Here is a 72,089-nt window from a genome sequence, read left to right on the forward strand (position 1 = left end):
AATAGCTTTTAAAAATTTATATTCAAATATAATATTTTGGAGATAGATTTTAAAATTTTGTCTTCAAATATTTGTTTGACCAAAATCTTAGAAGTAGATTTTAAAATTTTATCTTCAAATATCTATTTGATCATAAATTTTGGGAGTAAATATTGAAAATTTATCTTTAAATATCTATTTGACAATAGATTTTGAGGGTAGATTTTATAATCTTGTCTTTAAAATTTTGGCTTTAAATACCTGTTTGACCAAAAATTTTGAAAAGCAAATCTTAATTTATTTTTTTTCAAATGTCTATTTAACCATAATTTTGAGAGTAAATTGTAATTAATTATCTCCAAATATCTGTTCGATCATGAAATGTATTAGATTTTTAAAATCTGATCTTCAGACATTTTCAAGCTTTCAAAAACTAACTTCAAATATTTTTAAGTTCAAATTTAAATAATCACAACCTCAAAACTCAATTTTTCAAATATCAACTTCATAATTTATGATCAAGCCCACATCAAATAAGAGTCCAAGCCCAATAAACTAAATATCAAGCTCTGGTCCAAAAGAAACTGTTGGGTATTGGCCCAACCAACTAAGATATTGGGCCTCAATAAAGAACCCAATGGATATTCATGCAATTGTACCCAAACTATCCCTTTTTTTTTTTTGGGGGGGGGGGGGGGGGGGGGGGGAGGGGGGGGTGGGGGGGGGGGGGGGGGTTCAATCAATGTAGCATAGACTGTGTTAAATAAACCCGAATGCGTTACTATCTTGAATACAACTACGTTCCACACAAATTGACTTATTATACTCATGAGTACCAAACCAAAGATACTGATATATTAACAAAATTATGAGTAACTCCTCATCGACTCCACCAAAATATAACTGATAATATACATAATATACACATAATGTATGTGTATAAAGTATTTTTTAAAAATAATATTAGTCAACCACAGTATGTTTATCGAAAGTAATTTTTAAATGAATTAACTAGATACAGTTTTTTCCTTTTTTCTTTAAAAGTACTTTTTAAAGCTAATTTAATAAAATGCTTCTCAAAATAAGCAACTTTTAACTACTTGACCAAATAGGTCGTAAGACTCGAGGCGCTGGATCTAAGCCATAGAATTGCATAGAAATTATTGAAATTTTTAAAATATATAAAAATGAGTGAAAATGTATATGATATGCATTATCTCATCTAAGGATGTTTACCAAAAAACAACTATAGCGAAAAATCGACCTGAGCAAGTAACGAAAGAGATTTTTGAAACTTATGATGTAAAATTAAATATATATAAAACGTACCAAAATGTCATTTAATATTATGATTTTAAGGATATTATGGTAACATTTATTTATTTGATCTAAGTTTTTTTGTTCGACTTTATAAAATAGTACGAACAATAAAATAGATAGGCATGTTTTCTCTCGCAGCGCACGTTAACTAACTTGCGCCGGCCATGGGTAAGAGAGCACGCTTGCCATCACAGAAGACACTAGAGGCTCAGATGACGGCGAAACAAGGGCAATATAAGCGAAGAAGGCAAAGTAAGAATGGAAAAACAGTCGATATTGAGAAGGATCCTGAATTGGATATGGAATTCAATGGAACAATAACTGGTCCTTCATCACCCGATCAAATTTCACAATCCGAGGCTTCGAATCAATGGGAGTAGCTAGTTCAAGCGACTACCAGCTCAACAATAAGAAATCAAACAAGTAGTGGGCATAAATTCTGGGCAGATCAAGTGGAAGAGGAGAGTGTGAATCCATCTGCGAAGAGTTCAATTTGGGATAGTTCGACATTACCAAAATCACCAATGCCGAATTCAAACTGGGGTTTGTAGAACCGAAAATGCATGGTGAGTCCCCCTTTAATTGACATAGAAATCAAAGATATTAGCTCCGAAATTGCTTATTGGAGATTTGCAGTAGTTTGTCATGTTTTGGGGCCCATCCTCTATTTGAAGTTCTGAAAGATTTCATCCAACGAATCTGGTCCAAATTAGGGATTAATAAAATTTCAGTGTTAAAGAATGGGATTATTATAATTCGTTTTGATACAGAAGCTGGGAAGCAGAAGGTGTTACAAGGCGGTATATACCATTTTGATAACAAACCTTTCATCGTGAAGGCATGGAGTCCAGAGATGGAATTCACAAGAGATGAGTTACACACTGTACCAATTTGAATTAAGCTTCCGGTCTCGATTTTAAATGTTAAGAGTCCTAAAGGATTGAGTAAGATGGGAAACTTAATTGGGAATCCTTTAATGGTAGACCACAATATACTGAGAGGAAAGTTGGTTTGAATTTTGCTAGATTATTAGTTGAAGTAGGCTTGGACACAGTGCTACCAGATGTGATACTATTCAAAGATGAGAAAGGCACATTAGTAGAACAAAAGGTGAACTATGAGTAAAAGCCAACACTATGTAAAGTGTGTGATAAGTATGGTCATTCAGTTGATAGGTGTAGGAGGAAGAAAAATGAAGTAGATGAAGGTAAGAGGAGGATAAAAGCAGTAGTCTAACTAGGTCAAGAAGGTGCTCAACCTATAATCACCAAATCTCCTCAGCCAAGTACAGTGAAGGTGACTCAGCAATATGCTCAACAGATTTAAGAAATATTGAAGGAACATAGAGGTACTTCTATCTGGAATGTGGTCACTAAGACAGCTTCAACCAACCAACAGGGTATTAAGTCATCAGATACAACTTCTTGGACTACTCCTCAAAGAATAAGGAGAGCTCAAGCAAAGCAGCAACAACAAATGAAACATTCTAATACTTTTCAGGCACTACATAAGTTGGAGAATCTTAATAAAAATAATAGTAGTGCTAGTACAAGTGTGGGTGGATTGCATATTCACATGTCTGATAATGGATAGTTGTCTTTATTGGAATGTTAGAGGGCTTAATGCCCTAAATAAGCAAAAGGAAGTAAAGTTCCTTTGCAATAATGAAAATGTGGAGTAAGTTAGATTAGTGTAGACTAAGATAAAAATTAATAACGTTGATCAGATAACTCAAAAGATGTTTGGAAGATCACATTTTGTCACAAATCTTGGCTCTCACTACCATGAGAGAATTGGATAACTTGGAGACCGGACAATTTCAATGTAAGTGTCCTAGAAACAAATATACAATTGATAACATGTACAGTGAAGAACATTCTTTTGCAGACAACATTCATTATGGCTATGGTTTTTACTTATAACCCTAAAGAGGCAAGACAAGAATTATGGATGATCTCGTGACTTTCAATTTGAATTGTCAGTCACCTTGAGTAATCTTAGGTGATTTTAACTCAGTTCTTAATGTGCAAGATAGAATTGGGAAAACCCAGTATCATGGTTTGAAATAGAGGATTTCCAACAATGTGTTAATACTTGAAGTTTTATGAAAATGCCTTTTCAAGGCCAAAAATACACATGGAATGATACAAGTGGGGTTAGAGGATTTTTCTAAAAAATGGACAGGGTCTTTATAAATTATAAGTGGTTGATAACTATGCCTACTGGTTTAGTTTAAGTTTTGCCTGAAAATATCAGTGATCACTGTTCCATTAAGCTGTCATTCATTATCTACTGGGGGTTCGAGAACTAGGAAGTCATTTTAGTATTGCAATATTTGGTCAACTCGTCCTCTATTTAAGGTGAAGGTTGAAGAAGTGTGCAAGACTCATATAGAGGGTTGTAAGATGAAATAAGTTACCAGGAAATTAAAGCTGTTGAATAAGGAGTTGAACTCTTAAGCTTTTAGGAGTACTGTTACAGAGGCTCAAGATGACAGGAAAGGTATGCTGCGGGCTCAAATATTACTGCAACAGAGCCTTCAAATATACTCTACCAAGCAAATGAATTAGAGAATTATAGGAAATTCAGGATATCATCATATAAGGCAGAGATGTTCCTCTAACAAAGATCAAGGTTGGATGGATAAAACTTGGAAATGATAAAAATAAATATTTTTTTCTATTATAAAACATAAAAGCCTACTATAAGCCGCAACATAACTGAGGGATGAAGTTGGTTAGTGGAAATATGATCCAGAGGTAATAGAAACCATCATTGTTGATTACTCTAAGGTGATATTGGGTAACAAGGGTATGTTTAATACTCCCTCCGTTTAAAAAAAAAATGATCTACTTTTCTTTTTAGTCCATTTAAAAAAGAATGACCCCTTTCCATTTTAGTAATACTTTAATTTCAACTTTCTACATGGCATGTTTAGAACCACATGATTAAAGGAAATTTTGATACATTTGACACAATTTTAATTTAAGGCCACAAGATTTAAAAGTTTTTTTTATTTTCTTAAACCAAACACTAAGGATGTGAAATCTGCTATGTTTCGAATTGATATTAATAAAAGCCTTGGCCCGGATAGTTATGAGAGTGGTTTCTTTAAGGCTGTCTGGGAGATAGTAGGAACTGATGTCACATATGCTATACTTGAATTCTTCAATAGTAGAAAGTTGTTAAGGCTGATTAATACCACTAATATTGCTTTGATTCCAAAGATTACAACTATTAAATTTGCCAGCCAATTCAGGCCCATATCCTGTTGTAATGTGCTCTACAAGTATATCTCAAAGATGTTATGTACTAGACTAAGGGATGTTATTAGTGGTATAGCGAAAAATAACTAATGCCTTTTTGAAAGGTAGATATATGATTCACAACATACTAATATGTAATGACTTGTTAAGATATTATCAGTGAAAGAACACATCAAGATGTTTGATGAAAATAGACCTTAAAGGGTATGGAGGAAGCACTAAGAGGTTATGGCTTTCTTGAAAGCTTTACTCAGATGTTCATGCTTTATGTCTCTTCTTCTTTCTTTACTATAAAAGTGAATAGAGTAGGTCATGGATTCTTTGCATGTAAGAAAGGACTTAGGTAGGGTGATACGATTCAAATGGCCGCCTTAGCTTTCAACGACATTATTCGAAGTCAGTACGTGGGGCATCAAGCTTTGGTCGCATTAAGGAAACGAGATCCTACATGGAGCCGATTTGAGTACACCAAAGAGCAATCTCACGTGTGAAAGATTGCTTAGAGCATTGAAGATTGGGGACTCATGGTTTTGGGTCTTCATTAAGGACATTTTGGTTACTTAGCCTTGTCCAAGTAACACTCCATGACCACCCCTTTTCATTAAGGGTATTGTGGTCATTTTGTTATGTAATAAGTTAGACTATAAATATGTTCTATTAGTTCATTTGCTAGTTAGTTTATGAAAAGATGAAAGATTGAAACACTTGAAATCCTCTCTCTTGAGAGTAGACCACCTTAGTATAGTCTTAGTTAGGACTTGAAAAAATCATCCTTAGTATAGGGCTTGGAAAAGCAAATATTGTTCTTTGCTTGAAAACGGTGGATTTTGAGGTGAGTCGATTACCTTGGCGGTCACCGTAAGAGTGTGGTTTTGATTATTACATTCATTAGGGGTTAATGTTGAAATATACTTGGTTCTTAATCTTGTAATAATCTTGGTCTCACTATCTATCCTTTCATTATTTTACAAATCAATGTGTTTTTGTGTTTGTCATCTTGTATTCCTTTGTGTTGCTTGTTCTTATCACGTTTTGTGGACTGTTTTGACATCTTGGTAGACTGATTTGTATTATTTGGTATCAAAGCAATCATTGATTTCGTTCCCACAAGATCAATCTTGGATTTTTTCACTCAAAAATAAAAGAAAAATGTTGAAAAGCTGAAAAAATTCAAAAATAGTAATCTGTCCACGTTTTTGTGTTTAGGCCGAAATTTGAACCCTAGTTTTCTTGTGATTTTTGTGTTTTTTGTGTGTTCTAGTGTTAGATCTTTATTTCCTAACATTAGAAGAGGTGTCCAAGGTCAAAAATCTCACAAAAAGAAGTTATTCTACGGGTTCGGTGTCTTGGCTGAAGTATTGTTATTGTTTGACCGAATTTGTGTCTAGATTTAGGTGTTGTTTTGGTTGTCTTTGTTGTTTCTTGTGTTGATTTTCTTTCTCTCTAACACTACTTGAGTCTAACCCAAGTTCTTGAGCAAAAAAAAAATTGCAAGTTGTTGTGGGAAGAATGGACGGCTTTGTTGTTCTTGTTGAAGTTCTTGTGTTGTGTTGAAGAAGTCTTGTAAAAGGTTGTTGTTTGATCCAAATTCAAAGGGAAGAGAGTACGGGTTCTTGTTAGTCTTGAAACAACTTTGAAGACATTACCAAAGGGGAAAAAATAAAAGACCTCTCAAAAGTCTTCATACCAAAAGAGAGTAAGTTCATTTTTCTAAACAAGCCAAAAGAGGAAAGGGGGACAAGACTTCTAAAAGGTTGTCTTGCCAAAAAGATGAAAGTTGGTCAAGGTTTGAATTTTTTAAAAAAAGGGCTTAAAGTCTTGTTTGTTAACTTACCAAAACTGAAATTCCCCCCATCTTTGTAAAATTTAAACAACCAAAATTGTGAAAAAAAAAAATTTCAATTTCAACAATATTTTTCTTTTGTCCATCGACCAATAGTCGAGTGCTACGTCATCAATAGCTCAAGAACGTTGGAATTCCTAGTTTCACTTTTTTTATTCTATTGGTTTCCATTTTGTTGGCTCTCATACTAATTAGCAAACTAGTAAATACCTACTAGATTGTAGATTAGTTTTTAAGTACGTTTTCTTTCGTGTTAAGCATTGTATTTTATGTTTTTCTCGTTTATAAGTCGTAGTATTTTCTTTGTTTCAAGTTCGTAAGTAAATTTTATTTTTGTGTCTTGAGTCGTTCAAACAAGAATCCATTCCAGCCGCCAAGTAGAATTGACATCCTATTGACTACTGGAGTATAAGCAACTTTCAATATTTACCGCTCCAATTGTGAGAATCACAAAGGTGGGTGTATACGAGTGTTGGTGAGGAGCTTTTACTACTAATCGTATTTGTTCATCGTGTAGGTACAAAGGTGATATAAGGGGAACATGTCTTCGATAGCCGGAAATTATTTGACTACAACATGGGAGACTATGATTGTAGTGAAGGGTTTTATGGCTACGAAGTTGAGGGAGATTGCGGAGGCTATGAAAATAGCCATGATCAAAACTTGGGCATATTTGAGAGTTACGATTTTGAGGGGGGAAATGAAGTGAATGGAGTGCCTAGTGCTTATGGTGAATTTGGAGATGATGTAGGACCTCGTGATGGATCTTATGATGATGTTGGGGCATGTGAGGAGTCTTACACTTCTCACTCCGAACCTAGATTTGGTGTTAGGTATAACCTTTTCGTTCACAAAGTTTATGAGAGCTATGATGAGAGTACACGTGAGGAGTGTGAAGATTCATACTCTCCACCTTGTAGTACTTCTTATCAAGGTCGATATAGTGTAAATGGTTATACTACCTCTAGTGGAGGTTGTCCAACAAGAAGAAGAGGGTATGCATCTCCAAAATCGAGGGGTACTCATGTGCTTTACAATGTTGATCCGAGAAGGAGTGTACACTCCGGAAAGGTGGCCATTTGCGGGATACCGGGCTTCCTCGTTGTGTTAAATGATAGGTACTATAGAAACTACATCGTTCCATCCATGGTTGACTACTTGGGATTTTTTTGCGAGCCTTTACTTGTTCCATACTTCTTGGACAGGTTTAAGGTTACTGAGAGGGTCAAAGTTGTCTTCTCCCAATATGAATACCATGAGGAGGTGTGGTGCGATATTCTTCCATTAACATGCGGTCATGTATGCTTCGGTGCCGATTGATTTGAACAACATAGAGTTCTAAATGTACAAAATTGGCAAAATATTGTAAGAGACCAGTGAGGAAATCACCTCGTGACATACATGCTACTCGAGCCGCAAAGAGAAGTGGATACTTACTCCAATAAGAATGCTTATGCAAGACAAAATATTGATAGGAGTAAAGATGTGCAAGGTGGTAATCTGAGAGTGGAAAAAGGAGAGGTTGTGCGGAGCAAAGTGAGGGGATTGCCACCAAACCGAGCTAACATTGTTTGTCCTTTTATTTCTAAGGACATTTGTGTAGGTACCGACATGGCAAGTGAAAGAGAGCTATGCCAAAGTGAAGTTGTTGCCCAAGCTTGTGGAGGTCTTTCACAATATGGCAAAGGAGAGTCGACTCAGGAACTTCAAGGTAAAATAGCTAACTCTTACACTTTTGTGCATGTGAATGATAATTGTGTGGCTACTAGCCCATTGAGTGTGAATAGTAGCTTACTTGTGAGTTTAATGATTATTTGCCTTTTGTTGATGATGTACATGTTGTGAGTATGGATACACTAGTTGATCCTATTGATAACCAAATTGACTCTTTTTGTAAGATCAATTCATGTCCACCTAGTGTTGAAGCCTATATGTTGAATGAAAGTACATCGTCTTGTGTAATTGGTGTTGATCAACCTATTTGTGAAAATTGTCCACCACTAAAGTATGTGTGTGATGTGATTAATCAAACTCAAGTGAGTGAATTATTTGAAAAAGTTGGTCAACAAAAGGGGAGTGAACCCGAGAGCAATTCTTGGGACAATCTTGTGCTTGAAGCCGCTTTGAAACTTGATATTGATCTCTTAGAGAGTGTTTGTTCCAAATCTGCCCGTGGGTTGGATCATGCACACTTTAGGTATAATGTCTTGTTTGAAAATGATATAAACACTCCTAATGAGCCTAGTGGTGAAAAAGATGGCATAGCTTACCTTGGAGGCTATAGCCTATATGTTAACCCACTATGGAGTGACAACATTCTTCCTAAAGATGAAAATCTCTTCTTGGAAGATGAGAGTACTCTTAAGGGTAAGGAATGTGTAGTCTTGGAAGTTATTCCTTCTTCTACTTTGTGTGACTTCATTGTTGAGAGTACTCATGGTTATGATTGGAAAACTAGTAGTGATTACACACATGAGGGCACCTTGGTAGAAGTCAACTTGAGTGATATATTTCTCTACTCTCTATTTTCTTTCGATGATATGTATGTTATTGTAGAGAGTATGTCATTTAGTTTGGGTGGAGACCACGGGAAAGGGGATTGTTGTCTAGACCCGTGTTTATGGCTACTCTTCCCGTTTGACCCCGATGCCAAATATAGAAATGGTGATGTTGGTGTACCCAACTTGTTGCTTGGTCTACATGACAAGAAAGTGTCACTCTTGGTGAATCCCATAACCAAATCCTTCGTACATTTTTCATTGAGTTTTTAATATTTCATTCAAAGGATCCTTGGTTATATTCTAAATATGTGCAACCTTGGCATGTTGAGGTGATTTGTCGTGTTTACCCTAACCCTCATGCTATGAGAAGTTTGTATTTGTGTGTTCTTTCTTTGGTTTTGCAAGGTTTAGATTTGAGGTCGAATCCTTTTCAAGAAGGGAGGATGATATGATTCAAATGGCCTCCTTAGCTTTCAATGACATCATTCGAAGTCAGTACGTGGGGCATCAAGCTTTGGTCGCATTAAGAAAACGAGATCCTACATGGAGGGGCCGATTTGAGTACACCAAAGAGCAATCCCACGTGTGAAAGATTGCTTGGAGCATTGAAGATTGAGGACTCACGGTTTTGGGCCTTCATTAAGGACATTTTGGTTACTTAGCCTTGTCCAAGTAACACTCCATGACCACCCCTTTTCATTAAGGGTATTGTGGTCATTTTGTTTGTAATAAGTTAGACTATAAATAGGTTCTATTAGTTCATTTGCTAGGTAGTTTATGAAAAGATGAAAGATTGAAACACTTGAAATCCTCTCTCTTGAGAGTAGACCACCTTAGTATAGTCTTAGTTAGGACTTGAAAAAGTCATCCTTAGTACCAATATTGTTCTTTGTTTGAAAACGGTGGATTTTGAAGTGAGTTGATTACCTTAGCGGTCACCGTAAGAGTGTGATTTTGATTATTACATTCATTAGGGGTTAATGTTGAAATATACTTGGTTCTTAATCTTGTAATAATCTTGGTCTCACTATCTATCCTTTCATTATTTTACAAATCAATGTGTTTTTGTGTTTGTCATCTTGTATTCCTTTGTGTTGCTTGTTCTTATCACGTTTTGTGGACTGTTTTGGCATCTTGGTAGACTGATTTGTATTATTTGGTATCAAAGCAATCATTGATTTCGTTCCCACGAGATCAATCTTGGATTTTTTCACTCAAAAATAAAAAAAATGTTAAAAAGCTGAAAAATTCAAAAATAGTAATCTGTCCACGTTTTTGTGTTTAGGCCAAAATTTGAAGCCTAGTTTTCTTGTGATTTTTGTGTGTTTTGTGTGTTCTAGTGTTAGATCTTTATTTCCTAACATTAGAAGAGGTGTCCAAGGTCAAAAATCTCACAAAAAGAAGTTATTCTACAGGTTCGGTGTCTTGGCCGAAGTGTTGTTGTTATTTGACCGAATTTGTGTCTAGATTTAGGTGTTGTTTTGGTTGTCTTTGTTGTTTCTTGTGTTGATTTTCTTCCTCTCTAACACTACTTGAGTCTAACCCAAGTTCTTGAGCAAAAAAAAATTTGCAAGTTGTTGTGGGAAGAATGGACGGCTTTGTTGTTCTTGTTGAAGTTCTTGTGTTGTGTTGAAGAAGTCTTGTAAAAGGTTGTTGTTTGATCCAAATTCAAAGGGAAGAGAGTGCGGGTTCTTGTTAGTCTTGAAAAAACTTTGAAGACATTACCAATGGGGAAAAAAATAAAATACCCCTCAAAAGTCTTCATACCAAAAGGGAGTAAGTTCATTTTTCTAAACAAGCCAAAAGAGGAAAGGGGGACAAAACCTCTAAAAGGTTGTCTTGCCAAAAAGGTGAAAGTTGGTCAAGGTTTGAATTTAAAAAAAAAAGGGCTTAAAGTCTTGTTTGTTAACCTACCAAAACTGAAATTTCCCCCATCTTTGTGAAATTTGAACAACCAAAATTGTGGAAAAAAATTTTTCAATTTCAATAATATTTTTTTTTGTCCATCGACCAGTAGTCGAGTGCTACATCATCAATAGCTCAAGAACGTTGGAATTCCTAGTTTCACTTTTTTTATTCTATTGGTTTCCATTTTGTTGGTTCTCATACTAATTAGCAAACTAGTAAATACCTACTAGATTGTAGATTAGTTTTTAAGTACGTTTTCTTTCGTGTTAAGCATTGTATTTTATGTTTTTCTCGTTTATAAGTCATAGTATTTTCTTTGTTTCAAGTTCGTAAGTAAATTTTGTTTTTGTGCCTTGAGTCATTCAAACAAGAATCCATTCCAGCCGCCAAGTAGAATTGACATCCTATTGACTACCGGAGTATAAGCAACTTTCAATATTTGCCGCTCCAATTGTGAGAATCACAAAGGTGGGTGTATACGAGTGTTGGTGAGGAGCTTTTACTACTAATCTTACTTGTTCATCGTGTAGGTACAAAGGTGATATAAGGGGAACATGTCTTCGATAGCTGGGAATTATTTTGACTGCAACATTGGAGACTATGATTGTAGTGAAGGGTTTTATGGCTACGAAGTTGAGGGAGATTGCGGAGGCTATGAAAATAGCCATGATCAAAACTTAGACAGATTTGAGAGTTACGGTTTTGAGGGGGAAATGAAGTGAATGGAGTGCCTAGTGCTTATGGTGAATTTGGAGATGATGTAGGACCTCATGATGGATCTTATGATGACGTTGGGGCGTGTGAGGAGTCTTACACTTCTCACTCCGAACCTAGATTTGGTGTGAGGTATAACCCTTTCGTTCACAAAGTTTATGAGAGCTATGATGAGAGTACACATGAGGAGTGTGAAGATTCATACTCTCCACCTTGTAGTACTTCTTATCAAGGTCGATATAGTGTGAATGGTTATACCAGCTCTAGTGGAGGTTGTCCAACGAGAAGAAGAGGGTATGCATCTCCAAAATCGAGGGGTACTCGTGTGCTTTACAATGTTGATCTGAGAAGGAGTGTACACTCTGAAAAGGTGACCATTTGCGGGATACCGGACTGCCTCATTGTGTTAAATGATAGGTACTATAGAAACTACATCGTTCCATCCATGGTTGACTACTTGGGGTTTTTTACGAGCCTTTACTTGTTCCATACTTCTTGGACGGGTTTAAGGTTACTGAGAGGGTCAAAGTTGTCTTCTCCCAATTTGAATACCATGAGGAGGTGTGGTGTGATATTCTTCCATTAACATACGGTCATGTATGCTTCGGTGCCAATTGATTTGCACAACATAGAGTTCCTAATGTACAAAATTGGCCAAATATTGTAAGAGACCGGTGGGGAAATCACCTTGTGACATACATGCTACTTGAGCCGCAAAGAGATGTAGATACTTACTCCAATAAGAATACTTATGTAAGACAAAATATTGAGAGGAGTAAAGATGTGCAAGGTGGTAATCTGAGAGTGGAAAAAGGAGAGGTTGTGCGGAGCGAAGTGAGGGTATTGTCACCAAACCGAGCTAACATTGTTTGTCCTTTTATTTCTAAGGACATTTGTGTAGGTACCGACATGGCAAGTGAAAGAGAGCTATGCCAAAGTGAAGTTGCTGCCCAAGCTTGTGGAGGTCCTTTACAATATGGCAAAGGAGAGTCGACTCAGGAACTTCAAGGTAAAATAGCTAACTCTTACACGTTTGTTCAAGTGAATGATAATTGTGTGGCTAGTAGCCCATTGAGTGTGAATAGTAGCTTACTTACTTGTGAGTTTAATGATTCTTTACCTTTTGTTGATAATGTACATGTTGTGAGTGTGGATACACTAGTTGATCCTATTGATGACCAAATTGACTCTTCTTGTAAGATCAATTTATGTCCACTTATTGTTGAAGCCTATATGTTGAATAGAAGTACATCGTCTTGTGTAATTGGTGTTGATCAACCTATTTGTGAAAATTATCCACCACTTAAGTATGTGTGTGATGTGATTAATCAAACTCAAGTGAGTGAAGTATTTGAAAAAGTTGGTCAACAAAAGGGGAGTGAACCCGAGAGCTATTCTTGGGACAATCTTGTGCTTAAAGCCGCTTTGAAACTTGATATTGATCTCTTAGAGAGTGAGGAACTTGTTTGTTCCAAATCTGCCCGTGGGTTGGATCATGCACTCTTTAGGTATAATGTCTTGTTTGAAAATTATATAAACACTCCTAATGAGCCTAGTGGTGAAAAAGATGGTATAGCTTACCTTGGAGGCTATAGCCTATATGTTAACCCACTATGGTGTGACAACATTCCTCCTAAAGATGAAAATCTCTTCTTGGAAGATGAGAGTACTCTTAAGGGTAAGGAATGTGTAGTCTTGGAAGTTATTCCTTCTTCTACTTTGTGTGACTTCATTGTTGAGAGTACTCATGGTGATGATCGAAAAACTAGTAGTGAGTACACACATGAGGGCACCTTAGTAGAAGTCGACTTGAGTGATTCTCTACTCTCTATTTTCTTTCGATGATATGTATGTTATTGTAGAAAGTATGTCATTTAGTTTGGGTAGAGACCACGGGAAAAAGGAGTGTTGTCTAGACTCGTGTCTATGGCTACTCTTCCCGTTTGACCCCGGTGCCAAATATGGAAATGGTGATGTTGGTGTACCCAACTTGTTGATTGGTCTACATGACAAACAAAGTGTCACTTTTGGTGAATCCCATAACCAAATCCTTCGTACATTTTTCATTGAGTTTTTAATATTTCATTCAAAGGATCCTTGGTTATATTCTAAATATGTGCAACCTTGGCATGTTAAGGTGATTTGTCGTGTTTACCCTAACCCTCATGCCATGAGGAGTTTGTATTTGTTTGGTTTTGCAAGGTTTAGATTCGAGGTCGAATCCTTTTCAAGAAGGGGAGGATGATACTATTCAAATGACCGCCTTAGCTTTCAATGATATAATTTGAAGTCAGTACGTGGGGCATCAAGCTTTGGTCGCATTAAGGAAATGAGATCCTACATGGAGGGGCTGATTTGAGTACACCAAAGAGCAATCCCACGTGTGAAAGATTGCTTGGACCATTGAAGATTGAGGACTCACGGTTTTGGGCCTTCATTAAGGACATTTTGGTTACTTAGCCTTGTCCAAGTAACACTCCATGACCACCCCTTTTCATTAAGGGTATTGTGGTCATTTTGTTATGTAGTAAGTTAGACTATAAATAGGTTCTATTAGTTCATTTGCTAGTTAGTTTATAAAAAGATGAAAGATTGAAACACTTGAAATCCTCTCTCTTGAGAGTAGACCACCTTAGTATAGTCTTAGTTAAGACTTGGAAAAGTCATCCTTAGTATAGGGCTTGGAAAAACCAATATTGTTCTTTGTTTGGAAACGGTAGATTTTGAAGTGAGTCGATTACCTTAGCGGTCACCGTAAAAGTGTGGTTTTGATTATTACATTCATTAGGGGTTAATGTTGAAATATACTTGGTTCTTAATCTTTTAATAATCTTGGTCTCACTATCTATCCTTTCATTATTTTGCATGTGTTTGTCATCTTGTATTCCTTTGTGTTGGTTGTTCTTATCACATTTTGTGGACTACTTTGACATTTTGGTGGACTGATTTGTATCATAGGGGTACGCCATGTCTCCTTTGATATTTGTTTTGGTTATGGAGTACCTTACTAGAATATTGAAGTGTATGAGTCAGCCGCTTGAATTTTTGTATCACCCCATGTGTCAATAATTTAAGCTAACTTAGTTGATCTTTGCGGATGATTGGATGGTCTTCTGCAAAGGTGATACCAGTTCTGTCACCAAAGTAATAAAGGCATTATCCTATTTCAGCTTAGTCATAGATTTTGAGGCAAATACTAAAAAATTCAACATCTTCATAGCTGGTACTAATGATAACACTAAAGAGTAACTTCTTTCCATGACAAGATTTTCTCCAATTAGGTACCTTGGACTTTCCTTATCATTCAAAAAGTGAAAGAAAGTGAAATATCAATGGTTGATACGTAACATTACACATAGAATTATCTTTGGTTATGCCAAAATGTTTTCTTATGCTAGTAGAATTCAAGTGGTGAATGCAGTCCTATTCTCAATATATGACTTTTGGGGATCTATCTTTTCTTCTCAAAGTATACTCAAAGAGGTTAATAGAATCTTCAGGGATTATTTGTGGGGGTGATGAGGAGAATAGGAAAATACCATTGATAGCATGGAAAAAGATTTGTTGGCCAAAGAAGGCAGGTGTTTAAATGTGAAGAATTGTAGAAGCTGGAGTATTGCCCCAGTAGGCAAATTATTGTGGCAATTATCAGAAAAGCAAGACTCATTATGGGTCAGGTGGGTACATGGATTGTAGATGAGAAATGATGATTCAATTTGATTACACAACCCTCCAATAAATTGTGGTTGGTATTGAAAGAAAATCAATGCACTTAAGGTAGACATGGCTCAATCATATACAAAAGGTAGATAAACATTGACACACTCTGGTTATTACTCAATAACTGCTAGTTACATTGCAATGTTGGGTATTCAGACCAGACTAAAAATTGCTGATCTTGTTTAGATTTTTGTGGCTCAACCAAGATATAGAATGATTACATGGTTAGTCGTGCATGGAAGATTACTAACGAAGGCAAAATTGTAGCATCTGCATATACATCTGGATTATATTGAGTGTTGTTTAAGTGATAGTTAAAGAATTGAAACATCTCTACACTTACTTGCACAATGTGAGTGGATAGGAAAATTGAGGACTGAGCTACAATCGTGGGCAGGCAACCAGTTCCACAAAGGGGAGGTGAGACAGGTACTGGAAGTAATTCTATAAAGAAGTGGTTGCAGCTTTATGGAGTGCTATCATCTATCATACACGGAGGTAAAGAAATTGAAAACTCCACACAGGTGTTACTATTGAAAGTGATATTGTTCTAGCATAGATTGAATCTAAATTTATAGAGAGAATAAGATTGTTTAGGAATGCTAAAAAGGCTCATAGTTGTTATAGTTTAATTCAACATTTTCTCTTTGTCACACCCCTTTTTCAACTCCAAAAAATGTGGTTATAAATTAATGTTCGAAAGGGTTTTAATTATTAAGTAACAAGAAATGAAAATTTGCTTCGGAAAAGAATTATTTACATTTTTTACTCAGAGTCGCCACTTGGCATAATCTGGTGTGCCAAGTCACCGTTAGATAATCCTTTGCAAGAAAACCATTTGACTCTTTAAACTGGTTTGCGAACAGAGATTCCGGCTAAGGAATTCTGTTGACCGAGGGGAAGGTGTTAGGCACCTCTTGATCCCGTGGTTCAACCACGGTCGCTTGATAGAGTGTATCGACGATTTTTGGCGCTAAGAAATGTATAAATCGCACAAAAAGCACACAAAATAATCAAACAAAACAAAACAATCTGAAATGTAAAGTCCAGTCCAATTATTACAATCCGAAATAAAAAGGGACTGAAAGTAAACCTACGCTAATCCTAAACTAATGCTCTACCCGACGCCTCGGGCCTTCACCATGAATGTCCTCCGGGTACATGATACCTCGGGGCATTCCCCGGTGAATAAATATGTCTACAGATACTTCAGGGCATTCCCGGCCAAATTATACAATTGAATTAAATACGATAAACTAGAAAGAAACATTTACACGCACATTCCAACATCCAACCAAAACATCAATCTTAAATTCTTGCCTACCTGAACCTATATTGCCTATCCATTTCAACCTAAACACGATCCAATCATGTTCACAAATTTAAAATTTTATTCCGGATGAAACAGAACAACCGACAAACTAACATTAATCTAAAATCATTCTTTTTATCAATTTCTCGATCCCGCCCCTCTAACTTCATTTTTTATCAATCACATTACGCATATAATCATCACATCAGAACTTCAACAAAAATCCACCAACCATGGTTGCACCAACATAATCAAGACAATTCAACAAATCAAGGTAAAGAAAAGGGAGTTAAGAAAGTGGACCTTTCGATAATCAATTTCAGTTGAATAATGATGTTAAAGAAGCCCGAATTTCAAATCCCGAATAGAAGACCTCAATCGAAAAAACTCCCAAGCTTGGTACCGCCAAAATTGAAGCTCTCAACCTGATAGACTGCTTTCGTCGATAATAGGGGAATTCCAAAATCCAAAATCCTTAGATAAAGCTTTCAAAATTTGATGTATTATTCTGCTTAAACAGAGTAGAGCCCGCATCCAAAATCCTTAAAGTCGACCTTGATTCAATCGACCTCAACTTGAATCAAACCTCCAGTAATGGTCAAATCCGAAATTGACCCCGATTAATCGATCAAGATGAATGGAACCCAAATCCCTAAACTAATACTTCTGCCGATGCTGTTACTATTCACCAGAACAGCGAGATCAAGCTAGATGGAGTTGGGTTACTGTCATTAGCTTCGCCAAAACTACTCGAATATCACCAGAATCAACTTAAATAGGCCGATTTCAGCTAGCTTAGTGGCTGGTTTCAAAGCTTAAGGTGGGGCAGGACTATTTTTATGGTTTTTAGGTGAGTTTATGCCAAATTTGTGACAACTTTGACACGTTTTTGGCGAGTCTGTCGCTGGAACAGTGACCCCACTCAAAAACTGTGTTCCCTCAGCTCTTACTCTCGATCTCTCTTTCTCAATGTTCTATGTGTGTGTGTGATCTAGGGTGTGTAGGTGTACGTGTGTTTATGGCTGAGAAGAACAACCATGGAGATTCCTTTTTTTTTTTCGTCCATCTCTCTCTCTGTATATCAGCTCTTCCTTAATTCACTCTCCTCCTATTCTTTCCTCTCTCACCTGGTGTGTACTATTGTCTCCATGGTTGTTTGTTGCTGCGTGTTGCTAGGAATTTGTGTATGCATGTAGAATGAGGAAGATGGATCCTTCATCCCTTTTCTGCTTCTCTTTTGTGTGTGTATATATGAGGTGAGGGTGGGGTAAGGGGGTAGTGGTGAGGTGGGGTAGAGTTTGTTAGGATAGGGTAGGTAGGTGTTGTTTTTTAATTGGAGGGATAAGGGTTAGGTGTCTATTTTTGTTTGGGTAGGTTGCTAGTATAAGACAAAATTTGTTAGGGGATTGTTATGTTTTGTCATTTTGTGGAGGGATTATCACATGGGTGAGGGTACACGGTAGGATAAGGTAAAAATGGGTAAAACGACATTGGGGAGGGACGAAATTAGGTGTCTACATTATGCCCCCTTTGAATGTAAACATGAAGTGTTTTCAGAAAAAGAAGTAGACAGCGAGACCAAATTTTGACCCGACCATTATCCAAAGAAAGAAACAGAAGGAAGAAGGACAACCGGGTTTTGACTTAAGACATCCCACCTACTCACATTATGAGAGGATCGAGTGACAAGTATCTCAACTTTTGGAAGGAGATGGACTATACCGAGTTGGAGAGTCGAGTGAGGTTCCATCGAGTTTCCGATCCGCGGCTCTGTCATTACATCAAAAAATGAAAATTTACCAAGTTAAAACATAAATGAAATTTCAAAATCCTATCTTTACAGCTTCTGTTGGCTCTTGAGTCGACTTTTATCACCCTATTCTTCATGCGGGCTCCTGACTTGCAATTTCTTCCAACTTGTTGCTTGGCTTTCAATTGCTTCGCTTTGTTGCTTGACTTTTTGTTTGTTCACCCTATTCTCTAGGTGGGCTCCTAACTTGCTATTCCATTACTTTGTTGCTTGACTTTTCATTTTCTTCACTCTGTTCTCCAGGCGGGCTCCGGACTTGCTATTTCATCACCCTGTTCTTCAGGCGGGCTCCTGACTTGCTATTTCATCACGCTGTTCTTCAGGCGAGCTCCTAAAACCCAAAATTAAAACTAGAACGAAAATTATCCCAAACAAAAATTATACTAAAGTAGTATTTCATTTTTGAAAGCATTGTCCCATTTTCCAGAAGGGTCCTGAACAAAAAGTAAAGTCCCATTTTTCAGAAGGGTCCTGAATTGAAAGTAAATTCCCATTTTTCAGGAGGGTCCTGCGTATAAAGTAAAATCCCATTTTTTAGGAGGGTCCTGAACATAAAGTAAAATCCTATTTTTCAGGAGGGTCCTGAACATAAAGTAAAATCCCATTTTTTAGGAGGGTCCTGAACAGAAAGTAAAATCCCATTTTTCAGGAGGGTCCTGAACATAAAGTAAAATCCCATTTTTTAGGAGGGTCCTGAACAGAAAGTAAAATCCCATTTTTCAGGAGGGTCCTGAACAGAAGTAAAATCCCATTTTTCAGGAGGGTCCTGAACATAAAGTAAAATCCCATTTTTCAGGAGTCCTGAACATAAAGTAAAATCCCATTTTTCAGGAGTCCTGAACATAAAGTAAAATTCCATTTTTCAGGAGGGTCCTGAACATTAAGTAAAATCCCATTTTTCAGGAGAGTTCTGAGCAGAAAGTAAAATCCCATTTTTCAGGAGGGTCCTAAACAGAAAGTAAAATCCCATTTTTCAGGAGGGGTCCTGAACATAAAGTAAAATTCCATTTTTCAGGAGGGTCCTGAACATAAAGTAAAATCCCATTTTTTCAGGAGGGTCCTAAACATAAAGTAAAATCCCATTTTTCAGAAGGGTCCTGAACATAAAGTAAAATCCCATTTTTCAGGAGGGTCCTGAACATAAAGTGAAATCCCATTTTTCACGAGGGTCCTGAACTGAAAGTAAATTCCCATTTTTTAGGAGGGTCCTGAACATAAAGTAAAATCCCATTTTTCAGGAGGGTCCTGAACATAAAGTAAAATCCCACGGATGTGCATTTCCAATGGTAGCTGAATTAAGTGAAGAGAATTTGCCCCTATTTCAACAAAGAAAATTTGTCAGTTAAAAACTTAATGGTGGCTTGCAGCTCTTGGCTTCTCAGGTATCTGCCCCAGCACTCATTCCTTTCATCTTTGTCCCCAATTGCTGACACCTGCCCTGTCTTGCCGCATCATTGACCCAGATCCAGATTGAGGGAAATGAGTTCTGACTCAAACAATGGGTTTCCATTTTACTATGCCCCTGAGGTGCACTCTTTTCCTAAATCTGAATGCTACCACGGATCCAATAGTCTGTCGGTTGATAGACTTCCTTTGCTTCGTGTTGAATTACGATCATATTTCTTTCCTGTGCTGTTCCTTGGCTTTTCCTCATATAATTGGAAAGACTGGTAGTAAATTTTGAAATCCTTTCTTGCTTGTGTTGACACAGACTTGACTTAAAATGTAAAGAAATTATGGTGACTTTTATTTTGATAAACGACATAAGAAAGACAAAAAGCATGAATATGTAAATGAAAGAAAAGGGCAATGTCCCAGATTCAAAAAGAAAACTTATCTGAATACGACAACCAACTCCAATGAGTATGACATGCATTTTGGATTGAGCTGATCTTCCTATCCAAACTCCCCATTTGTTGTTGAGTTCATGCCTTTGCTGCTGAGCCGTTTCCTCAAATCCATTGGACTCCTACATCACATTAGACTGATGACATCTTAAAAGACTTTCATCAACAAATCTCTTTCTTTTCACTTTTTGCTTTTCTCTTGAACTCTCCATCGCCTTACGGTGCCCGTGAGGGTTTTCACCAATAAGACTCTCTCATTTTTATTTCTCTCCACTCACCATCGCCTTATGGTGCCTGTAAAGGTTTTCACCACTAAGACTCTCTCATTTTCATTTCTCTCAACTCACCATTGCCTTATGATGCCCACGGGGGTTTTCACCAATAAGACTCTCTCATTTTTGTATTTCTCTCAACTCACCATCGCCTTATGATGCCTACGGGGGTTTTCACCAATAAGACTCTCTCATTTTTATATTTCTTTCCTAATTTCTTATGCTGAGGGAGACAAGTGGTACCTCACAATGTATCATCATACCCATTGCATGCTTAGCCTTAACATTATCAAAAATTGATCTGAAGGACTTTCTTTGGTTGTAACTTGGCTTTTGGTTAAGGTTAGAAAAGATGGTAAGGGGCTCAAACGATACTTAAAGTGGGGGTGGGACTTACAACTTTTGGAATCGACTCAAACAACACATTAACTCATGCCCCAGCTTTGTTGACTGGGTGAATTTTAGATCTTTATTTGGTTGGACCAAGCCCGAAATAGGGAATCCTACGTATCTCACTCCTAAGAGAGGAGAATCAGGTCGCACGTAGTTCCATCAACTTGTTCTTTGTTTGGATTTGATTTTTTTTTATTTTAGAACTCTCTCTTTTATTCTTATTTTCTTGACATTTATCTTTGACTCTATTTTGATTCCAAAAGAGGGATATGAAAGAAAAATAAAACGAAGCTCAAACGGGTAAACAAAGGATGACACAATGTTTGGATAGAAGAACAAAATGTCTTCATCATGTCAATCTTCAAAAATGCAAGTACTAAACATGCAATAAAATCAAAAAAGGATCAAATATCATACATAATATCTTTTGACCGCATCAGCATTGATATCCATTTTTTCCATTTTGCCTTTAATATCTGTCAAATATAAGGCTCCATTGGGCAACACTTTCTTCACAACGAAGGGACCTTGCCAGTTAAGGGAGAACTTTTCTTTCGCTTCAACTTGGTGAGGAAGGATATATCTCAATACCAACTGACCAACTTCAAAATTCCTGGGATGGACCTTTTTGTTATACGCTCGAGCCATCCTCCTCTGATACAACTGGCCATGACACAGACGTTAGCCTTTTTTCCTCAATCAAACTCAAATGTTCCAGTTGGGTTTTTACCCATTCGTCATAATCAATCTCTGCTTCTACAATGACTCAAAGAGAGGGAATTTCAACTTCTGCAGGGATGACTGCCTCTATCCCATACACCAATAAATATGGAGTTGCCCCTGTTGAAGTGCGAACAGTGGTGCGATAACCTAGCAATGCAAATGGCAACTTTTTATGCCACTGTCTAGACCCTTGTACCATTTTTCGCAGTATCTTTTTTATATTCTTATTGGCGGCTTCTACAGCACCATTGGCCTTTGGACGATATGGAGTAGAATTTCGATGCACGATCTTAAACTATTGACATACTTCTTACATCAAATGACTATTGAGATTGGCAGCATTGTCAATAATGATCATCTTAGGAATTCCAAATCTACAAATGATATTGGCATGAACAAAATCTACCACAGTCTTCTTTGTCACTGACTTGAAAGTTACTGTTTCTACCCACTTTGTGAAGTAGTCAATGGCTACAAAAATGAATCTATGCCCATTTGATGCCTTTGGCTCAATCGGTCCAATCACATCCATTCCCCAAGCCACGAAATGGCCATGGAGCGGCCATTGCATGCAACTATAGGAGGAGATTGTATCAGATCACTGTGTACCTGACATTGATGACACTTTCGAACAAATCGAATAGAATCATTTTCCATAATAAGCCAGTAATAACCTGCTCGAAGAATCTTCTTTGACAAGACATGATCATTCATTTGTGACCCGCATACTCCAGAGTATATTTCAACCATGATTGTCGTGGCCTCTTTTGCATCTACACACCTCAAAAGTCCCAGATCTGGGGTTCTCTTATACAAGATTCCCCCACTTAAGAAAAATCCACTAGCCAAACGCCTAATAGTCCTCTTTTGATCGTTGGTGGCATATGCTGAGTATTCTTCTGACTGAATGTATCGCTTGATATCCAAGAACCAGGGTTCTCCATCGAGCTCTTCTTCAACCGCATTACAGTAAGCATGATGATCATGACTCTGTATATGCACTGGATCGATGTAGGCTTTGTCAGGATGTTGGAGCACTGAAGACAGAGTGGCTAAAGCATCAGCAATTTCATTACGAATCCTTGGAATATGCCTAAATTTTACTAACAAAAACCATTGACATAGCTCCTGCAAGCATTGTCGATACGGGATGAGCTTCAAATCTTGCGTCTCCCAATCGCCTTGAATTTGATGGACGAGCAAATCCGAATCTCCTAACACCAATAATTCTTCGACTCTCATATCAACCGCTAACCTCAAACCAAGAATGCAGGCTTCATACTCTGCCATATTGTTAGTACAGTAGAATCGAAGTTGTGCTGTTATCAGGAAATGTTGTCCCGATTTAGAGATAAGAACCGCACCTATTCCGACTCCTTTTATATTGACAGCTCCATCAAAAAATAACCTCCAACCAGGATCAGCATCTATAACGACTCCATCGATACACGACACTTCTTCATCAGGAAAATATGTCTTTAATGGCTCGTACTCTTCATCGATGAGATTCACAGCAAGATGATCTGCCAAGGCTTGGGCTTTCATGGCGGTTCGAGTCACATATACAATGTCGAACTCAGTAAGCAATATTTGCCACTTTGCCAATCGACCCATTGGCATAGGCTTCTGAAAGATATACTTCAAAGAATTCATGGGGAGATGAGATAAGTAGTATAGGATGAGAGATAATGCTTCAACTTCTGTTCTACCCAAGTTAGGGCACAACACGTCCTTTCAAGAAGAGTATACCTGGCCTCATATGCGGTGAACTTCTTGCTAAGATAATACATAGCCTGCTCCTTTTTGCCTGTGACATCATGTTGACCCAGGACACAACCGAAAGAATTATCCATGACTGATAAATATAAGATCAAAGGCCTACTAGGCTCCGGGGGTACCAGCACGGGCGGATTTGACAAATATCTTTTGATTCGATCGAATGCTTCCTGATATTCTTCAGTCCATTTTATCGCAGCACTCTTTTTCAGTAACTTGAATATGGGCTCATAAGTGGTTGTGAGTTGAGCAATAAACCTGCTAATGTAGTTCAGTCTACCAAGCAAACTCATCACCTCCGTTCTATTCTTGGGCGGGGGCAAATCCTGAATGACTTTGATTTTTGAGGGGTCCAATTCAATTCCCCGACGGCTGACTACAAACCCCAACAGCTTTCCAGATGGAACTCCAAATACACATTTTGCCGGGTTGAGTTTGAGATTATACCTACGAAGACTTTCAAAGAACTTTCGTACATCCTTAACATGGTCGGCCTGACTTTTTGACTTAATAATCACATCGTCCACGTAGACCTCAATCTCCTTATGCATCATAACATGAAACATAGTGGTCATGGCTCTCATGTACATTGCTCCAGCATTCTTCAAACCGAACGACATCACTCGATAACAATAAGTTCCCCATGGTGTGATAAAAGATGTCTTCTCCGCATCTTCATTATCCATAATGATCTGGTGATATCCGGCATAACAATCCACAAAAGAGGCAACCTCGTGTTTAGCACAGTTGTCTAACAAAATGTGGATGTTGGGCAGTGGAAAATCATCTTTCGGACTTGCTCTGTTCAAATCACGGTAATCAACACACACTCAAATTTTTCCATCTTTCTTTGGTACGGGAACAACATTAGATAACCACATGGGATAGCGAGCTACTCGAATTACTTTGGCTTCAAGTTGTTTCATGATTTCCTTTTTAATTTTAATACTTACATCCGTTTTAAACTTCCTCAACTTCTGTTTGATAGGAGGGAATGCGGGATCAGTTGGCAATTTGTGAGACACTAATTCAGTGCTTAAACCAGGCATATCATCATAAGACCATGCAAAAATATCCTTACAATCAATTAATACTTGAATCATTCTTTTTTTTAGCTGTGGCAAAACATGTACACTGATTTTAGTTTCCCTAACATCTTCTTGATCCCCTAGATTTATTGGCTCAGTCTCATTCAAATTAGGATTCGGTTTGTCTTCAAACTGTTCCAACTCCTTGCTTATTTTTTCTAGTGCTTCTTCTTCATCATATTCCCCATCCTGCTTCATTACATCTTGATTAGTTTGGATTTTAAGGTCAGGCTGAAAATTTCGCATGCATGTCATGTCATTAGACTCAGTATAAAGAGAACTGTGTAAGAAAAGAAAAACAAAATATATTAGACACGAAACAAAAGGGACATTGCATTTTATTAAATAAAAGATAGAAGGGTTTAAACATAGATGCCAACATAACATAAACAAACTAAAATCCGAATTACAACCCTGAAATAACTCGGATAAATAAAAAGAAAAATAAAATAAACTACCAAAACTCCCTCCTGACAGGGAGAGGAGTGACTTCCCAATTATTGAGCCGGACAGCTGGACCTATGAATTACACGTCGGCCATACTGGTACCTTCTCCTACTTCGACCATATCAACTTCAATAAAAAGGTTCTGGAAGTCATCAACCAATTCAACTTCAAATTCCACATGCTTCATGACACCGCTCTTAACAAATGATTCACTGAGTAGTGGCATTGGGCGAGGGAGTGACCATATTTCCTTTTTCCTTCCCTTGGCTTTCTTCAGATCTTCAGCCGTAGGCTCAAATCCCAGACCAAACGTGCCCACGTTCTCACTTGGACATATGGGATGAACTATACCATGCAGAGACGCTCCCAAACCCTATCCTGGCTCAAATCTATATTTTCAAAGTTCACTCACCATCATGATAGAAGCAGAAGAAAATTGCGATCCCGGTATAGCCTGCCATTCAAGGATACGATTCACTGGCACTGTATCAAAAATTTGATAGATGAATGTCTTCTCTACGTTATTTGCTTCAATAAGAGACAAGGGAGAACTTCGTAGGCTAACAAATCTCCTTCACCATGAATAACTACTTCTTGCCTGTCATGCTCAAACTTAATCATTCGGTGCAGTGTAGATGCAACCGCCTTAGCCTTGTGGATCCACGGCCTTCCCAACAACAGATTGTAAGAGGAGTCTACATTCAATACTTGAAACTCTATGGCGAACTCAACAGGCCCTATGGTCAACATTAGTTCTATTTCGCCAATGGAATTTAATTTCGCACCATCGAAAGCCCTAACACATACATTGTTGGGCCTGATCCTGTCAGCACCAATATTCAACTTTTGCAAAGTAAAAATAGGGCAAATATTTGCACCTGAACCTCCATCAATCATAATATGAGTGACGTAGAAATCTTCACACTTCACTGTAATGTAAAGGCCCCGGTTATGCCTTGTACCTTCAACAGGCAATTCATCATCAAAAAAGCTGATCTGATTGACCTCAAAGATTTTTCCAACCATTTTCTCAAGTTGGTTGATTGTAATCTCCCTTGGAACATATGCTTCATTAAATACCTTCAGTAAAACATCACGATGCTCGTTGGAGTGCAACAGCAAAGATAAAAGGAAAATTTGAGCAGGGGTTTTCTTCAACTGGTCTAATATTGAGTACTCTGGCAATTTCATCTTTTTCAAAAATTCTTTGGCTTCTTCTTCAGTGATAGGCTTTTTGATAGATGACGGTCCACTCACCGTTGTCTTGGACTTTCTTAAGCTTTCAGGCACGAAGCATCTTCCTGACCTAGTCAAACCCCCTACCTCATCTACATCTTCCACAACTTCTTTCCCGTGATAGGTCATCACAGTCCGCCCATAATTCTAAGAACTCTTTTTGTATCAACTATCGGAGGTCACCGGTTTGAGGACAATAGGTGCTGCCAGTGCTCCTTTTACCGTCAAGATGGGCTGACTCAGAGCTCCCACCACCGTCAACTTGGGTTTATCCTAACTTAAATCAACATACCTTCTGGTGCCCTGTACTGTGATCAGGGGTTTCTTTGTGCTTTCTTGGGCTTTAACTTCTCTCATTCCTTCCTGGCTCAATGACATTGTTTTTAAAGACTCCGCTACATTCACCAATTTCTCCTCAATGGTCTGTATCTTGACAATAGGCTTATAACCCCTCAAATACTCTTTCCCATCATATATCAATTCTAATATATTGGCTTCAGCATGTGTTGGCAATGAATTCTAGTTAATGTTTGGACCCTCTGGAGCCTGGACCAGCATCTGATTTGTGTTAGTTAAATCTTGGACAACTCTCTTTAAATGTCAGCATTTCTCGATATCATGGCCTGGCATATCAGAACAATACGACACCTTAAAGAATAATCGAGATTTCTTGGCAGTAGATTTGAAAGCCTTCCTTGAATTGGGCTTAAAACCTTCAACTTTCTCAACCTATCAAACAAGCTAGCATATGACTCCTCAAGAGGTGTGAATTGATTTTTGACCGCCTTCTCCTTCTTATACTCGGGCCTAGGCTGAAAGGTGGGTCTGAAGGGGTTTTGGTAATTTGGTGGAGCGAATGGGCGATTTTGTGGAGCTTGCGCGTGCCACTGCGGGTAAGAAGGGGTTTGGGCATATGGCTACGTGCTATATACTGGGTACGGCGGTGGTGGAATGGAATATAAAGGATTTTGTGGAGGGTAGTAATTGTGGGGAGGAATATATGAAGCTTGGGCGTAAACTTGGGCATGGGATTGGGGATAGGGGCGAGGTGGTCTTTTGGGATAGGAATGGGTTCCAACTACGACAGTTACCACGTCCTCTTTCTTCTTTTTACCTCCAAATGCGCCAGATCCACCTTGAATCGCTTGTGTGGTGGCTTTTAATACGGCAAAACTCACTATTTGGCCGGTCTTAATTCCATCCTCTATCATCTCCCCCATTTTGAGGACTTCCATAAAAGACTTTCCCATTGCCGAAAGTAAATGTTGAAAATAGGTCTCATCCTGTGCCTGAATGAAAACTTCTACCAACTTACTTTCTTTTATTAGAGGCTTTACCCTGGCGGCCTGTTCACGCCACCTTATCGCGTATTCCCTAAAACCTTCAGTGCTTTTTTTCTTCATGTTAACCAAGGATTTTTCGTCCGAAATCAGGTCGATGTTATACTAAAAATATTGTACAAATTTAGAAGCCAAATCATCCCATCTGTTCCATTTATCGATATCTCGATCGATAAACCATTCTGAGGCCAGATCAGAAAGACTCTCACCAAAGAAGGCCATGAGAAGTTCTTTCTTTCCTCCTGCAGCCCTCAACTGGTTGCAATAATGTCTCAAGTGTGCAACGGGATCATCATGTCCTGCATACTTCTCGGACTTAGGCATCTTAAAACCGGGGGGAAGTTTGATGTCTGGGAACATGCAAAGATCTTTATAGGAAACACTCCTATAATCTCCGATTCCTTATAAATTTCTCATAGCCTATTCTAAACTTTTTAATTTCTGGGCTATGATATCTTGTTCCTCCATTGCGACAGGTTTCTCCATATCAAATGGAAATGCAGGCGGCTGAGTGTACCCATACGGTTCATTCATTTGCAAAGTAGGCTCTGGGGCATAATACTGACTATCTAAAACCTTTAGTACTAGCTCATTGGCAGACCTAGGAAGCCTCATTGTGGGACGCACAACATATATGGGAGTTTCATGTGGTGGCGGAGCCACGAATACCGGTGTGATCGGTGGCGCTGGCTGAGCAGCTGGTCTTGATTGGGGAGCTGCTAAGGGCACACCAGAACTGCCAGGATAATAATATCGCAGAGTGAATCCTGGTGCGTGCTCAGGTGACTCAGTAGGAGCAGAGAATTGTGTCTGAGAGAGCGGTGGGCAATTAGAGATATTCCCAAGACCTTCAGGGAGCGGAGGAGGAGGCATTCCGCTGGCCCATGCCCGGTGTAAATCTATCAATTGTTGCCTGAGCCTTACTACCTCATCATTGTGTTCAGAACTTTCTTCCCTGTGATCCTGATCCGGGTCAATGAGCAAATTTTCAATCTCCCTGCTAGCCATGGCGAGCTTTGGTTTGGATCTAGTGAAGTATGGGTGACTAGCCAGAGTGCTGCAAACCTACCACTGTTATCTGAAAGAACATGCTCATCAAAGACGACATCCGTTAGGATTAGGGTACACAACAAACATGGGAATCACATTGGTAAAATTGTCCTAAATTCATGTTCATTTCTACCAGCTTTTGAGGGTAGCGAGGCCATTTTAACATCATCCTGATTTTTGTCTACACTTTTTTTTATCTACACTTATTATTATTATTATTATTATATTATTTTTTCATATCCATCTCTGTTCTTTTCTTTTCTCTCGTTATCTACCTTTATTTTATCATTCTTTATGACTTTTGTTTTTCTTTAAAAGAGAAAAAATAATGAAAAACAACGAAACAAAATGACTAGATCGAACCCAAAAGTAGGTTGCCTACGTATCATGTTGTACATGAATCAGATCTTGCGTAGTTCGGGCAGCATGTGCATAAACATTACCCACTTTTTTTTTGCAAAAACGGAAATAAACAAACCAAGGAAAGACGTAACATCATAACATTTTGAAGAAAGAAAACAACAAAAACGTACAAAAGTCTGGGACCACTTTAAAACTAAACAACAAATATGAAACAACATTATAGACCCCTAAGACGACATAGGTGAAATTACTAATAAAGACTCTAATACCAAAAACAACTTGACTTCGACTTAAAGCAGACACTACCCTACAATGAAAGACACATAAAAGACTCAAATTGAATAAAGATAAGAAGTGCTCTTTCAGATTGGTGCTCTGCGTGATGACCTTGGCTGATATGGACCTGCCTCTGAAGTTCTCTTTCTCCCATTTAAACTTTGTAGCATATCCTGTAAAGACACCCTGATATTGGGAAAGAAGCTTTGGGCCCGTATTCCTACCTCATGAGGAATGCACTTGGAAAGATTATTCTGACACCTTTCTACCGTCTTGAACAAATCTGCTAACTGAACCCTCAGTGTTTCCACTTTGGACCCTACACTTTCATCCTGATGGTTGTCTACTATGTATTCTTCCTGTATTCTCCCTCTAAGCTGTGCTGGTAAGGGTTGACTGATACCCCGAGGGATAGATTGAAGCCAAATCCTATATCCTTGAGTGCAGCCCGAATTATCCAAACTTTCTTTGAGTGTGTCCACACCCAGCTTTGTTGCATGCTTCCAAAACTGCTCATACTTGCTCTCACCTAAGGCTTGGTCCTTGAAGTACTCAATATCCTTCAGAAAATCCACTGCTGGTGGCACGTCCTGCAACCTACCCAACTGGCGCATTACCCTAGAAGGGTTGTATGGTCTAGTGCAATTGAGCCCTAACATAACTAAAGGGAGCTGCATCTGACAGCCCAATAATACTATCTTTGGTCGAAGCCACTGATAAGTCCACAAAATGTTATCCTTGGTTCTTGACTCAAGAAATTCAATCCAAGCGTCGACTCCCACGGGTAACGAGAATTTATCCAAACGCAACCTGGAGTCCATGGCTTTCACTCGATTGGGAATACAATGATCTAACACGTCTGGTCTAACTAAAGAAGGCGCATGCAAATGCTCCATTATCCGTAACTGCAATATCAGGTTACTGCCCTCAAAAAATCTCCTTCCCCTCTTCACTTCAGTTAAAGCCTTATATATTTATGTTAAGATCATAGTTATGAGAGTGAACCTGCCCTTTTGATTAATGCCCTTATTGTTTTGATCCTTATGAAATAGGGTCATCACCACAGATTACAAACAGGTATTAATACGTCTTTCTTCTAGTGGAAACACTAAAGTACCTAACAAAGCGAGGGTGAAGACTTCAAGACGCTTTCTCTCCCACATCTCCTTAGTCACATGAAATTCATCCCAAAAGCAATTAAAACCTTTCGAGGGCCCGAATCTAGCGAATAAAAAATCTAAGGAAATCCACGAATCACTTAAACAACCCAAACGGATACCCTTACTTTTTAAACCACAAGATTGCAAAAATCTCATGCCAGTATGATTTCGTGCTCAGATCATATCCTTCTCGATATAGGGCAAATGCAACAAACCGAATATTTCTGCCAAAGTAGGAGTCATTTCACATTCTCCAAACCTGAACACCAAACTACTTGGATCCCAAAAGGTCAACAAAGCCTCTATTAAATCTGGACAAGGGGTAACATGCAGAAGTTCAGTCAGATCACCTAATATTTTAATCAGTTGCTGCTGATCAACATAGTTAAACATTTCCCACCATTTGATTAACTTTTTGGGCACCTTGACAACCATCAGAACTCTAGACTTGGTAGACAAATCCATCCTGTAATAACACACAAGACGTTATCTCAAAATTCGACAGGAGTAGAAGATTCCCAACCCTTGGGATTTTTGACGCAAACATATGTCGATGGGACAGACCACATTCATGACTCCAATTTGCCGAACAGAAGTACTGAGCGAAATCAGTCTACTTGGCAAACAACTCTAGATTACGGGGCGAGAGACCTAGGCTAATGCTAAGACAAAGACCAACACAAAGAATTACCGAACCCACCGAGGGTTGCCTACGTATCCTAACCCAAGAAAAGGGAATCAGGTATGCGTAGTTCATCCAGATTGGACAATTAATGATTAACTAATAAATTGACCCTAACTTAAGAGACACTACCAAAAACAAACGAAAAAACTTTTGAATTTTCCACTAGACACTTTAACTAAGACTGACACCACCAATTATGAAGAAAAAAAATCTTTTTGGTATTTTTGTTTTTGACAAATAAGTAGAAAAGGCAAACAAACTTTTTTTTTTTTTGAATTTACAGTACTTTGAGAAGACAAATGCAAAACGTAAAAAAAAAATCTTTTTGAGTTTTTGGATCATGAAGAACAAAAGCCATAAAGAATTCTAAAATAACTACGACATTCCTTTTGATTCATTATTTTCAACTCACTTTTTTTTTTAAATCAGTCCGTCAAATGACCACGTTACCCTTAAAAATGCAACAGTTAGCACATAGGGATGCTTTAGAGGTGAGTCTCCTACAAAGGTCCATGTGGGTCCCACTAGGTCTTCGTATGATGCACATAAGCATGACCTAAAGGCTGGCCTACGTTGTGGTTTACTAACAAGGCTGTTCGGGGAAGTTTATGGTCGATAGTGGCTGCTTTGCTTTCCACCTACTCCATAACACCGACGGCTCTCCCCCTAAAATAAGGGTGACTCAACTAGAGGTTGTATACAACACGTGTACTACAGACTTGTTGCAGAAAGAAGGCCGGGGGTAGACTCATAATGACAGATATAAAATGGTAACACATAGGATAAATACTATAAACAAAGAGCATGAAAACGAACAAAAGTAAAAAAACACCAACAATAATCACAAACAATGCTTATACACTCGTAATGCCAAACAAAGCCGATACGACTCAAAAAATAAGCTCGAATTCTCATACTAGTCATTCCCCAGCAGAGTCGCCAGAGCTGTCACACCCCTTTTTCAACTCCAAAAAATGTGGTTATAAATTAATGTTTGAAAGGGTTTTAATTATTAAGTGATAAGAAATAAAAAATTTCTTCGAAAAAGGATTATTTACATTTTTTACTCAGAGTCGCCACTTGGCATAATCTGGTGTGCCAAGTCACCGTTAGATAATCCTTTCCAAAAAAACCATTTGACTCTTTAAACTGGTTTGCGAATAGAGATTCCGACTAAGGAATTCTGTTGACCGAGGGAAAGATGTTAGGCACCTCTCGATCCCGTGGTTCAACCACGGTCGCTTGATAGAGTGTATCGACTATTTTTGGCACTAAGAAATGTATACACCGCACAAAAAGCACGCAAAATAATGAAACAAAAATAAAACAATCCGAAATGTAAAGTTTAGTCCAATTATTGCAATCCGAAATAAAAAGGGACTGAAAGTAAACCTACGCTAATCCTAAACTAATGCTCTACCCGATGCCTCAGGCCTTCACCACGAACGTCCTCCGGGTACATGATACCTCGGGGCATTCCTCGGTGAATAAATATGTATACAGATACTTCGGGGCATTCCCCGGCCAAATTATACAATTGAATTAAATACGATAAACTAGAAAGAAACATTCACACGCACATTCCAACATCCAACCAAAACATCAATCTTAAATTCTTGCCTACCCGAACCTATATTGCCTATCCATTTCAACCTAAACACGATCCAATCATGTTCACAAATTTAAAATTTTATTCCGGACGAAACAGAACAACCGACAAACTAACATTAATCTAAAATCATTCTTTTTATCAATTTCTCGATCCCGCCCCGCTAACTTCATTTTTTATCAATCACATTACGCATATAATCATCACATCAGAACTTCAACAAAAATCCACCAACCATGGTTGCACCAACATAATCAAGACAATTCAACAAATCAAAGTAAAGAAAAGGGAGTTAAGAAAGTGGACCTTTCGATAATCAATTTCAGTTGAATAATGATGTTAAAGAAGCCCGAATTTTGAATCCCAAATAGAAGACCTCAATCGAAAAAACTCCCAAGCTCGGTATCGCCAAAATTGAAGCTCTAAACCTGATAGACTGCTTTCGTCGATAATAGGGGAATTCCAAAATCCAAAATCCTTGGATAAAGCTTTCAAAATTTGACGTATTATTTCGCTTAAACAGAGTAGAGCCCGCATCCAAAATCCTCAAAGTCGACCTTGATTCAATCGACCTCAACTCGAATCAAACCCCCAGTAATGGACAAATCCGAAATTGACCCCGATTAACCGATCAAGACGAACGGAACCCAAATCCCTAAACCAATACTTCTGCCGATGCTGTTACTATTCACCAGAACAGCGAGATCAAGCGAGATGGAGTTGGGTTACTATCATTAGCTTCGCCAGAACTACTCGAATATCATCAGAATCAACTTAAATGGGCCGATTTCAGCTAGCTTAGTGGCTGGTTTCAAAGCTTAAGGTGGGGTGGGACTATTTTTATGATTTTTAGGTGAGTTTATGCCAAATTTGTGACAGCTTTGACATGTTTTCGGCGAGTCTGTCGCCGGAAAAGTGACGCCACTCAAAAACTGTGTTCCCTCAGCTCTTACTCTCGATCTCTCTTTCTCAATGTTCTATGTGTGTGTGTGATCTAGGGTGTGTAGGTGTACGTGTCTTTATGGCTAAAAAGAACAACCATGGAGATTTCTTTTTTTTTCGTCCGTCTCTCTCTCTGTATATCAGCTCTTCCTTAATTCACTCTCCTTAATTCACTCTCCTCCTATTCTTTTCTCTCTCACCTGGTGTGTACTGTTGTCTCCATGGTTGTTTGTTGCAGCGTGTTGCTGGGAATTTATGTATGCGTGTAGAATGAGGAAGATGGATCCTTCGTCCCTTTTCTGCTTCTCTTTTGTGTGTGTGTATATGAGGTGAGGGTGGGGTAGGGGGTAGTGGTGAGGTGGGGTAGAGTTTGTTAGGATAGGGTAGGTAGGTGTTGTTTTTTAATTGGAGGGATAAGGGTTAGGTGTCTATTTTTGTTTGGGTAGGTTGCTAGTATAAGACAAAATTAGTTAGGAGGTTGTTATTTTTTGTCATTTTGTGGAGGGATTATCACACGGGTGAGGGTACACGGTAGGATAAGGTAAAAATAGGTAAAACGACATTGAGAAGGGACGAAATTAGGTGTCTACACTCTTGCAACTAGAATGATTCAGTTGGAAGCCTAAAGAAGTAGCAACCTTCCTAGAATGGGGCTACGGATTCGACGTTCTCTATAGGTATATTGGTTTGCTTGTTAGTGTTATCTATATTTTACCAAAAAAAAATAATGTAATAGTTTGAATATAGTTGATGACTATTATTAATTGTTTGCTATACTAAATATTTTGTAAATATTTTCTGAATTTTATCTTGATCTCTTTTTTGTTAAATATTGAAATTCAACTTTCATCATACACTACACTCGATAATTGGATTTAATAATGTCATAAATATTTTTATATTGAGAACAAAATAAAGAAAAAAATATTTTTGCAACATTTACTAACTAGGCAAAGCACATATAGGGGAATTTTCATATCTTAATTGGTTACTTTCACCTTATTGATCAGAATTTGATTTTGATACGTAGATTATTTCATTTCAAATTATGTCCTCACTTCTTTACCACAATTTGAAAATGTTATTAAGTATACTAGAATATTTCACTTGAGTTTTTTAAATTTTAATTATTGTAAGTGCAATAATATATTTTAAAATAAAAAAAATTCTTTTGCTACTATAATCTTCTTAGATATGTGTGTGTAATCATTATGTAATCCAATAATTTCTCACTTGCTTATCACAATTTAGTAAAGTCATTACTCCTTAATTTGAAGTTTCTCATATTTTTTCTAACTATTATGGTAAGTGCAAGAATATATTTGAAGTATCCATACAAAATTTATTTTTCTACTATAATTTTCAACAGATGAAGAGATTTGATTTCACTTAAATTAAATTATTTGGCAAGAAATTTATTACAATAGTGAAGAATTTTTTGTATAAAAAGCCATCATATTTTCATTTTTATAAGCAACACAATTATTGAGTGTCTTATCAATCAATTTATAATTTTATTTATTTTTCTTCAAAGCTTGAGTCATGTCAGGACGAAAGTATCTAGGGCGTAAGAAGATTCCTATTGAGAAAATAGAAAATGAGACTACTCGACTTGTAACTTTCTCAAAGCGTAAGTCGGGTTTATATAAAAAAGCAAGCAAGCTAGTTGAGAAATATGATGATGTTGATGTGGGAATTATATCATATTCTCCCAATGGTAAGCCCTACTCATTTTTTCACCCTACATTTGACTCTGTTATTGGTCGTTTTGTAAGTCCAGATACACAGCCAAGTGTGGATGGTCGCTTTTTTGATGCAAATGCACGGATCAAAGTGAAGGAGCGACGAGGTGAGCTTGACAAGCTCGATATGGTAGAAAAAATTATATCTAATCAGACACCTGACGCGAATGACATGGAAAATGTGTGGGAATACATTGATAATGTTAAAGAAGAGGATGTGACAAGACTTGAAGAATGGTTGGATCTTGTTGATCTAAAGTTGAACCATAAATTGAGGATGTTGGAAAATGGTGCTTCTTCTTCAACACAAGCCCCTCCAAATGGTGGTTTCTAATATGTTTGAAGACTCATGCATGGAATAATTAGGTTTAAATTCATATGTCTTAAGTGTTCCTTTTAGTTTTATTTTTATTTTTAAATTTGATGGCGTGGAGGAAGTCTATTAAGGTAGAAGAGTAGTTGGTCAAGAGTATCGTCTTGGTTTTCTAGGGTTTAGGTTTATTTTTATTTGTCGTTGTACTAGTCATAAGTATTGTAGTTCTTTCTCGTGATATGTATCACAGTTTGTTATTGTTCATGTGTTTCGATTATGATATTATTTGTTGTTGTTCTAATTTGTTTCTTTCAGACTTTGCACTATTTAATTTCCTTGTTAATTGCTATATTTTTTTCACCGTTTTTTTCTTTTTTGTACTTAAATTTGCTATACTTGAGCCTAGCGTCTTTCAGAAACAGCTTCTCTACCTTTACACGGTAGTGCTAACGTCTGTATACACTGACATAATTTCATTAGATATGTTGTTGTAAATTTAATGGTGTTGAATTAAATAATGATTTCATTTATTATACGAATTTAGTGAATTTAAGACATTATGAATCCAAAATTTCATTTTATTTTTTTTTGAATTTTTCATATATATTTTGATGATTCTAAGTAGAAAAAATGTGGTTTAATTGAGTTCTATTTAATGATGATACTATCATAACATTTACATATTTTATGGGCATGACATTAATTACATAGATAAATTAATTGATTGGTAATAGAGATATCGTTTAAATTACAACGTCTTATTTGTTTTTAAATTAGTATTTTCTTCGTGCATCTTTACTTTTTTTTTTTTAATTATTTGATAATTTTATGTTATTCTTTATCATATCTATCTATAATAACTCAAACTTATATCCTACTTTTTCTTATTTAATATTGTAAGTTTATCCTATAAATGTTGATATGTAAAATTATAAAGTGATGCGAAACAATGTAATTTATTTAAACATTTTATTTATTAAAAATAATATAATACGATGCATTATGAAATTAACCATATATAATAACCATCCCATCAAGTTGTTAAATTGAGTAACTGAGATTAAAGGTATAGGCACTTCTTATATAAGTCATAATAACTTCATTTTATTTTAATTTTTTTTTTTTTTTTTGGCTTCTATCTAGATACTCAATACTTATATTGCAGATCGAATAATTTTTGATTCGCGCATTGCATAATCTACTTTTGAAGACAACGCTTCTAACATGATTTTTTTTATCTTGAGATTTTTTTTTATTATCCTTAACAGTATTAAACACCACCATCAGTTGACATTCCAATAAGATCTCTTAGTATCATTTAATTAATTACTATTTCTTATACCTAATAACCTTTTAATTATCCCTCCCCTTTAATTAGAGGTTTCAAATTTAAACTCCTAAAATAAAATAAAAAATTCTACTGAAAGCATCGGCCTAAAGATTGACCCTAGAATTTAAATTTAGTCAAACTCCAACGTGAATACCTAACACTGGATAGAAAGCAACCAATTGTTACATACTAAGATATTAATCTTGAATTTAGACCTGCAAGGACATGGTTGAGTGGTTCAAGGGATGTGGATCTCTTATATGGAAGACCTGGAATCGAATCTAGCCTTTATATGTCGTTCAATTATGAGCTCGTCACATAGGACTTGCCTAGTGTCACTGACATTTCCTGTGAGGTTTGCAATTATATATCGCACAATAAGCATGTTACGATAAAATGCTCATCCAAAAGACAGAGATTGTGAATTTCTCCGAAATTCCAAAAAAAAATAAAAAAATCTTGAATTAGGAAACTAATCATGAAAAAGTACATTCTTTTTAGCAGCCCTAGGTGGATATGGTTATAGTATTTCAATGATTGAAGATTAGAATTAAACATGTACATAATAAATAATTAAAGTCCATATGATGCTACTTTAGTGGAGAGAATACTAAGTTTTGTTTAAGTTATTTAAATAATTAGGGCAGTCAAACTAGCTCTCATATAACCTCCAAATAATTATGATGTTCATTTATTTGACCATATACTAAAATCACTTTTGATTCTGTAATATTTTGTTCTATTAATCACACTTAAATTTCTTTTATTTTCATAGAAACATCATCTCTATTTCTATATATTATTTAAAAAAAAATTCCTTTGATGAATTAATTTCTAATGATGAGTTCTTGGATCATTTGCACTTTTATTTCTACTTTGTATTGATCATTAATTTATTCTACTCGATCATACAATAAGTTATGCTCGTGCATGACTTCAGTTTCTAAAGACTTAGGCCTCAGTAGTTATAAGTTTGACTATTAAACGGTAAACATTAAAGACCAAGTCATAGTGACGGATTCAGAACTTTTTCACAGAGAGTTTGAAAAATGAATTAAAAACAAAAATTAAGCAACTTGTTCGCCCTAGTGAGAATTAAACCTGTGAAGTAGGGCTGGTGCATGAGACCCAAGTAGTGCAGCCCAGTACCACTGAGTTGTCTCATATCTTTGATTCAGGTGGTTCAAAATTAATATATATATACCAAAATATAGATTTTCTACCCTATATATATATATATATATATATATATATATGTTTTTGCCGAGGTGGTTCTGGTAAATCTTCTGACAACAACGTAAGTCCGCCCCTAAACCAAGCCATTTGAAGGACGAAATGTGCAAATGATATATCTTTAGTGACAGGTTTAGCATCTATAAACTTTAAGTTTTAGTTTTATCTCTGAACTGAACCTCAATACAGATATCAAACACAGATCGAAAAACCCAAAAGATATTATCCATTTGATAGTCAAACTTAAAAAGAAGTGGTTAGAAGAAGCTAAGAAAGTAGCAATATAATGAGTGGACTTGATCCATATTCCAATTTCCTAGTAGAAGTAGTTGTACTAGTAGAACTATATAGAGTGATCAACTCAAAACTAAAGTCACTTTATTGAGAAAAAAACAAATATTTTTGAATTTATTCCAAAATATTGTAACTTATAGTGATGACTATTTTCAAACCAACATGCACCATAAAATATAGTAATCAATATAGTGACTTGTAAATATATATATCTAAGCCACTAATATTTGCAACCTATAGTAGCACTCGTTTAATCATAGATTTTGAAGGTTAAAATTCAAAAACTTAAATTTTTAAAATTACGATTTTTGAAACTTGAAGTCAGGGACGGACCTATATGCATTTTTTTTTGTGAATCTACACCCGTTAAATCTGACGTAAACTAGGTATAATTATATAAAAAAAAGTAAAAAAAAATGGTACAAGCTTCAAAAAAACACCCAGAAAATCAAGAAGATAGCTAAGTGCTTTGACTTCAGGCGAAACCTTAAAGCTTTGGACGTCAATATCTGTGTCCAAACCGCACGAGCACCCACGACCCTTAAATTCTGAATCCGCCACTGTTTGAAGTTATGTTTGGACATACATTTTACGTAAAAAAAAACATTGAAATTTTGTAAGTAGAAGTGAAATTTCTCCCTGTTTTTGAGAACTTGAAGATGAATTTCGAAATGTTAATAAAATTTTCTAGCCAAATAAAAATTTGAAGATGGTTGAAAGTGAAAGTCATCAAAAACTGGCGGAATACTTTCGAAGCCGATTCACTTGAGTGAGAAAGGAGAATGGATTCTTATGAATAAATTTTAAAATCTGATTCAAATTTATGACTAGACGATAGACTTTGGTGCTTTTTGTTCTTTATGTTATTGTCAATTATGAGTCATTGATGCATTTTGGATAGTTATGATTAGTTTACTATGTATAATTCCTTTATTGGCTACCACACTTTTTTGTGCTACTTTTTAGCCAATCAATTTTAATTTCATAATATGTTGTATTATATTGTAGTGTATTATTTTTGTGAATGTAATATTTGAAAGATTGTATTTTCTATCATTATATAATGTCACACATTTGTAATTTAAAGTATAACGTACCAAAAAAAAGTAAAGTATGAGTAGAACTACTAAATAAGGTTGGGCAAAAATGAAAAAAGTATTATTATTAGATAAAAAGTAAAGATAAAATAAGAAAAAAAAAATGACTTGATTATTCTAAATTAAAGTTTTCCTTAGCTAAGTATTGACAACAACATATTATTTTTATTTGGCATACTTTGCGTTCAATTTTTATTATTAGAATTCTTCCTATATACTTGTAAAAATTAAGATTATTATTCCAGCTATTATTCCAAAATATATATATATTTAAAAAAATCTCTTTTATTCTTTTTTAATTAATCTCAATGATGTTTAACTTCAACTACTTTGATAAGCAATAATAATTAGTTGACATTCTCATAAGATCTTTTAATATCGTTTACTTTCTAGTTTTTGGTATTATTATTAACAATATATATAACTTTAATATTTTGTACTTTGATTTAAAGCCACTCACTATAAGCAAGTTTTTTTTTTTTTTGGTTTAAACCTTCCGGTGTTCGGTACCCGCTTTTTAGGAGTCCGACTATATCCGGATTCGCCCCGCTTCGGGCCCCATTTGGGGGGAGAGCTCCCAATAGAGTGTTTGTCCATACCCAAGGTCGAACCCTCGACCTCTGGGTAGGTTGGAGCAGCCCCTTTCCGCTGCGCCACCTCTGTTGTTGGTCACTATAAGCAAGTTAAAATACTATAAGACGAAAAACTATTCTATAAATCTTTGACAACTAGAGAAATAAGTAATCCAACTAATTTGCTATCCTTCTTCTTAATTATGTTTTTTCTCACACGATTTTTGATACTAGCGCTAGAGCTCGACTAATTTATATTTGCGCAAATTTTCGAGTGAGGGAGGTTTGTCAAGAAAAAGTGCCTACCATCCTGTCAAAATATAGTTTATGATAATATGTGCGCGACTTTATTTCTTAACTAAACCTTCCAAGAAAGTACTATGTTCGATCATGACTTAGATATGGGCCACTTCAGCCCCATTGTGGATTTTGTCATAGGCAGTGGCGGAGCCAAAAATTTCATTGAGAGGGTTCAGAAGTAAATATACGAACTAGTCGAAGGGGGTTCAACATCTACTATATATGCATAAAAAATATTTTTAATCATGTAAATTAAAAAAGTATGCAAACAGTATAATTTTTCGTCGAAGGAATTTGAATGAATCCCTTGGAGCAAAGATGGCTCCGCCACTGGTCATAGACATGATGTTGATATTACCCAACAAGGTCGGTGAAAAATTGGCTAGCATTTTTCGATCGATATTCAGTCGGAAAATTCGAGTATTTTTATACAACATTTCTTACTATGATTATTATCATTTTAAGGCTCAAAATTCGAGACTCAAATATAATCGAAGGAATTCTATTCATTTCACCACTCTAATGATTTTTTTTTTTACATTTTTAATTAAAAGAAGTCATTTTCTTTTATAAAAGTCTGAAATATAAATAATTAATATACGACTACCTAAACATAAATGAAGTTGGTGCATTCTTTTTTAACAACCCCAAGTGGATTATGGATATGATTATATGGTATACTTTCAATTATTAATGGAAAAAAAAAGAGTGGAGCTCAACACACTAAAACATGCACACTACACTCAATAATTCAAACCATTTTGGTGCTTCTTTAGTGGAGAGAATACTAGGATTTTTTAAATCAAAATAGAATAATCTTGACTTATAATTAAAAAAAAAAAGTACCACTAAAGGTTTCGAGCCCTCACTATGAAGTCATTTTATATGAAGCGCTTTACCCCATAATGAGACTTTCTGACTTGAATTCGATTTATTTAGACTTTAAATGCGAGTACCGATCAACGAATGAAAAATTAAAAATAATACTTATTTATAACATAAAGTAACTTCACCAACTTGCTTACTTGATTTAATTTGCATTTCTTGATTATTATGATTACTTATTTACTTATATGGATTGAGAAATCTACCCATATACACCTATACATTAGCTATGACAATTACTTCTTGTACTTTAATTTTTTTTTTAAGTAAAAATTAAGCTGGATTAAAATAGAGACACTCTCAATTTGAGTGTAATGTTGTAATGTTTTCTAATTTAAGTCAAGCTCGCATGATTTTCTTCAAAAGATATCATATCATTAACAATATCAATATATAACTTAATTATACTTAACACGCTTTCTTTAAATTTTCAACTATTAATGTGAGACTTCATCGACACACCCAACAAAGGCAGTATGCTGAGCCTCACGCCATTATTGTGTCGTGCTAAATCATTAACTCTAATATCAATTGTTGGCCTAAAACATCTTTTTTTTTTGTTTTTCATTTGGTGTTTGGTGTCTGCATTGGAGTCCCGACTAATCTGAATAGTGTATTGCAGGGCCCATTAAGTTGGCAACGCTCCCAACAGAGTTTTCTCCATACCCAGGGTCGAACCTTCAACCTCTGGTTAAGGATGGAGCAGCCTCATCCACTGTACCACAACCCATGTTGGTAGCCTAAAACATCTTAAGTATGTTTTTAGTACGACGTAATAATTATTCTCTTTAGATTAAACCCGACCAGTATAATATTTCTCAAAAAAGTATTATACCATTAAGAATAATACCACTATATCGTACATGTAATTTTCTTTTCCTTTTTCATCTATAAATATAAAACTTTATGTTTAATAAATCCTGACTCCGCAACTAAATGACAAGAGTAATAAAATTAAGAAAAAATAACATAAATATACCCCTTAACGTATTTACACAAAGTCACAAACTTCCAATCTTACAAAGTAATTACAAAAATTTCAACTAATTATGTATCTTTGTTGGATGTATCGGGGGCTAATTATGTATCTCGACAGAATCAAAATCGAAAAAAATGTATCAAAAGCTAATTATATATCTTTACAGAGAAAAAAATATATATCTTCTTTGGATGTATTATGTATCTCGATAGACCCAAAATCGAAAAAATTATTTCGGGGGGGGGGGCGGGGGGGGGGGGATATATCTTCATTGAATGTATCTAAAGCTAATTATGTATCTCGACAGACTCAAAATCGAGATTTTTAGTAATTATATAAAATATCAAAAAAATTATGTAATTAAGCTTCAAACTGTAGAAATTTATATTATTTGTACTAAAATTAATGAATAGAATAACTAAGAAAAAACTTCTCCACAATAAAGAACGGAAAAAAGGTGTGAAAAATACCTATACTTTGGCGAAATTTACAGTAACGCATTCTGAACTTTAGTACTCCCCCCCCTGACTATTTTTTATCGTATTTAACTAGCATATATTTGACCACTTGAACCACTGTGTGTATTTCACGCATATTGAGCGCGTAAAAAAATACTTGATAAGGAGCAAATATGTGCTAGTTAAATACGGTACAAATAATCGGAAGGAAGTAGGAATTATAGATCCCTACAAAGTTCAGAATAAATAAATACAAATTTCACCTAAATACAAATATTTTTCACACATTTTTCCGATAAAGAATCAACTTAAAGCAAGCAATGAAATGAGTGCATGATAGCTTTTCTTTCTACCAACTCAAAAGTTACGTACAAAATGATGTCACATTAAAAGCAATAACTTTAAGATTAAAAATGCTTTACTTGAGCAAATTAAAATTGTATATATAACTTAGTACTATAATTTTATAACTTAATGAATGCGATGATAATATATGGTTACGTGCCCCTCACAAACCTTAACATTCTAATATTATATTATATACTATATGATTTTAATTATGGGCAGATCATATATGTATCTTCATCTTACGTTATGAATCTTCTACTATTTCTTTATTTCATGTTTATTCCTCACTTCATATATAGTTCAAAAATAATACAACTCATATTACAACTATAACCGTCCAATTATGTTTAATTAATTCATAAATATTCATCTTCGTATACTACGTATCTCATTTTTTTAATTAAACTAGTTACCATACATACTGCATGTATATTAGAAGTACACAAGTTTTTTTTAAAAAAAAATATTATGGTAGAAATGTATAATATTTGATCAGTGAATGGTATCGAGTTATTGGATTTACGTATTTTGATCGAATTACTTCTAATCTATGATTGATGAAAAAAATTATTTGCAAGCATTGTCAATTACGCTTCGATCTCAAATAAGTTGGGATCAATTAAGTATATGAATTATTAGTGTTCTATTTAATTTCAACTCATGTCATCATTACATGTACACCAAAATACAAATAAAAGAAAACATATAGTTAAATATATGTACATAATAATAATAAATATAATAAAATAACAGTAGAAGAAGTTGTTATTAACAAGACTCTTCATGAAATGATGATTTTTTGCAATGACTATCGACCAATCATATAATTTTCTTTTTGTATCTGATCGATATTTAGAACTAACAATGTGAACAAACTCGCAATAAAGAGAAATCATGTAAAAATAATTGAATCTTTAAACAAATCGAAAAAGATATGAGATGTATGATCGAATTAATGGAATAGGAGGATGACTATGAATATACCACAAGGTCAATATTGTACAAAATTGGAGAATTAATACTACTCCCTCCGTCCCATTTTACTCGTCCTAAAAAATTGGGATGACATAGCTATTAAGAAAAATAATAAATAACATGGCTAGTTTACCATAGTACCCCTATTAAATGATGTTTACATTTTAATTTTTTTAAAAAAGTAATTAATGCAAAGGATAAAATATGGAAAAAAGAAATTTGTCTTGTTTTGATAAGTAAAAAAGAACAAGTAAAATGGGATAATAAATTAGAAAATTTGGGACGGATAAAATGGGACGGAGGGAGTATAATATTGTGATGGTCATATAAGATCCTTATATCAAGGCATTAATTATGGAAATTATAAGAAAAAATGGGTCTTATTAAAGCCAAGTAAATGAGGTGAGAACAAGACATAACGCAAAACATTCCTCATTAAAATTTGTAAACTTGTTGGGGTCTAATTAAATTGTTACAAGAAATTACTATGTACAACAAAAGGATATGGACCACATGCATCAAGTTGACAAATGTTTGGGGTCCAAAAGTAAAGGAAAAATATATTCTTCCAGTTTCAATTTATGTGACGATATTTAACTGAATATGTTAGGTGACGACTATCCTTCATTTATGTCATTTGACGATCATTCTTCTCCTTTTTTTGGTTGTCATGCGGACATTACTCTATATCGCTCTTGATTGGTGTGAAGGCTTCTTTAGCTGCGAAGCAAAAATTCTTTTTGAAATTTGTTGCTGAAAATAAGTCAGAAATGATCTCTCTATCTCTAAAAAGGGTAACAGTAAAATTTACGTACACTCTAATCTGTTCGGACTCAACTTATGAAATCACATTTTTCATGTCGCTTCTATCTAAAAACAAAAACGTGTATATTTTGTGACCATAGATCTTCTAGTTAACGTTAAAAATTAAAATTTTTAAAGTAAAATATTATAAATTTTTAAAAAAAAACATATGATATATTTTTTTCAATAGACCAAAAAAATGTATGCCACATGAGTTGGTTGATAATTACGCAATTAATACACACTTAACTCATGACAACCTGCACGTTATCCATTTTCAAAGCAAATTCATTTTTAATAGTAAGTATATATTTTTGTTTGAACATTCATTTGCATTAATCACTTCATTAAATAAACTTAGTTTTATTTTCATCGGATATTTACATCAAATTTATCATTATCGAGTGATATAAAAGGATGAATATACTCCCATCGTCCCAAATACCTGTCCCAAATTTCTTTATTTGATTTCTCATTTTACTTGTCTTTTTTCATTAATCAAGAAGAGCCAAATTTTTTTTTCCATATTTTACCCTTTGCATTAATTACTTTTTCTTCAAATTAAAATGTAAACATCATTTAATAGGGGTACTATGGTAAACTAGTCATGTTATTAATTGTTTTTCTTAATTAATATACCATCTCAATTTGGGACGGAGGGAGTATATATATATATATATATATATATATATATATATATATATATATTTCAAAAATAGAAAAAATATTACTTTTAACATATGAAGAAAAAATAATTACTTTTTTCCAAATTTTATCTTTAGCATTATTTACTTAAAACACTAGTTAATACGAATAGGGTGGTAAAATAGTTATATCAATTATTATTTTCTTAATAAGCATGTCACCTTCAAATATGACAAGTAAAAGTAGATGGATAAAGTAATATATTAGCAACGTATATATGTCATGTGTCTGTTGTTATGACAAGTAAAAGTGAACGAATGAAGTAATATATTAGCAACGTATATATGTCAAGCGCCTTTCGTTATGACATAAATATCCAATGCCAATAAATTAATAAAATGTAAAATGAAAGGTAATAAAAACATTCAAGTCCAATTTAATTACCTTATTAATTAGTAATGATTAACAAAGATGATCCAAATGAATTACAAGGTACACGTTGTAAAGTAGAACATGTCATTATCCCATACTTTACCAAACCTAATCATTTGGATGAAACATAAGATTATAATCCTAAAAATTATTAGTAATGCTAATTAATTAAATTAATTAGAAGAATTTCAGAAAAGGACGGCGTGATTTTTGGGTCATAATTGAATTAAGTATAAAGTGATGGACCTAGTTGTAGTAGTAGCATAAAAGTGGGTGGGTCAACTGCACATGGGAAAATTTATGTTTTGCTTCATTCATTAATAATCACTTACCCCATTAATCCAACTAAAGTCCACTCTTTCCCACTACTTATGTTCATCAAATTCCCACACTCACATTAATCATACCCAAAATTGCTCGGACTTTTCAAAAATGTCAACGCTACATATCGGATTTTTTAAAACTAATGTATTTTTGAAAAATTTGATACAAATTACAATATCGAAAATGAAGAGTCTGTACAACGTAGATCACAACAACAATAATTTGGTCTAAGTCAAAAACAAGTAGGAATTGCTAAGGAAAATGAGATAACACTCAACCGGTCAAACACTTCCTTAAACTTCTCATTTAATTGACAATTGCAAATTCAGAAAGAAAGAAAAAAAGAAATAAATAATTTCTTATTTTTCTAAAATGTCTGATATTTTTGTAATCAAATTCATTTGATTAATATTCGATACCAGATAGAGTACATAATATTTGAACTAATCATACTTATAGACTTGGCAATTAAATAATTGACTTTAAGCAAGCAAGTTCTTATAATGACAACTAAAAGGTTGTTACTCTTAATTATTTCTTGTACGTAGTATTACAATAACAACATAATATGTAGTGTAATTTTACAAGTTGAATCTGAAGAGATTAGTGTATACATAAATATTAACAAATTCATTCTGTCAAATTGATTAATATATGATACCAGATAGAGTACATAATTAATGAACTAATCATACTTCAAAAAATGAACTAATCATACTTATGGACTTGGCAATTAATTGACTTTAAGCAAGCAAGCTATTATAATGACAACTAAAAGGTTGTTACTCTTAGCTATTGTCGTACGTAGTATAACAATAATAATAATAATATATTCAGTACAATTTCACAACTTCAATTTAGAAAAAATAATATGTACATAGAATTTATCCGATATCGTAGTATTGATCGATTATCTTTGTTTTGAAAAAAAAAATGCTTCAAACTATGAAACTAACAAAAAAAAATTATAGGAATTTAAGAAAGAACTTTTTTTTTTCTTTATATTATGTGGATGTATTAATTTAATTTATTTCATAGAGAAATTGTGTGGTGCCAGGCTTGCACTCCAATCCTCCACAAGGTATATCGTTGGCATAAAGTAATGGGTTTGCTTCAAAGCCAACCGAATCTTACTCTTTTCCTCACTTACATACAATAAACTTCATATTATAAAAATATAAATATAAAATAATTAAAATAATATCAATTTTTCTATATATATAAATGTATATATATTAACTTGCAAAGTTTGTAAGTGCAAGAAAACAGTGAACATTTTCAAGATTTGTATTCACGGGGGCGGCTTCTTTTTTTCATTCTACCTATAAACTCCTTCATAATAACTATATATTATAATTCATTTATATATATATAGTCACTTTGTTACATTATTTTCTTCATCTAAAGAAAAATAAACTCTTTGTTTGCTTTTTTTCTTTGAAAAAAGTTAGTGATCTTTTTGGATGATCAAAATGGAAGCTCATCAAGAAAATGATCACCAATTGAATATGGTGATCAAGAGAAGGCGGACTAAGAGACCTAGGCCGCCTTCTCCTCTAACTTTAGCGATTACTACGAGCTCGTGTAGCACGGTGGAAGGTGCTAGTGGTGGTGAATTGGTGGATGGACACGTGGCGAATTCATTGTCGTGTGTCAGTAAGTGTACTGGTTGGATGGATGATCAGATTGTCAGGAATACGAATCAGGAAGAAGAAGATATGGCGAATTGTTTGATTCTTTTAGCGCAAGGTCATAATTTTCAAAAGTCTTCGGCACAATCTCCAATGACATTGGATGTTTATCAATGCAAGACATGCAATCGTTCCTTCCCATCTTTCCAAGCACTTGGTGGCCACAGAGCAAGTCATAAGAAACCAAAAACCCTAGATGATCAAGTCAGGAATCTGAAGTCAATTGACCATCAAGTACTAGTCGATAATCGTTCAAAATTGAACGATGAAGATCATGTCACAACTCTATCACTCCAAATCCCAAACAGCAACACCATCACCACGACCAGCACTAACAAAAATAAGAACAGGGTTCATGAGTGCTCGATTTGTGGGGCCGAGTTCAACTCAGGTCAAGCGTTAGGTGGACACATGAGAAGACATAGACCATTACCAAATAGTATTGCAATTACATCAAACCCTAACCATACCGAAGAGTCACATCATCATCATCATCACGATCAACAAATCAAAAACACAAGGACATTTTTGTCATTGGACCTTAATCTACCGGCGCCGGAGGACGATCACCGGCCGGAAAATTCTAAATTCACCTTTGCTTCAAAAGAACAAGTCATTGTCTTCTCAGCTTCACCTTTGGTTGATTGCCATTACTAAATCAATCAAAACTTACTTTTTTTATTTTTATTTTATCATGATTTATTTAATTTCAACCATTGACAATTGTGAATTAATTGTTTAACATTTATTTTTATTGTTGTTTTTATCATATATTTGACCATTTAATTATTAATAGACATAATTCTTTCATGATTATTTAATTTATATTATTGATTAATTTTCTTGTTTTGAATTCTTTGAGTAAGGGGTTTAATTTACTCACCATGTGTTTGGCCTTTGTTTCAAGAAAAGTAATTTTTTTATCCATCTGATCTGGCTTTCCTCATATTCTTTACTTTTCTCATGTGTATTTTAGTAAAAGTAAGACAACCCCACCCCACCCCCCACACATAAACAAAAAAAAAAGGGTCCTTTTATGGCGGATATTGGTACGTAGACCTCTTTCTTCTATGTTTTTCAGAAAAAGAGAACTAATATATGACCTATTCGAAGTTGTCATTGATATGTGAATGATGCATATATATAATTATTTTTCGTATCCGAGCCGTGAAAAAGATTCAAGCAAAGACAGAAACAAATCCAATCCGTTTTACGTCAAGCAATACTCCAGCTCGGAAAAAACAGCGGGCACGTATTCTAAAAAGGCATGCAGAGTTTGTTGCCGTTGGCGCTTTTCATTTTCCACATGAAAAATTCTTTGATTCATTTGAAAAAGTCTTTCAATGAGTGACTACCCATCTACCAGGGGCGGAGCAAGCATATACCCAGGGGTTCATCCGGACTCCCTTCAGAGAAAAATTACACTATTTTTACAGAACTAAAATTATTTTTTATGTATATATGATAGATGTTGAACCCCTTTAGCTACTTCGTGTGTGCACTTTTGAAGAAAAATTTTGATTCCGGCACTAGCGTCTACCCTATATTGCTGGAAGGTACTATGCATGAAAGGTCTTTAGTTGTGGGTTTAGAATTTAGTGAAAGTCAAAAAATGGAAGAAAAATGATTTATTTTATGTAAATAAATAATTTATATTAACTTGATCAATTAAACAACCAAAATTTAGTTAAAATTTTCAATATGATTTTCTTAATAATATGCTCTACTAGGTTTTCAACTTAATGTTTTAGGTAATTAGTTAGTCTCACCTATAATGGGCAGTTACAGAGTTACAGTTATTACAACTATAGATATGAAGTACGTAGTTAAAAACTCTTTTGACATAAACATATATTTATACAACAACAACATATTCAGTTTATCGCCACGGGTCTCAGAAGCATGGGCGGACCGACGTGCAGTTTTTGGATGCTCGAGCACCCACTAAACTCGACATAGAAGAGGTATAATTATATAAGAAATAGTGAAAAAATGGTAAAATATATACAAAAGCACTCAGAGAACAAAAGCATGATTGGGTGCTCTGGCTTTAGACATAACTTTCATGTCTCCCATTCTGGGATTGAATCCCTGTAGCTGCATTGTTTAGTAAATTTTTTTTTTGAGCACCCACAACCTAAAAAAGCTGGGTCCGCCACTTCTCAGAAGGGTAGCTATATGCAATCCATACTATTACCTCGGATGAGGCAGATAAGCTGTTTCTGATAGTACCCCAGCTATGGACAATAAACAAATATTTATACACATCTTAAATAATACAACAACAACATACTTATTAGTGTATTCTCACAAAGTGGGGTCTGAGGAGGGTAAACAGTGGCGGACTTAGGATTTAAGGATCGTGGGTGCTTAAAAAATTAAAAACTGAAAAAAATAAAAAAATTGCCTCAACGAGGTTCGAAAACCCGAGGCGCCCCTTCCAGTGGAGAACCTTAAGATCAACCTAAAAGTCAGTGCACCCCTTACAGTCGAGTTTAATGGGTGCCGGAGCACCCCAAAAATCAACACAGGTCCGCCCCGAGGGTAAAGTATATGCAGTCCATACCATTACTTCAGATAAAGTAGAGAAGCTATTTTCGATAGACCTCCAGCACAAGACAACTAATAGTATAGCAAACAAACAAACAAAAAAACATAAAAACAAACAATAGAAAGAGATCGTTTTTTTTTTCTTTATTATTATTATTATTGCTTCTTATAGTATTTTTTTTTTTGGGGAGGTGGAAAAAGAGGATTATGAGTAAAGGAAGGTGCTAAGAATAGTAAGGAACCATGAGTTGCTCACAACAAAAAGTGGTGGATTAGGTTATTCTCTTGTTTTCTTCACAAGAAAGTTGTAGCTAGCTCATAAAAGCTTTTAGTTTTTGTTTTTTTTTGAAAATGCACTGTTTTCATGTTAAACTATACAAGAAATTATCGAGACACACCTGAACTTTAGGAGGGTCCTGTTATCTCTGGATTAATTAAAATTGTATTTTTGGCAATCTTAGTGCTTACGTGGCACATACGTGTGCCTACGTGGACCTTCAGTGTGTTGATTCACTGATGTGCCACGCATGTGCCATATAGGCACTAAGGTTGCCAAAAATATGATTTTAATTAGTCCAGGGGTAATAGGATCCTCCTAAAGTTCGAGTGTGTCTCAGTAATTTTGTGTATAGTTCAGAATAGAAACGGAGCATTTTCCCTTTTTTTTTTCAATTTGATATTCGATATTGGGTTCCAACTAATTCAAATTTGAATATGATTGTTAATATAATTAAGAGATAGATGAGTACTTACCGTTAGAAGCAGACATAGATGTACTCTTTGTATTTATATTAAGAAATTCATTAACTATGTATAAATTAAACACTTAATTGTCCGAATCCAGTAACTAACACGAGCTATGAATTCGATGACAAGTTCAGACAGGGGCAGACCTACATGGGTGTCAGGAGGTTCATCAGAACCCTTTCGGTAAAAAAATTACGTTGTATATATAAGATAGAAATTAAAATCTATATTTCGGTATATATATTAATTTTGAACCATCTGAACCAAAGATATTCGACAACTCAATGGTGCTGGGCTACGCTACTTGAGCCGCAGGCACCAGCCCCACTTCGCAGGTTTGCTTCTCACTTGGGCACGCAAGCTGCTTAATTTTTATTTTTAATTCATCTTTCGAACCCCTGAAAAAAAAATTCAAATCTGTTATTGAATAGAGAACTCATAAATTTTAAATTCTGACTCTCAATCCGTTATGTGTGTGTCATTTTCAAATGACATATGACAGAACAAAGTTTAATTTGCAAGTTGTAAGTAGTGGTCACTAGCCAGGCATTTTATTTATTGGTTACTATTATAAATAGCTGTATCATTCATTTTATTTTTTAAATTGGATGTCACCATATATCTTGTACGTATCACTCATAAATTCCTTAATGCGCAATTTATTGAATTGACAGTTGCTATTTATTAATTTAATAATTATAGGAAATAAAAAAAATAAAAATAAAAGACGTAGTAGATGTAATCATACTAACGAAGGTAATTAAACATTTCATTATTCTACCTTCAAAAACTAACACAAGTTAGGAATATTACACGTAATATATATACTATAATGAGTTTTAAGTTATTGTAGATATACAGTCATATCTCTCTATAATAATATTAGCGAAATGTTTTTTTTTTTTTTGAAACTCTCAGAGAAATCTGCAGTCGCTATCTTTAGGGTGCACATTGAGCAGACTCACTCTTATGCAATAACTGGAACGCCACACACAAGATATATAAAATACACTAGATTATAAGTTCAATGCGACAAGCTCGACTAAGAAGGCGTTGGCAGGAGAAACCGATTCTTGGCCTCCTTTATGAGATACCGGCCACTCCCAGACCACACAAGATATATAAAATACACTATATTATAAGTTCAATGAGACGAGCTCGACTGAGAAGGTATTGACAGGAAAAAATCGATTCTTGGCCTCTGTTATGAGATACCTTCCACTCGCAAACCACACAAGATATATAAAATACACTAGATTATAAGTTCAGTACTACGACGAGCTAGTTCGACTTAGAAGACGTTGACAAGAGAAACTGATTCTTGGCCTCCTTTATGAGATACCGTCCACTTGCAAACCACACAAGATATATAAAATACACTAGATTATAAGTTTAGTACTGCAACGAGCTCGACTGAGAAGGCGTTGACAGGAAAACCAATTATTCTTGGTCTCCTTTATGAGATACCGTCGACTCGCAAACCATACAAGATATATAAATACACTGGATTATAAGTTCGGTGTGACAAGCTCGACTGAGAAGGCGTTGGCAGGAGAAATCGATTCTTGGCCTCCTTTATGAGATACCGGCACTCGCAAACCATACAAGATATATAAAAATACACTAGATTATAAGTTCAGTACTGCGACGAGCTAGTTCGACTGAGAAGGCGTTGACAAGAGAAACCGATTCTTGGCCTCCTTTATGAGATATCAGCCACTCGCAAACCACACAAGATATATAAAATACACTGGATTATAAGTTCAGTACTGCGACGAGTTCGATTGAGAAGGCATTGGCAGGAGAAACCGATTATTGGCCTCCTTTATGAGATACCGACCACTCGCAACCACACAAGATTTATAAAATACACCAGATTATAAGTTCAGTATTGCGACGAGCTCGACTGAGAAGACATTGGCAGGAGAAACCTATTCTTGGCCTCCTTTATGAGATATTGTCCACTCGTAAACCACACAAGATCGATATATAAAATACACTAGATTATAAGTTACTGAAAAATCATTGACAAGAGAAATCGATTCTTAGCCTCCTTTATGAGACACCAGTCACTTGCTGCACCAACTCACTCACCATTACGAATCTCTATAGCTAATGATATTTATTATAAAGTAACATATAATATTTTCTTTGATACCACTAGCTAGGTCTAGTAATATTTGTGTATAGTATCAGTAAGGCATCTTTTTTTCTTTTTTTTGTAAGCGGTGGGTAGAGGAAACTGTAATTGCAAGCAATTTAAAGAATTAATTTGTTGTATATATGCCTTTTTTTTATACTATATAGTTGCTGCTCGTGATGTATATGCTAACTAGATATAAGCTCATAGAGGGCTAATTAATTACATTATTTTATCATGCACATAAATTAACAAATATATATACTTTTTTGTTGGTGGGAGGTGACAGGTCGCGCAAGTTAGCCCGAGCACCATGATTATCTAAAAAAAAATCAAGATCAAAGATTGTAAAGTTATTTTTATGTCACATATAAATTACGGATTCGAATCATAAGCTTAGTTACTAATGATTATAATATTAGGGAAATAGGTTTGAAATATACTTAAATTTTGGTGAAATTTGTTGCATAGTCGAAGAGGGTCATAGGTTCCCCGCAAAATTGAGGCGTGTTACAGCAAATTTAATCAAAATTTAAGTATATTTTTGAATATTTTTTCCATGATATTAAGATACCTAGACTATTTATATCGCACACCTTAAAATGTAATTTTTTTCCAAACCTACGAGAATACGAGATATTTTATACACTGTGATATTGCTTGATATGCAAATAAATGTAGAACTGTAACTTAGGACCTTAGGTGTTGAAAATTAATTTAATTACGTGAGATACATAGAATTGTTTTAGATATTCAAAGGAGAAAAACATGGGCACAATTTACTATGCATGGGCACATGTTTTATGCTAATTTTTCTCCATGATATCCTGCTAAATTGGAGCTCTATTTCTTAGTACTATGATAATATTAATTATGTTTTGTGCACAAATTTAAGTTCTACTCATTGATATTGTTATAATTCGTACAGATTAAGCAAACTACAAGTTCTCAATAATGTGTATTTTTCTGAACACCCAAAACAATTCACTAAATGCACTTCTATATATAATATGTGCATACAAATAAATTGTAGGCACAAAAACATAAAGATTCATACCGCGAGGGCTTTACCCCTGCACCCAATCCTACACTACCACCATAGACTCCGTTGAAAATCACAAACATGGAGCGTACCGCGAAACTTTCAAGAGCGAATCAACAAAATTCAGATGAATTTGTTACAAATCATGATATATAGCTGGTTAATTATTGTTTTCATTATATAATTAATTAATATTTATCAAAAAGAAAATCATTATTATTATTCTTCCGTCCGTCCCATTTTAGTTGATTATCTTAATGGTCTTGCATCTTTTAAGGAATTTAAACCATGCAGATTTAGTTCAAAATGGAAAATATATTATATTATCATGTTAAGATTAATTTTAAGTAATTTTTGCCTCAAAATGTACTCTTCATTGAATATCACTACTTGTTATAAGTAATTTGTATGTAAGTATATGCAGAGTCTTCATTAAATGTATGTCCCTCTTAATGTTGGCTTATAAGTTATTCCCTCGTTTCATTTTTATTTTGAAAATATCCAATAATACTTGTTCAGTTTATAAAATCAATAGATCATTTATCTATTTTTACCTATTTTACTCTTAATATTAAATACGATTCATTATTTAATAAATTTTTTAAGCATTAAATTTATTATATTCAAGAAGTAATATAGTCAAGTTATCCTTTCATTTACTGCTTTTTAATTATGTGTTTATAAGAAAGTGGATAAGTAAAAATGAACGAGTATAAGAGATGCCAACTTCATATAGGCTCAGCAAATCATCTTTTGGGGCAGTCATTTATAATTGATTTAATTAGGTGGGCACAGAAGGGTTTGAAGTCTTGAATTAACGGTAAATGTTGATGTAATATATCAGAAATTATAATAAATTAAATATATTTGAAAATAAAATAAATAAATAATTGAGTAAATAAAACTCAAGCTGAAGATAGATATTTTGCTTTCTTTAAAGAGATTTAAGTTTACTGCGACACAATCTACACTGATTCAATAGTATATATCTTGACTTGTTCCTTTCAGGATACAACAACACATCAATTCTCTGGGTTAGTTGACGAGTCCAAAACTCCACCAAAAGAACATCTTCCATCAATATATAAAAGTAAAACTCTCTTTTTTATAGTGCAGTATAGTTGGAGACTTAGAATATTTTCTTGTCTCAACTCTATCTTTCACTAATATAATTACTCTACTTTAGATAGTGAATATATATAGTTAAAAATTTAGAATATTTTCTTTGCCTCAACGTTCTCTTTCACTATTATATACTACAATATTTTTTCATATTTTTCATATTTCCTCTTCTCCAACACAAACGAAGAAATACCACTATTTATAGGTGAAGAATTCTTGCTGGTATTGAATAAGATGAATATGATGTAGTAAACTGAGTATATAAATAGAATAATGAACAGAGATTACAAGAATTACTAAAAACTAATGACCACCTTCTGAGTACGTAATGGTACAAAATGCCATCAAAAGTCAAGAACATGATGCTCTACGTTTGATACCAATTTGTTATATTTAAAAAAAAAAAACAAAAAAAATAGCCCCGTGCACTAAGCTCTCGCTATGCGCAGGATTCAAAAAAGGTCTCGATCTCAAGGATTTATTTTACGGAGCCTCACCTTACATTTCTGTAAGGGATGACTGTTTTCAAGGCTTGAATACGTGACCTCCTGACCACATGACAACAACTTTATATTAAAATAATTAGGCTAATATTAAAATATACCAATAATAAATTTATCTCTATGTGACCTACACGATTCGAGACGTTGAATTAGTCACTTAAACTTGCATTAGATAAAATAATGTCAATATCACACTACTTGGGATATAGTTCTTGCGAACGCGAGATGTTTTGTGAACCTGACTTTTTTTTTTTCTCAATAAATGTGCATGAATATTTCTATATATATAGGTAGTAAAACTGTTCATTAAAGTTATCCCCTATTGGTTGGAGAATTTCCAACTGTTTTTAAAACTTTTTTTTTTTTTCATATAGTCCACTTGAGTCTTTTCTGTTGTAGAAGAATGTCAGAAAAAACATTCAGTTTCATGTGAAAAAATGAGACCTTTTATAATATAAAGTTTATATCATAGGTATATAGATGCAACTAGTTACTTAAATGCCTTCATAACTGGCATGGTACTTTTTATTTATTTTACCTTTTGTCCAGTGGAACATTTTCTTTAAATGAATTGAATGATACAATATTAATATAATAACTGTTTTTGTCAATTCCAAATAAGTTAAAATCGGTTATATGAATTTGTATTTTGTTATTTAAGTTGATATTATATCATTAACAATAAAAAAAAGATGAAAGGTACCTTAAAGATATACAAATTATACGATAAAAGTCGAGCGATATTTGAAGTTAAGACGAAAGACTTTTAAATCTCGATTTTTGGAATGGCACCTATCGATTTATTTCTATCTTACGCCTTTCTTGTTGTAGTGCTCTGGGGGGAGAGGGGAGGGGGGAGGGGAGGGGGCGGAGTTAGCCTTTTACTCGGGAGTTTATCTGAATTCCCTTCTGCGAAAAATTATGCTATTAATACATGATTGAAATCTTTTTTCACATATATATTTCAGATGTTGAACCCCGTTCAACTAGTTTTTCTTCAAATTTCGAAAATCCTCGATGAAAATCCCGACTTCGACTCTGATACTGCTATCTTTTCAAGCGAATCTCTATTTCAACTGCACTCCCTTTTAGCCCCTCTTCATTCTATACAAGGTTTCAAAATCTTCGTCAACGTAGGTGAGAAAGAGTCAGGCAGGATAAAAGAGATCAAACTTTGAGAAAGAATACCTCGAAGTTGAAATTATATCTGAAACATGATATTTCACTCGAAAATAAAATTTTATGAGGAATTTTATTTCTTTATGAACCAATTTCTCAAACTTGAAATATGCATCTTTAATTTGTAGTTAGAATTTGATTACAGAAACATTACCAAATAGTTAATTGAAAATAAAATGGAAAATTGTCAAAGCAATGGTTTGTATTGGGCTTTTGATATGGTTTTAGGCTTTGTTTGGGTTAGAAGACAGCCCAAGCTTCTTTGGGAAAACAACTGGGCCAGTTGTTGTAAAGAAAATAGTAAAAATAACGAAAATCTCGACAATTTGGAGTTTAGTTACCGAAATATTTTACATTTTACATTATTATTTATAAATTTTAGTTTTGTGTGTGTCCAGATACATAATTAGCCCCCGATACATTCAACGAATACACATTTGTAAGGACACATGATTAACTCTTGATATATTTTTTCGATTTTGAATCCGTCGATGTACATTATACATCCAACGAAGATACATTTTTTCATTTGTAAAGATACATAATTAGCGATATATTATTTTCGATTTTGGTCTGCCGAGATACATAAATTATCTTCCGATACATCCAACGAAGATATATCTTTTCCTTTGTAAAGACACATAAATAACTCCAGATACATTTTTTTTTGATTTGGGGCCCGTCGAAATACATAATATATTAACTCTCGATACATCCAACGAAGATACGTAAATAGTTGAGATTTTGAGTCCGACGAATAATAGGTAAAACTATATACGAAATGTATAAAAACTGGTATAAGATGAAGAAAACCACCCATGACTAAGAAGACAGTTAGCTGCTTTAATTTTCAAGCGGAATCTTAAAGCTTTGAGGGTCAATATATGTGTTTGGACCTCTCGGGCACATAAAACCCTAAATCCTAAATTCGACACTGTATCACACTGCTACTTGAGATGCAGTCTTTCCAAACGCGAGATGCTTTGTGGACCTGACTCCTCTTTTTTCTGATTAAATGTGCATGAATATTTGTATAGGTAGTTAGTAAAATTGTTATTTAAAGTTATCCCCTATTTGGCTGTGAGAAAATAGTCTATTGCCCCCCAACCTTTAGTCGAAATTCCAACTACACATTCAATCTTTAAAGATGACCTATTACCTCCCTAATCTATTTTTTTCTATATTTATTACCCCCCAAATATGCTGACCTGTCAACATAAACCAAGTAATAAGACATTCGTGCATTTCACGCGCTTGACCCACGCCTAAACAAAACAAAATATCTTTTTCACAATTTCATTTTCAATTTCCTCTCTCCTCTTTCTTCTCTCTAAACCTTTCATCTTCCTCTCTCCTCTATCTTCTCTCTAAACCGCGATTTCATCTATTTTTTTGGGAGAATTTTTTTTCTAATCGAAACATTTTGGTTGTGGATTTTCAAAGAATCATCTTGTTGCTGTTACAAGGTGTTTTTTTTTTTTTTGTAAACTGAAAAAAATTGAATTAGGGTTTTTAGTTAATCTCCAAATTTACAAATTAATTGAGTGAAATTAACTGATTCTTACTGTTATGACGTTGTCTAAGTGTTCGAGTAACAGTATAATCCGTTTGTAAGTACATGTTTTGTTGGTTCTTTAAGTGGGTTTATTAGAAATTAGGGCTTTTCTCCGATTTGTTGTTAATGTGAAAACTTAAAAATTCAATTGTGTTTAATAGGATGTGCGTGTTAATATGTTGTTAGTTTGAGTGATTTTTTTTTCAAAACTGAGTTAAAATTAATTAGAGTTTTATGCTAAACTCCAAAATTAAAAATTAATTGAGTGACATTAAGTTGTGATTTTTGTTATTATATTGTCTACGTGTTTGATTAACAGCGTATTACGTTCCTAATTACATCAAATTTGAATTTTTGTTGATTGTTTAAGTTGGTTTATTAGAAATTAGGACTTTTCTCCGATTTGTTGTTAAAATGATAAAATTTCTCAAAATCAATCGTGTTTAATAGCATGTGCATGTTAATATCTTGTTATTTTGGTTTTTAATTTTGTAGGATGTTCATGATTTTTTTTTCTTTTTCCATAATGTTTCTGCTATGCTACTATGTCTTATTTGATTCTTCATTTTGGTCAGGTAAGACATGAATGGTTTTACGTTGATAACTCTAAGATGGTACCATGGTGGGGTCTTACATTTTAGTAGGGAAAAATCAGTTTATAAGGGGGGGTTAGTGACAAAATTTTTGTATGTTGACGTAGATAAGATGCCATATTTTGAGTTGAAAGACTATATTAGAAAATTGGGATATAGCACAACTTGCACTTTTAGTATTAAAGCACCTAACTATGACATTTTGGTAGATGTTGATAATGATATGGATATTTTTTAGATGATGTGTTCCCTGCAAGATGGGGATGAAGTGGAGGTATTTGTCAACCATTTAGTTGATGAGTAAGATGTAGTGGCCCCCTCCTCCCCCCAAACCTTTATTTTTAGAAAATGTTTGTCCTAGGGATTTGGAGGAATCTGGTGCATCTTTTAATGCTAGGCCTAACTTTAGGGTAAGTGAGGACCATTTAAATGTGGAGGACCCTGCTTCTTTTTTTTCAACCACATTTCCTTTCAATACCACACCTCTTTTCACTACTGCATCAAGTTCTACAGCATCAAGTGCTGCTGCACCAAGTGTTGTTGCAATAACTGATGCTGCAGTAGATGATATAGATGTTGGTCTTGCTGGATCTGATTTTTTAGAAGAAGAAGTAGAGGCTTCTGATTATTCTACTGAGGATAGTGTTGAGTCAGAAGGAAAATTAGTTGGAGATAACGATGAAGAAGAGTATGGTAGTGATGTACATGAGGAGGTTAGGGAGTTGAGAGCTGAAAAGAGAAAGTTTCAAAGGAGGAAAAGAAATGAGAGAGTACCAGCTGACAATGCAGAGATACCAGTAGGTGAAGCAGGACCAGATCTAGGTTTTGATGAAACTGAAACAGGTAGAGTAAGTCATGAAGGAAGTCTTGGAGGTAATGAGCCTTACTTTGCAAGTTCTGATGAGGATAGTTTTATATTAGATAAAGATGATTGTTGTGGTGATGATGAACATGAAGTGGTTGATTCTGGTAGAGAAAGAACTGTGAAGTTGTCAAAAAAGAGGACAACAAATCAAAAAATCATTCATGACCCAATTGCAAAGGAATTTGTTTGGCAGTTGGGTATGGTGTTTAAAGATGTGAGTGAATTTAGAAGAGCGGTGACTAAATATGTAGTAAGAAAAAGGATTCCTGTGGAGAAGTGGGTTAATGAGCCAAAAAGGGTTAAAGTTAGGTGCAAGGATGGCTGTCCATGACTTTTATATGCAGGTCTTGACAAGACAACAAATGATTTCATGATAAAAACTTACATTCCAAAGCATACTTGCAACAAGACAACCAGAAATTACTTGTGCAATGCAAAGTTCTTAGCTGAAACCTTTAGAGAAAGAATAGTTGAGCAACCCAATATAAGAGTATTCAAGTTGCAAGAGTTGATTAGAAAGAAGTTCAAACTTTATGTTGGTAAGACACTGTGATAAGAGCAAGGTATAAAGTCTTGAAAGAGATAATGGGTGATCATGTTGTAGAATTTGGAAGAATCCTTGTCTATAAAGATGAACTGTTGAGGACAAACCTGAGGACCAGTTGTGTTGTCAAAGTTGGTGAGGCTGATGAAGTAGGTAAACCAAAATTTCAGGCTTTTTACATCTGCTTTGATGCTTTGAAGAAGGCATGGGTACATTGTAGGAAGTGTATAGATTTAGATGGTTATTTTCTTAAGGGTATTTGTAAAGGCCAATTGTTAGTTGCTGTGGCCAAGGATAGAAACAACCAGATGCTGCCACTAGCTTGGGCAGTAGTTGAAAAAGAGAACACAAACACCTGGACATGATTTGTTAGGTACATTAGGGATGACCTAAGACTTGGAGAAGGTGAAGGTCTTATAGGTCTCACCCTGATCACAGATATGCAGAAGGTATGTACAATATTTTATGTTTAACCTCATTTATTTTTACTTTAACTTAGTACATGTAATTATGCCCTAACTTCACCCTTTTTTTGTTATGTATGTTTACTGAAGGGACTGTTTGCAGCAATTGAGGAGGTGTTACCTCAATCTGAACATAGAAGATGTGCAAGGCACATCTTAGCTAATTGGGCTAAGGATTGGAGAGGTCTTCAAAGAAGACAACAGTTTTGGAAGATCGCAAAATGTACATTTGAGTCTCAATTGAGGAAGAACATACAGAAGATGAAGTTGCTTGGTCCTGAAAAAATAATGCAAGACTTAATGTACTACAATATTAATTACTGGTGCAAGCTTTACTTCAACACAGAATTAAAGTGTGATTCAGTGAATAACAACAAGAGTGAGTGTTTTAATGCATGGATCTTGGCAGCTAGGCACAAGACTATCATTTCCATGCTTGAAGAAATAAGAGTGAATATAATGATAAGAATAGACACTCTAAGGGAGTTTCCAAATACCTGGTGTAGTAATTACTCACCAATGTGTTTGAAGATTTTAGAGGAGAACATCAACAGGGATATGGATTGTACCATTGAGTATAATGGAGTGGCTGGTTTTGAAGTGAAAAAAGGGCTTTGTCAATATATAGTGGATATTGTCAAGAGGACATGTAGTTGTAGGTTGTGGCAGTTAAAGGGCATACCATGTGCATATGGTGTGGCTGCACTATTGTTTAAGAAACACCCCTTGTATGACTATATTGACAGCTGCTACAGTAAGGAAATATACTTGAGGACTTATTTCAATGTTCTTGAACCATTAACAAACATGGAAATGTGGCCTGTTTCATCAAACATTACTGTTGCACCACCTGAAATTAATACCTTGCCTGGCAGGCCATCTAAGTCTAGGAAGAAGAAAGCTGGAGAAATAAAGAAATCTGAAAAATTGCCTAGAACCGGACTAGCAATGACACGTAGGTTGTGTCATGTTAGAGGCCACAACAAAAGAAGGTGCCCTCTAAGAGGACAATCAGCAGAACCAAGTGTTACACCATCAGTAATACCTACTGGTTCAGTCATTGGAAGAGGCAGACCAAAGGTAAGTTTAACACTTAATTTAGTATATTACTTATCTTACTTCTCAAATTTCTTAACATTATTTTAATATGTAGAAAACTACACCAGAAACACTAAATGCACCTCCTCAAGTCAGTGTTGGTTCAGGCAGGGGAAGAGGCAGACCAAAGGTAATATTACACTTGTACTAATTAGCTCAATAACTTTTATATAACTCTCTTCTTTTTATATGTATAGAAAACTCCATCAGAAATCATTAATGCATGTCAACAACAAAAAAAAGGAAGAGGGATACCAAAAAAGGCAACACCAGCAGCACCTAGTATACCCCCTCTACCTAAAACACCTTCTGCACCTACTGTTTTTCCAGTATCCTGTTCTGCACCTTCTGATTATTACACATCATCTTTAATGGTTGGTACTACTAAAAGAGGAAGGGGTAATGATAGAAAAAAAACAGCTCCACTGAAAAGGTCAAAAGTAATGGGAATGGGTGTGTTCCAAGCTGAAAATGGATTCAATGTCCTAAATGTAAATATCTAGCTTTGTTGTATCTTGTGTACATATGAGTCTTTAATGTATGAGTCTTTGAATAATTTTTATCCTTCACTGTAGCCTGGCATGCCTAGCAGTAAGATCTGCTCTACTAGTCAAGTAAGGATAATAAGATCAGCTGATATAACTGGTACTATTAGTTATACAACAAGTACTACCAATAAGCTGAAATGGAATGGCAAAGCAGCAATATCAACAAAAAAACTACAAGAGATTAAAGAGAAGAAAAGAAAGAAGAATGTAGGAAGCAGTTCAAATAATTCAAGTCAAGAAAATACTTCTTCAAAGTAGAAGATATCCTGAAAATTGTAGTAATGTTGATTATTTTAAGCATTGTTTTAAGTTAGACCAATTGACATGAAAACAATTTTATTTTGGTGCTGAAAAACAATTTAAGCACTGTATATATATATTTTGTTGATGAATGTTGCCTAATGGTTGGTATGAATGATGATGTTTTGCCTAATGGTTGGTATGAATGATGATGTTGTGTGAAGTTAGAATATTTTGTTGACGAATGTTGTCATTAGGTATTATTGTTGTGTTAAAGATGGTAAAGTTGATAAAATGTCAACACAACATTGTCATTACACGATTTAAGTGTAAACACATAGCAGCAGCACGGTGCTTTTCCTAACAAGACACAACTTTGCAAGTGTAAATAATAACATAGCAACAACACAAGACACAGCAAGTGTAAACAATAGCATAGCAGCAATACACAACACAATTTTATAAGTGTAAACAACAACGTAGCAGGAACACAACACAATTTTAAAAGTGCAAACAATAACATAGCAGCAGCACAAGTGTAAACAATAACATAGCAGCAGCAACACAAGTGCAAACAATAACATAGCAGCAGCACAACAAACGTCTGAAGTACGACTAGACAAAAGACACGATAACAGAACATAGTCTGATATATTTAGAGAGAGGTATAAAAAATTTACACCATAGTAGACAAGATCTAGCAACTACTTTCAGTTCATTTGTTGTTGATGAACATAGCAGCAACACAAATCAAAATACATAAAAATATCTTCCTATTGAACCTACACCATCTCCACTTCCATTAAGTTTTTTCTCCCGCGTCAAGTTATCAATTTGGACCTATTTAAGCCATAAGTCTTCTTCCAACTCATTGATTTTGTTCACCAATCTTGGAATGATAAAATTTGATCTTGGATCCACTTTTTCTTTGTCCCTCCATAGGAAAAAATTACATTTTTGAGATTGAATTTTTTTTTAGTAATCAGTACATTATCATAATTTGAATATAAATTGACAACAAAATACAATGCAAAATACATACACCATAGTAGGGGCAAGACCAAAATCTTCTTCCCGGATTTGACTTCGACCATGAAGTTTGCAAGTCAAGCAAAATACCATGTTTGCATCTCACAACAGCATTGACCATTGAGTCTGATTCATCCATACAAAGCTTATTCAATTTTGAATTTGTCATTTCATGAATTCCGACAAAATCAATCATCAAATTACAAACCCTAAATTAATAGTTGAACCAAATTACAAAACAAAACTTCAAGAATTGAAGTACAAATTAGGATTAAAAGCTAAAACGTACGTTAAAGAAATAAAAAAAAAAAAGAGGAACATGAAGGAAAATGATGGACAAGGACATGGGTCTTATAAAGAAGAAGAAGATGACTGTTGCAAGAGAGAGAGAGTATTTTTTCATCTTTATTTCATCAAATAATCAATTAATGACGTATATATTACGTGGAAGGGTAAAATTTTAATTTTAGACGTGTTGGGGCTAAACCAACGCGCCTAGAGGGGAGTGTTCTCTCCTTCCTTGACAGGTCAGCATTTGGGGGCTAATAAATATATGAAAAAAAATAGATAAGGGGGTAATAGGTCATCTTTAAAGGTTGAGTGTATAGTTGAGATTTCGACTAAAGGTCGGGGGGGGGGGGGGGGGGGGGAAAATAGATTTTTTTCTCTTTGGCTGTAGAAGTTGAAACTGCTTTTAAAACTTTTTAAAATGAGACCTTTTATAGTATAAAGTTTATAATATTCGTACCAGTACCTTGTGTATTGACCCCCAATATTTCAAGTTCTGAGGTATAGTTTCATGATCCATCATATTAGTATAATACTTGGGATATAATAGAAATAGGTGATCCATCCATCTTTCGAAAGACATTTACTTATATGTTGAGTCTTTCAGTATATGATCCAGCCGGGGGCTTTGTCCTCATCTAGATAGTTAGTTTTCATTAAAGGCTTCGTAGACGAGAGTTGAGTAAGATGTATTGTCAAATTTTCTTGATACAGTTTGTATCACAATGAATTTTCATTGAATATTATTATAGCTTCCGCACTTTGATTTATATATGAAGTATGCTTATGATTTATGTATGAATATTATTGTCCTATAATTTTGTTGATTGGATCGATCCGTATTGACAGCTCTATGCATATCCCTTGATAGTTGATAAGTAAATTGGATCGATCCGTATGGACAGCTCTATCCACATCCCTTGACAGTTGATATTACATGTTACTTGTAGTTAATTAACCTAAAAGTTTCAACTTTTCTCATATATTATTTTCGGGTTTTGTTATTTTTCTTGACCTAAGTATCCTATAATTTTGTTGATTAGATCGATCCGTATTGACAGCTCTATCCACATCTGTTGATATATAGTTGATATTACATGTTACTTGTAGTTTAATTAACCTACATCCATTGTAGTTGATATTTCCCAAATTTTCTGTGGAAGTTCTAATATTAGTTTTTGGTCCATGGCCTTATTCATCTCTTTCTGCTCAAAACTTGACTATCGATTTCATGATCGAAAATCATGCGTGTCCGGCCTTATGAAGTTGAGTACAAAAACATGGTGGCTTCGATTTTCTACGAGGGGAATATCGTATTTTCCTTGTCATTTTTACTTACTTTTGTATTGTTCTGTTAGCCCCTTTGATGTTTGTTGGTCGAGCCGAGGGTCTTTCAGAAATAGCCCCTCCACCTCCTCAGAGTAGGATTTTGTCAAAACTGTTTCACGTTCCTTGCTTTCTATTTTTGTCTTATAGTTCACCATAGCACAATAATCCTTTCAAAAGAAGGGGAACCTTAATGTAACTGGTAAAGTTGTTGTTACGTGATCATGAGGTCACAGGTTCGAACAACAACATACCCAGTGCATTAGCACAAAGCGGGGGAACAACATTTTTCACAATCATTCTTTTCAAACAAGTAAACAGAAAACCCCTCCTAAGGTATCCACCAGTACTACTTTTCCCTCTCACCATGTAAATCCAACAGTACTTTGGTTCCATTTCTGCTGCCTTATGGACCATAATAGGAAGGCGTGCTCACGCTCGCGTTAGATAAAAGTTCATAAAGTCTTACAACTCATAAGCGTGCCATCGATAAACAAACATCAGCTTGGTGAAAGAAGAAAAAAAAACAGAACTAAGAGTCACTAATTTGTTCCAAACTAGGCATAGATGTTCCTGCTAAGAATGACTTGACGAGAGTGAGAGCTTGCTTCGGTCTATGCAGAGCAACTTCATGGCCGGCACCTCTTACCGTAACAAATGTCAGACCTTTGTACTCCTGAGTCCATCCTCCAACCTGTTTTACACGTTAATCATAGTATGATCGTGGTTAATTCAAGAAATAAGCAATTGCAGAGCTATATACGGATTGAATTCGAGGTAGTACTTCTTAAAGGACGAAAAGATTGAGCAATGAAAATACCTGCCCATCATCATACCAAGCGCGCCAAGGAGCAATGGTTGGCAGTTTTAGAGCGTCTATGCTGTAACGGGTTGATGTAACTGGGATTACAGAATCTGTGTCACCACTGCCATACAATTAAAAAAAATAAAAACGTTCAGCGTATCAACACTTTGTCCACATTTTGTCCGCTCTCGTTAGTGGAAGAAGTGTCTACAAGATACTTCTTCCTCTTAACAGCCTCTCCAACATGCTATTTTAAGCCAAAACATCATATGGTACTATAGAAGCGTCTTGTATCGCTTTTGGCCATTTTATCACAGATGAACGTACTAAGGCTCCAAATTGTGGAACTAGATTTTAACCCATTCAACGCACTCATTGGCTTGTTCGCATCCTAACAAGTAAATGTGAGAAGAGAAGTAAAAGCTTATCATCATTAGGATTAACACACACCTGAAAACCCAAATACGAAGGCCTGATTCTATCAGTTCATGATAGACGTCCAGCACTGTCTTGGGAGAATCCTTCCAACCATTGGATACTTCTTCACTACAAGTAGGGAAACTGAGTAAATACATGATGCCACCTAATATAATACATTGACAATTGAAAGACACTGTGTGGATTAACATACAAAATAATGATAAAGGACATTGCATGAGATCCACCGTTCGTTTACACTTACTTTAGTCGCCCGTCCATTTACTTTTTATCCTCTTCTAGTTTTTATTGGTCTTGCGTACCATAATAGTTAATATGCACTTATCTTTGTTTGTTATGCTGTTATCGATCCTAAGCCGGGGTCTAGCGGAAACAGTCTCCCTACTTCTCCTTCTCCTGAGGTAGTGGTATGGTCTGCGTACACTCTACCCTCCCCAGACCCCACTAGGTGGGAATACACTGGGTATGTTGTTGTTGTTGTGTATGGGGATGTCGATGTAAGAAAAGAGAGATAGATCTCTACAAATACCAACTTTCGAGTAGCTACAAGATTGCAACTAGTAATTCCCCTAGATCTTGAGAGGATATCCACTAGATGAACAAAACGAAAATACCTGCAAGTTACCCATTTGAACGATGAGTTTCTCTTATGAACATGAAGAGCCTCCTGAACTTCAGGAAGATTGAAATAGATCTCCGAGTGCTGCTTTGTGCATGGATCGTAGCTTCTTCTGAGATAGCCCACCCTCTATTTAAAGGAATAAGATTATATCAGTGATCACAATAGTGATCGCAATGCGTTTTTCAACATTTTAATCTCCTGTTCTACTCAGACTAGCCGATAATAATGCATTTGGAAGAAGTGATATTCTGTCTAGAGGAAACACACTAATGTGAGATATATACGGTTCTTTCTTATTCATTAATGTAGCACAATTCTATTTACTGGCTAAATTTATCAAATTGATATATGGTATATTGATTACATCATTTTCATAAACAACCATGCATACTCACTATGTAAACAATGAACACTAAGTGAAGAAACTTAAAACTTTATAACGCGAGAGTAAAGGTTCAGTCACTTACATTGTGCTTTCCGAGCAATTGGTTTAGTATACTAAACTTGTCTGTGCATGCTGGAGTGAAGATGCTGTAGATATCAATATTTCCGATTTCTTCCTTACCCTGATCGAGAATCTTATTACACTGCTCTGAGGGTTTTGAAAATGATTCATAGTCGCACAAAGCATTTGCCAGCTTGTACGTTTGGTCAGAAATCATTCCAACTGACCACACGAATTGAAATAATCCTAAGTGATCGTGATAGTTATCAGTCAAAGCATTTCCAACCTGCAGCGGTCATTACCTAGTGCGTTAGTACCAAAAACTACACGAATGCAAATATTTTCGCTTTAATAATCTTATTGCGTCTGTGCATTCGGTTGAGAAACAGATCTGCAGCATACCATGAAACCTTTTAAGTTGATGGCTGGCTTTGTTAAACCATGGTTGTACCTCACAATTGCTTGACTTAGCTGAGGAACGTAATGCCCTGGTCCACAATCAGGAATAAGTAAAACACGATTGTCTCCGTAATTGAATTGACCTACCGAAGATAACAACAACATACCCAGTATAATCCCACAAATGGGGTCTAGAGAAGGTAGAGTTTATGCAGACTGTACCCCTACCTTGGCAGATAGAGAGGTTGCTTCTGATAGACCCTCGGCTCAAGGAAAGCAAAACCACAAACATTTATGAAGGCTTAAGTAGTAATATAAGTAATAGAAAACTAAGAATGAGAAATACGGAAATAGTAAAAAAAAAAAAAAGGGCAGTCCGATGCACTAAAGCTACCGCTATGCGTGGTGTCCGGGGAAGGGCCCACCAAAAGGGTGTATCGTACGCAGCCTTACCTTGCATTTCTGTCAGAGGCTGTTTCCAAGGCTTGAACCGATGACCTCCTGGTCACATGGATGCAACTTTACCAGTTACTCCAAGGCTCCCCTTCAACCTCCACCATTGTTGCTTAAATAAAATCCCATCAAATGTTGAGAGGCAAGATTATTGCTGTCATCTGAACATCTTTGAATTTCAAAAATATTGGCAGCAATAAATCATATGAAGAAAGATATTTATCAAAAACAGACAATAGACGACAATAATGCAATGCCTAAGATTAGAGGCAGTTCAGCGAATCGTCAGTGGACAACTTGAAATCAATCAATTCAAAGGAAAGTTTATGCAAGAGGGAGAATATCAAATAGCATATCGAGTGATATGGTAAGGAGTATTTGTATGTAATAACATAAACAGGCACTGCTATCGGTCCTAAGCCGGGGGTCTATCGGAAACAGCCTCTCTGGTATGGTCTGCGTACACTCTACCCTCCCCAGACCCCACTATGTCGGAATACACTGGATATGTTGTTGTTGTAATATAAACAGGCAATCAAATTCCTGAATGTTGATGGATTTCCTCCGTAAGCATATGAGACATGTAATTTCATCTTGATGACCAGCAACATATTTTTCCACGATGCACCCAATAAATTTGGTCACCATCGACTGACTAGGGTGTATAATCACATTGCACTGGATACAGCTAACCAGAAAATGATCGGAAATAGAAATTTCACAAGTAGCTTAGAAAAAAAATCATTTTACCAGCATAGCTCTCTCCTGAAATATAAAAATCTCTTCCTTTATATTCTGGAAATTGTTCAAGCCACTTCAGTAAAAATGCAAGGGAGTCTGCAGCTGTAATGCAACAACGGAAGAAAAGTTGATACATGTTTACAGAAATATATACGGAAAATAACCCGAAGGAAACACTCAAAAGGTCAAATTACTACCTGTACGAACGTCACCATTGTTTTGATGATCAGATGAAGTGTTTGAATAGGAATAGCCAACCCCAACAGGAGAGTCGAGAAATAACAGGTTTACGGCTGCAGAAACAGATAATTGAGTCAGACTCCGTCCTGATAAGTGCCTAACAATGCTTCAGAGTATTATGCCCAAATTTAGAGTATTATGCCCAAATTTATACATACTTTAGAAACAATGTGTATCAGGGTAAAAATGTAGGGCGCAGACGGACATATCTGGTGAGTTTCTTCACCGTAGGGTGATTGATTTAATAGTTAATCCTACTTGATCATGCAAATTTACAAATATAACCATTCAAGAATCTCTCGGGTATCACATCGATCAACAAGATACAATACGAAAACATTTTATGTCCACCTTTAGTAGAAAGGAATACCATAGCCCTCAGAAATCGGAAGAACACAACAAACTTTGATTCTCCAATGGCCTAGTTTAAGCTTCCTCGATAATCAAAACATGAAATCCATTTGGACCATTACAACCACATATTAAGTCTAAGAACATTAAAGTTCGCCCATCACTTACATTCTATGTTTTGACACTGTTAAAAGTTTTCTTCTTAGAGTGAAGTGCGCTCATGAATGTATAAGCATACATTATACATCTCATAAAAAGACATTTTTGACGAGCATACTCAGAAAAGTAAAATCCCTCGAAAGTAGCATAAGTTTTTATTGTAAGAAAAAGGGGCTTTACGAAACATACCTAAGTTCCAAGAGTAAGGATTCCAATAAAGAGTCTTCCCATCTTTCTCGATATGAAAAGGTCCAAGTTCCTCAGCTAACCCAAAGGCAATCGACGAACATCCTGGCCCTGTAAGAACCCATAATCAGTAATAAATAAATCATTGGCACAATAAACCACATTGATCAACCACTGAATTCTCTTTTAATATATCTTTGCCGGAGGAAAATGATCCCCATTTTCAACTATATGGGAATCGATGACCAATTCAATATTGACGAAGCCAGGAATTAGCATAAGAGAGGATCCAAAAGTAGCAATCTTTAACCCCTTTGCCACTTCACCAGAAGATTCAACAGCTTATATATAACCCAAAAACAAATTCTTGATTGTCCCATTAGCACACTACAATTTTTCAACAAAATCCCGTCTTTCTTCAACCTAGTTCCACCACTACTCTTCAATTTTTGTCCTATACAACAACATACCCAGTGTAATCCCACAAGTGGGGTCTGAGGACCGTAGAGTGTACGAACATCTTACCACTACCTTGTAGAGATAGGGAGGCTATTTCTGATAGACCCTCGGCTCAAACACACCAATACTACAACAAATAACAACAACAATAGCAACATAGTCAATGTAATCACATAAGTGGGGTATGGGGAGGATAAAATGTTCGCATACCTTACTCCTACCTCATAGAGATAGAAAGGCTATTCCGTTAGATCCTCAGCTCAAAAACACCAACACTACAAGAACAACATACCCAATGTAATCAACTAGTGGGGTCTGAGGAGAATAAAGTGTACACACACCTTACCCCTACCTCGTACCTCGTAGAGATAGAAAGGTTATTTTCGATAGACCCTCAGCTCAAAAACACCAATTCTACAACAACAACAACAACCACTATACGTAGACCTTACCTTACCTCTACCTCATAGAGATAGAAAGGTTATTTCCGATAGACCCTCAGCTCGAAAACACCAATTCTACAACAACCACTATACGTAGACCTTACCTCTACCTCGTAGAGATAGAAAGGTTATTTCCACTAGACCCTCAGCTCAAAAACATCAACACGACAACAGCTACAACAACATATACAATGTAATCACACAAGCAGGGCAGATCTTACTCCTACCTCGGAATCAATGACATCATTCCGAGGTCAACAGTAACATAAAAAGTTGTAGGAAACAGTAACAAGAATGCAATGCAATGAAACAAAAGAAAGGTGAAAACTTGGACCTCCATTAAGCCAAAGAAGAAGAGGCTTTGAAGAAGGATCATCATCAACAGCTTCAAAGAACCAATAAAAAAGTGCTCTTTCAGATTCCTCATTAACAGTAACATGTCCAGCATAATGTGCAAAATTCACATTGAATCCTTGACCAGGTAGCTTAGTAACTTTGTCCAATTCTTTTTGT

The 72,089-nt window shown here is 35.3% G+C and overlaps 3 protein-coding genes across 3 annotated transcripts in view; 2 read left to right on the forward strand and 1 right to left on the reverse strand.

Moving 5' to 3' along the window:
• Positions 1–8,019: 8,019 nt before the first annotated feature.
• On the forward strand, positions 8,020–36,180 carry LOC107841718 (MADS-box transcription factor 2-like). Its single transcript, XM_047397000.1, has 3 exons — positions 8,020–8,119; positions 12,433–12,540; positions 35,130–36,180. Exons 1-3 carry the CDS (start codon positions 8,020–8,022, stop codon positions 35,654–35,656), a joined length of 735 nt encoding a protein of 244 aa, XP_047252956.1. The 3' UTR covers positions 35,657–36,180.
• An 11,386-nt stretch (positions 36,181–47,566) lies between these two features.
• LOC107853625 (zinc finger protein ZAT5) lies at positions 47,567–48,791 on the forward strand. The gene has a single exon (XM_016698603.2). It carries the CDS (start codon positions 47,775–47,777, stop codon positions 48,657–48,659), a length of 885 nt encoding a protein of 294 aa, XP_016554089.2. The 5' UTR covers positions 47,567–47,774; the 3' UTR covers positions 48,660–48,791.
• A 17,453-nt stretch (positions 48,792–66,244) lies between these two features.
• The window catches only part of LOC107853847 (serine carboxypeptidase II-2), a 6,111-nt gene continuing 266 nt past the window's right edge, over positions 66,245–72,089 (reverse strand). The window contains exons 1-10 of the mRNA XM_016698832.2: positions 71,911–72,089; positions 70,678–70,785; positions 69,936–70,031; positions 69,748–69,840; positions 68,548–68,633; positions 68,168–68,431; positions 67,693–67,826; positions 67,091–67,186; positions 66,656–66,761; positions 66,245–66,529 (exon numbers count right to left, since the gene is read on the reverse strand). The exon at positions 71,911–72,089 is cut by the window's right edge and continues 266 nt beyond it. Of these exons, the coding sequence (XP_016554318.2) occupies positions 66,368–66,529; positions 66,656–66,761; positions 67,091–67,186; positions 67,693–67,826; positions 68,168–68,431; positions 68,548–68,633; positions 69,748–69,840; positions 69,936–70,031; positions 70,678–70,785; positions 71,911–72,089 (1,324 nt within the window). The 3' untranslated portion in view covers positions 66,245–66,367. The remainder of the gene's footprint in view (positions 66,530–66,655; positions 66,762–67,090; positions 67,187–67,692; positions 67,827–68,167; positions 68,432–68,547; positions 68,634–69,747; positions 69,841–69,935; positions 70,032–70,677; positions 70,786–71,910) is intronic.

Source organism: Capsicum annuum, chromosome 9 (genome assembly GCF_002878395.1).
Source record: "Capsicum annuum cultivar UCD-10X-F1 chromosome 9, UCD10Xv1.1, whole genome shotgun sequence".
NCBI classification, from domain to species: domain Eukaryota; kingdom Viridiplantae; phylum Streptophyta; class Magnoliopsida; order Solanales; family Solanaceae; genus Capsicum; species Capsicum annuum.

What these genes read in the sequence shown, in the direction of transcription:
- LOC107841718 (XM_047397000.1), top strand. Translation starts at nt 8,020, where the DNA reads ATGGCAAGTGAAAGAGAGCTATGCCAAAGTGAAGTTGTTGCCCAAGCT. An exon ending in GTCGACTCAGGAACTTCAAG is followed by an intron (nt 8,120 to 12,432) that starts GTAAAATAGCTA and finishes ACATTTGTGTAG; the next exon opens with GTACCGACATGGCAAGTGAA. An exon ending in GTCGACTCAGGAACTTCAAG is followed by an intron (nt 12,541 to 35,129) that starts GTAAAATAGCTA and finishes GAGTCATGTCAG; the next exon opens with GACGAAAGTATCTAGGGCGT.
- LOC107853625 (XM_016698603.2), top strand. Translation starts at nt 47,775, where the DNA reads ATGATCAAAATGGAAGCTCATCAAGAAAATGATCACCAATTGAATATG.